This window comes from Puntigrus tetrazona, chromosome 8 (assembly GCF_018831695.1).
Source record: "Puntigrus tetrazona isolate hp1 chromosome 8, ASM1883169v1, whole genome shotgun sequence".
Classification (NCBI taxonomy): domain Eukaryota; kingdom Metazoa; phylum Chordata; class Actinopteri; order Cypriniformes; family Cyprinidae; genus Puntigrus; species Puntigrus tetrazona.
The window spans coordinates 16,248,403-16,320,491 of NC_056706.1; the positions used below are offsets into that span (position 1 = coordinate 16,248,403).

The 72,089-nt window shown below is 38.1% G+C and overlaps 1 protein-coding gene and 1 long non-coding RNA gene across 2 annotated transcripts in view; both read right to left on the minus strand.

Moving 5' to 3' along the window:
- Positions 1-13,134: 13,134 nt before the first annotated feature.
- On the minus strand, positions 13,135-34,990 carry LOC122350933. The gene is made up of 5 exons (XR_006251654.1): positions 34,927-34,990; positions 20,643-20,737; positions 19,853-19,926; positions 17,241-17,343; positions 13,135-14,341 (listed from the first exon to the last, which is right to left on the minus strand). It is a non-coding gene; the product is annotated as an uncharacterized LOC122350933 (long non-coding RNA).
- Positions 34,991-65,101: 30,111 nt separating this feature from the next.
- The window catches only part of LOC122350700 (GTPase-activating protein and VPS9 domain-containing protein 1-like), a 30,991-nt gene continuing 24,003 nt past the window's right edge, over positions 65,102-72,089 (minus strand). Inside the window, 10 exon segments of the mRNA XM_043247379.1 lie at positions 65,102-65,621; positions 67,276-67,473; positions 67,557-67,629; positions 67,927-68,140; positions 69,192-69,379; positions 69,532-69,691; positions 70,037-70,149; positions 70,296-70,425; positions 71,114-71,254; positions 71,331-71,402. Coding sequence (XP_043103314.1) covers positions 65,481-65,621; positions 67,276-67,473; positions 67,557-67,629; positions 67,927-68,140; positions 69,192-69,379; positions 69,532-69,691; positions 70,037-70,149; positions 70,296-70,425; positions 71,114-71,254; positions 71,331-71,402 — 1,430 coding nt within the window. The 3' untranslated portion in view covers positions 65,102-65,480.

Genomic DNA, 72,089 nt, shown 5'->3' on the forward strand with positions numbered 1-72,089 from the left:
ACTAAAAAAACTGTGTTTTTTTTTCTCCACAGCTCAAATCAGGCAGATGTTGGCTCAGTTTTGGTTTTCAGGGCCTCCCTTTTCAGTTTCAGCCCTCTCCCGCCTGTTTTCCACCCTCCCACCCCCCTCCGGAGCGCGGTATCGTCGAGGAGCCGCGACAGGAGAATCAGAGAGGGCCATCTGATCTAACTGACAGGTCCCTGGCAGATGTTTGCAGCTTTGTTGACATTTTCCAGCAAGCCCACTGAGCATCTACGGCACGTCCTCATCTTACAAGCCTAAAGCCGAGTTACTCGGAGGAATACGCGGACCTCACTTTCATTCATTTATACAGGTTACAGATCTTTGTAACAGCCGTTTCAACTATTTGTGTCCTAAAAATCACATTTGCGCTTATATAATTTCATTTCTGACATGTCGTACCTCGCATTTGTGGTGAAAAATCACGGCGGTGAATGCCAAGTCAGTACTTAATTAAATCAGACAGATGATTTCATGCATCAAGATTAAACTTAGGCTGGGAATTGCTCCAAGCTCTTTTAATACAGAATTTCCTTTCTTTCCCTTCCACAGAGATTGCAAATTGCAAGTGGACAGGTATCTCCGACCTCCTTAATCCCACCGAGCCGTCCCCCCCGTGTCACCTGGGCTCCATCGCCAAATTGGTTTGAACTCCTCCGATTTTACAGCGCACGTCCAGATGTCAGTAAGGCTGTGAGATCTGTCGAGGAGCTGTCAGGGCGAGTTTAGGCCCCTGCCCTCGCTCTGGACATGGCCCTTACAGGTCTCGGATCGGGGCGGAGTAAGAGGGGACTCGTGCTCCCTGCTCTCCTCGACCTGTCAGCCATGTTTAGCACCTCTGCGTGTGACAGAGTTAAGATGGAGAGAACCACTTTCAACTCTTCCCACTAGATCAGTCAGAGAGGGTCAAACGCAAGCGTTTAGAAATGCATCCGTCAATTCATTTTTCAAAAGTTTGGGGTTGGAAGGACGTTTCTGAAAGAAGTCTCTTACCCTCACCAAGGTTGCATGTATTTGATCAATAATACGGTTAAAAGTGTAATATTCTGAAATACGATTATAATGACTGATGAATTTAACGCATCCTCGCTGAATAAAAGTATTTGTTTCTTTCAAAAAATTATTTGACATTAAAAATTTAAACGGTAGCGTAGATAAAAAAGATTTGCTTTTCATCCTAAATATGATCTTGAAAAGGAATACTGCATGCCAAAAACACACATTTTTTCATTATTTATTCTTGCTGATTTATAATTTATTAATTCATTTTTTACTATGGTTTATACTTATGCAGTGCACAAAAAGCTCTACATACAGTAAGAAAGGAAACAATCAGTGCCGTCATATGATTAATCATGATTATGCTTTTGTTTACATTATATTTGTGTGTGTGTGTGTGTGTGTACCGTGTTTATGTTTATATAAATGAACACACACATGCATGTATATATTTCAAAATAATGTTCTGAAATACATACATGCATGTTCAGAATAATTTTTTATATATGCTGTACATGCATAATGAACATAATTATTTATATATAGCAATAAACAATAACGTTTAATTTATATGCAATTAATCGCTTGACAGCACTAAAAATGGTGAAGTAAATGATCCCAAAAGTTAGATTTTGTGACTGTGTTTCCGTTTTCTAGGATTTTACGGTTGTGTAGTTACAGTAGAGCTGTCATCGCCATCTTCATATGTATGTGTATGTTCTCCACAAAAGTTTCCAGTGTTCAGCCAGGTCAAGGAGCTTCTGTTAACGCTTTTCAAACAGCATGTCCCAAGCCCTAATCTATTCTCCTGCTGTAATTTATATTTTAAAACCTGCCCTTATTTTTTTATTTCACTAAGCCAACACATTTTTATCTTTCACACAGCAGTTTGACAGCCACTGACAAGTGAAGTGAAAAACCCTCTCATGCAACCTGCCCTCACGAAACCAGGGAAGGTGAAATCAATACGGTTTGTATTTTAAAAAGGCACCGATACGTGAGTATGACTCAAAATTACTACCGCAGACTGACATGCAGAAGTTATGAAGATAAAAAGTGACTCAAAACAAGGACAAAAGATGATTTGGCGACGGCAGTTGATATAGACACAGATATGCTGAGAGCTCAACGCAAATGGTAATTGACAAGAGTATCAGAAGTACAATGGGGGAAAAAAACGAAAGAGCGCGGCGCAACGAAATGGCATTTCTGGTGAAATGGTGTTGGTGAAGGTTGACTGAACTTCAGGTTTCAGGTGACCCATTCACACTTGCCCCCCTCCCCAACTACTCTCTCCCTCCTTTTCACAGTTCTTTTTTCTTCTCCATTACTCGGACGCTGAATGATGGTGATTTGGTTGAGGCCCAGTGAGTGTCTGAGGAAAATTGGTTGGTTGATAAAAACGATGCTATCAAAGAGGGCTACTTTCTCATTTACATTTAGATGAGTATTGATTATTTATTTACTCAGTGGAGTGGGATTCTTTTCCAATCTTATCTCTCTCTCGTCTTGTGCTTGTCACCTGGTGGAGGGGGGGGGAGCGTACGAGAGATAGAGTTCTTGACACCACTCGAGGATAACAGCATTTTGCTGCACAGATAAAAGTTAGAAGGGGTGCTCTCCCTTTGTCTCTTTTTTCTCTCCACTCGTTTCTCTTCTTCCACACCAATTTTGACAGAAGGAGAAAGTTTGCAGAATTAAAACGGATTGCCCTGGATGAAAGGGTATAGGTGACAAGCTGTCAATTTGCTGCGGTCAAAAGTGTAACTTGACGTACAGTAATGGCTGGAGGATTTCAGAAAGCGGAGTGGTATATTGGTGTAACAGAATTTATAATTGTTGGAATTGTTTTAATTAATTTTGGTCAATATATACATATCTGACTGAATGTCAAACTTTTATCAAGTGTGTACATTTTTAGAATAATTTAATCTAATTTCTTCTCTTAAATAGTTAATTAAAAAAGTGCCTATGCTTAATTCATCAAGTTTTGAAATAATAATCATGTTATTAAAAACCTGTGTCCTGTGGGGATAGATGTCACAAGAGTTTTTGTCCAAGTAAATATTTCTCAAGGTCAGTTTATTTTTACATAAAAATAAATAATTGAACAATGTTTTGCTGTTGTGGAATTGTAAACAGCCAAAAATAAAAAGATAGCATGAAAAGATGAATAAAATGTCAAACCATGGAATAAATACAGTATACTATAGAGTATAACTATATAGTAATATTATATCACTGTATCATGGTTTCCACAAAAATATTAAGCTGCACTATTGTTTTTAAAATGTTAAAATCAGCCTATTAGAATTAATTCTAAATGATCATGTGACACTGAAGACTGGAGCAGTTCAGTCACATGATACTGATTTAAAATGATTTAAAATTGCAATATTTCACAACCCTGTTTTTAAAATAATTCGATCAAATCCATTTTAGCCTTTATGATAATAAAAGGCTTCTTTCATAAACAATTTAGCCAACCCCAAAGTTTTCCGAATAGCAGTTTACTGTATATATATTTTAAATATTTTATCACGGCGGACAATCATCCCAACAAACTCAGATACAGCTCGTGTGACAACTTGCCCCAGACTTTCCTGTTCTTGCGAGACGCATTGGATATCGCTGACTGTACTGTACCTGTACGTTTCCCTCATTGTATGGATGGTGCGTGAAGTGACTGGGTGCAGTGGAGACAGCAGCAGGATGGGGGTACGTAGCTCTCTGCAGTGCTAGAGGACCCCTGACAGACCCTGCCTCTTCCTCTCAGCGCTGTGATGGAGAGTGAGCCGTCTCCTGAGGTGGCCTCTGTCAGCTCCGCTTTGCCTCAAAAGGAAGATAGGTAGCACAGCCGCTGCGGCCTGCGTCAGCCACCCATCTCCCCGCCCTCACCCCGTGGGCGACGCTAGGCATGGGACATCCCTGCAAACGCATGGAGGCCGGATCTAGATGGTGTGACAGGAAAGCGGTTCATTAGCATAACGTTCTTAGTCTTACGTAAAATACATTCAGTCATTTAATACGCAGATTAATTTCCTCTAAATATAGTTAATCTTCCACCTGAATCAACATCTGTTCATGTATAAGGATGAAGTGGACCAAAAATAAGTGAGTTTAGGTTCAGGTGATTGATTGGCTGGGTGTGACCTCACAATAATTATGACAGCTCGCCTCATGAATATTAATTAGGCGCTGCACAAATAATTTAGCATTATCTTTTACAGTTTATAGTGAACAGATAACCTAGTGACACATTTAATTAGATAATATAATGGCAAACATAACCTGATAACAATCACAACCAACACGCAGCATTAAAAATAATCTCCAGGACCACATTGTTATATATAGCTTCATCACTGCCACACGTTTCACAAAGCTACTTCAAAAATGACAAGTATGTACAATAAACTGTTTTGTGAGATCACAATAATAATACACAAATATGCACAGTCCATTTAGCATCTGCATCTATAAAAAAAACAAAACATAACAAATACGCTTCATTGCATTAGCTACACTTTTAAATGCGGTTTTATATACACTTTTTGAAAAAACTGATTCTTTAGACATTAAATTGATCAAAATTGGTAGCAAATATATTTATGTTACAAACCTTAATCCTACCCATATAGTAAATAAATGTAGTTAATTAATAATACTCAGTACCTTAATGTATTATTACCTTAAAATAACGTGTAGCCACCAGCACCAAATCAGCATATTAGATTATATATATATAGATTTAATGTGTGTTAGAATGTTATACACAAACACACATACACACACACACACATCCTACGGTATCTCTGCCTGACAGTATGTGTGATCAAATAAATACATAAGATTGTTGCACACAAGATTTACAACACAATGAACACAGGAAAGTATTATGACTTAACATTTTACAGATTGAAAATCATTTTAAATGGAGTACAACAACATTTTTGCCACTCATAAGAATAAGAAAATATGATCGAGTATAATCTTAAAATGAGCCACTGACGTCAATAACAGGTGAGCTATGCACAATGCTGCTTGACTCCCTAAACGGCATGTTAGAATGTACTTTCCTGTTTACTTTTTCAGTTGTAACTCAGTTACAAATGACTTCTTTAAACAGATTACAATGAGTCAAAATCAGGGCTAGACAAATAAGTGTTGTCCAATACTTACCACATCACCACTAAAACAAACATCTGTCTGACTTACCAGGCCTAAATGTCACTAAATGGATGTAAAGATGCATTTGGCAAAGCGCTCAGGGTGATTAACTCTGTGGGCCTAAAATGGGCACTGACTACCAGAGACTTCCATCGCCGCTCAAGAATGGGCATCCATTTTTCTTTGTTAGTCAGTCAGTCATTAGCCTAGTTACACATCTGGATCCCAACAGCACTTTAAGAATATGGACTGCTCTGACGAGGAGAAAAAAAAAAGCTAATTAGCCAAACTGGAGAGGAACATCTTGTTTTCCTAGCCCCCCTAATGGATTAGACCAAGGTCTTTTGAAATGCAAACTTATCAAGGAGACACAGTTAGAGGATCTGTCCCCTTTGGAGTTGCAAGTCCCTGTCTACCGTCTGTCCTCTGAGTTAATGAGTAAACATTAGGATTGGCTTTACTCTATCACTTGCTACACAGCTAAACCCGAGTAAAGGGTAACTGTGTTAAGATTATGTGTTCGATTTAACCGCTCAATCTCAAAGCCAAAATGTATTTAGTTTCACCTTATAACTGTCTGTCTTTACAGCTGTATTTGAAAACAGGTGCTTTTAATGCGCTTTGTTGAAAATGCCTTTGGGGACCGAGGCCTTTTCTCTGTTAGTGCCAAAGATGGCAAAGGCTCTCCTGACATTTTGGGACCCGTTTCTAAAAGGGTAAACATTGCCCTGAGTTTTTGCCCTTCGTTGGATGACAACTTTATTATATATTTCAAACACCTCTCCATCAATGTTATCAAAATGAAATTCTCATTATGAATTCAGCTAACAAAAAATAAGAATGTTTCCATTAAGTTCAAATATTTCTGAACATTCTGTGGATGTTAAAAAAATTCCCTTTTTAAAAGTGGATTCTTGGTTATGTTAATGTTGTTTCTATGGTTATTATTTCTTATTTTACAGACATTATGGAAACTTTACTTTTAAATGCTCTCTGAACATTTTAAAATGAGTAACATTTAAAATAGTGAACATATAACATAGAAAAAAATCCACAATGTATAAATAATGTTATCACGTTTAGATTTTCAGAACATTCTAAAAGAGGAGACCATTATAAACAAACGTTCTATTATTTTACTGAAAGAATGTTTGTTCATAAAACCTTGCAGGAACGTTCTGAGAACGTTAGCTTGGGTATCACTTGGTTTTTTATTCTTCCCTTTCAGGTCTCTTAACTTCAGATTGAGAGATCTGGTTGTGATAGAAAACTACATCTAATTCATTTCTGAATGCACTTGCAATCTTTTCTGCCCTAGTCAAGCAAAAACAAAAACAGCATGAAAGAGAAACTAATCTGATCTTCTTTCCTTTTATTGTATAAGTTTCATTTCATTTCAATGCATCTCTTGCTGGAGACTACTACATAGCTAGGTATCTCTTAGATAGAGGTCACCTGTCCAACAAGAAAAAAAAAGAGTTTCCTGCTAGTGTTGGGCTGTGCGGAAAGGACTGTGAATCTAATTGGACTTCAGTTAGGGCTTTCTAAATCCAGCTCTTTGGCATGACCTTGGAATAATGGCAGCGCTAGATGAATAGAGAGGCAGAGGGGTTCATAAACAGCTGAATCTGGTCTTTTGTGTGAGCTGATCTGCAGAGGAAAGACAGACAGGGCTGGGATTGTTCGCCAGACGGTAGAGCTGGGTTCACTATGCCCTTTGTCATGAAAAGTGTGGCATGACCTCAGGAGTTGTGTGCACACAAAAACACACACACACAAACACAGGAATATGCTTTTTTTCTTCTTCTTTCTAAATCGCAATGCATTTTTAACTTCGGATTGTCCTGCTCTGTTCATTTGAGATCATTCAAAATATTTAATATCGTTAGTATCCTTTGTGAAAAATAAAGGTTTTTAGCTGCTGAGCAGCAGAATAGATATACAGATGGATAACACATTTATAGTTTATGCAACATTTATAGCTTTTAAAAAATGTGTAAATAAAAACTTACTTTTAAGTATATTTATGACGGCAATCAGCAAATGCACTGATTTGTCAGATCACAATAATTCACCAATGCACATGTGCTACTTTTAATCTGCAATTTACTGATCTAACAGTTATGAAATATATGCATGTATGTTTATGTATGAACGAATGAATGAATAATTAAATAAATAAATACTCTTGGTCTCCTGGTAACAAGTAAAAATATATATATTTTAAAATATTTATACATTTAAGCATAAAGTATTTTAGGTTTTATGTTCATCCACAGACAAAAATGTACTTAATCGGATATAAATAAATTTTGTTCGTTATTGTTATTATGAAAATGTACTTCATACATTAAATCTTCTTAAAATGTAAATATATTTTATATAATAAAACGTTTTTTAAGATAAATAATAAAAATAAAAAACAAGGTCTTTGTTTTCAATAAAATACAATTGTGTTTGTGAGAGCATTTAGGGCCCCTCCCCTCGCGTCCCCTGGTGCAGTTGTTGTGTGGAACGGTGAGCCTAGCGGGGTGTAAACAAACACAGCCTCCCTCAATGTCCTGACAAGGTAGGACCCCGGCCTGCTCTTGACCCCACATTAAATCCTCATTATGCCTAATGCAATCTGAGCCCAGCTCCTGTGCCACAAAAGAAAGATCAATTAACATGATTAGTGGCACAAACACCGAGACTTATTGGCCCATCAAATCTAAATGTGCCCTGTGTCATTCCATTGTTCAATTTTTGCATCCATTTATTTTTAACAAAGACGTAAAGAGTTGTCTTCATGTTGTCGGTCAGCTGTTTGCATTGTTTTACTTGTCCAGCTGCTTTTTTTTTTTTTTTTTTGGTTTGCATAATCAATACATTAAACCTCATGGAGCACATCTGTACATGACGTGCAGGACTAATACATCACTGCACATCTAAAAGTGTGCCCATGGATATAAAGCCCCTGTTGCAGTGGCTGGCTGATTCATGGCGTTGAGTCCTCATTAAGTGTTGGTTGTGTTTTCTACCAGGTTTGATTCGGTTTTTAATTAATTTTCCGAGATGGCTCTTGGAGCTCCGTTGTCATATTAAAGTCCTGTGAGCTCTAGACCTGTCAGAGGGGAAGAAACGGTTATGGCTCATCCTGAGATTAATATCTCATCACTGGTGATGTATTACCTTGATAAACTGCAGCACGAGGTTCACTAATCAACATTTTAAAAATATTATGCATTTCCGCAGTTTGCTCCTGTGTGATAGATGAACATTTGAGTGGACAGTGAACAGTCAACAAGCTGCAGTACCTGCACTACATCTCCAGGATTCAATTATTGCCAGTTGTTTTTTTTTCAAAATTTTATATATTTTTCCAGCAAATACGGGGGAAATATCTCATTTATCATTCTGAGGGATCAAAATATTTTGTCATTTGTGCAAAAGAAAATGTCTGCAAATGTCTGTCTCATATTTTAACTGCGTGCTTTATGTAGTAGTTATGTAGAGAAATAAAAACGTGAATATGTTTATCCAATTAAGTCTTTTTCAGAATTATAATTAGTAAACTGCAGCGAAAAAAGGTTTTTCCATCAGTGTTGGGTAAGTTAAAAGGTAATTACTAGCTAATAATTCCATCTTCAATAACGAACGGTATGGTTTGATACAGTATTGAAATGTCATTGCCCAAGGCAAAAAATGCATAATTTTCTGTTATTGCCTCTTATGCTTTGTACTTATACTTTTACCGTATCATGCCTATTATTCTTCATTAAAACCTACATTGAATGAAAAGAGGCAGAGGTGTGGTTATTGTATTGCTTTACCGTCGGTCACTACTTTCTAGCATACACCATGCCTATCAAGTGGGTACTGTTAGTAGTGGAAAGGCAAGCTGGATCAGGGTGTCCGGTCCTGAATCGCACTGTACTGTACTGACCCATACTGCTCAGTGGAAACAAGCCATTAGATTACTAATTACTTTCTCTAAAATTCGTTGCATCACTTACTAAATTCTATATCAACCTCAACCAGTTGAACAATGCAAGCACAAAATTCTCATTTGTCTATTTTTAATAAACAACATAAAATCGCATAAATTGTACATTAAAAACATCGATTTTTTATGTTAAATTCACTATTACTTCATACAGAAGTGTTATGTAATAGCATTTGAAGTAATTAATTAAATTACAGAAACATTTATAGTAATCCCTTACTTTTTAAAAAAAAAAAACTATTAAATGACAGTAATTAATTACTTGGTAATGCGTTAAACGCAACACTGCTTTCCAATTCAAAATCTAAATTAAATTACATTAAATCTTTAAAATAAGACACATATATATTTTGTTTCTTTAAACATAACACCACACTAAATGTTAGAAGTGCGATCAGATACATAAACTAAAATAGTTCCTCAGCTATTTGTATCCATATTGAAATGTTAAAATATTTTTTACTGGAAAACAAGAGGCACTAGATATCTAACCAGCAGGGTAAGTGTTAGTGTGTATATGCATGTGATATTAGCTCCCAGTGAAGTTTGACTTGGTGTATCTGGAAGCTGTCAGACGAGAAAGCTCTAAAAGGTCGAGACAGATCAGAGAAGATAAATGCTGAGTGGGGAGGACAGCTGTTTTGGAGAATGGGGAACACCAGTGTCTCTCAATACTGGGGCCAAGGATCATCCCCAACAGCACAGAAGATGCAGGGCCCAGCATGTGTCCTCCAGAAGGACTTGTGCTCCTCTTTGAAGACAGATTAAATGGGCTAAACGCATCTCTCCTGATAAATACATGTATATTTTATTACATTGAATGTTCTGTGCACTGTTGGGGTTAAGGCTATATATATATATATATATATATATATATATATATATATATATATATATATATATATATATATATATATATATATATATATATATATATATGTATATGTTTACAAAGACTTGTTCCTCAAATTGTGATAGTAGAAGATAGTATTTGCCTTATGTTCTGCCTTGAAAAAGAATCCATTCTGGCCCACAACATATGGCTGCAATCTCTAGATCTCATTCAAGCAACAAGCAACAGCTAGTTACAATATGTCAGCAGAAATATTACAACCCCATTTGTTTAATGAAACTTGTTATCCGAGGAGCAGAAAACAAATAGAAGGGATTATCGGTTCACTCATTGGAAACATGTCATTTTGTGTTAGCGAGAGAAAAAGTCTAGGACTAGAGCTCATGCCTTTGTCCTCTCAAGAGGGAAAACTGCTAATGTCCTTTGAAGGCAGAGATCGAACTCAGTCATAAAACGTGGCCACTGATGACCAACGGAATATGGTATTGTAATGCTAATAGCATAACTGGATGATATGACATGCATTTTCCTTATGCTGTAGGCTGCATGAAGGCAGCAGAAGATTAAACTGTATTTGTCTTTTGTTTCTGTAACCCTGTTCAGTTAGGGAACGATTTTGAAGTGACTTTTGTTCAGACCCTTCCAGGGACAAAAATCTAGCCATTGTCTTGTGATAATTACAGTAACGCAAAGGAAAACACACAAATCGTGTCTAAACAAGTCACCTTGAATGAAACTATCTACCAAACGAATAAACATGTGTCTTTGCTCTCTGTGGAATGATACTTAAAGGAATAGTTCTCCAAAAATGAAAAAAAAGATGAAAATTTACTTACCCTCAGGACAAATTAGTTTCTTTGTTGGAACAGATTGAAGACGTTTAACATTACTTCACTTGCAGGCCTGACAGGGAGTACATTTATTTATTTTTGGATGAACTATTCTTTAAAAGTGCTCTGGATGATTTTGACGGGATTGACAGTTCAGGCTCACATGATTACAATTTTTCTTATGACACTTTTTGACTCAAACATCTACTTCTTAACACACCTTTTTTTTGTTAACATTGGAAAAAGACTTGACCTAAGTTTGCCATACACACAGTCCCTGCCTAAACAGAAACTCGTGGCCAACAAAATGTTTTACCTCCCAGTGCCTGGGCCTTGACTGACAGCTGTCATGTCTTCGCCACACTCGACATATTTGTCAGAAGCCATCTCCATGATGGACTTTATCAGAGGGGCTTTCCCTGTGATGAGACACATGCACGCGCACAGGCGCACACGCGCGCACACACGCACACACACACACACACACACACACACACACACACACACACACACACACACACACACACACACACAATGAGACCTGAAGGGAAGATCAATGAATCCATGCAACCCCTAAGGAGCAACTGGGATTGTGAATGTGATATGATTTATTTATTACTGCAGAGGAAATAAGAGAGAAATGCTTAGTTCTTAATTTATTTAATTTGACCGTTTATGAATTTTAGGGGGGAAAAAATTGGTATAGCTGCCACATTTGTAGACCCATTAAATTTAAAATATATTAAAATAGCATAATGAAATTTGAATCCTTTTTGTCTTTTATATTAAAGAAAGATTTTATAAATCTTTTTTTTCTGTTGTTGTTAATCAAAGCTAGTTTTTAAGAGTCATGCGTCTCCTATAATAACATACTCAGCACAATTCATTCTTCATTCACAGGTTTTGATGCCAAGATTAGCCACTAGTGTCCTCTGTTGCATGCTGGGAATGGGGTAACAGTGTCAATGCTTCCCGCCTCTACTCCCTTTACAGCCCAATCTGCTGTCTGCGGCCTCTCCACCTCATCAATGCACCTGGCGTTATATTTGACGTAGCACTGATTCATGGCCCTCTGCCCACAATCAACCAGCATAAATTATTCTTATTTACTCTCACAGTGATTAAGATGCTGTCACATAATGTCACTCAAGCATATTTTTATAGATCAAATGAAAATTGGCATCAAGGAAAAGCAGGTCAAGTTCATCAATTAAAAGAGGTGCTTTTTATTTATTTATATATTTACTCACTTCTCTCCCTCTCTCTCTCTCTTTTCTCCCCCTCTCACACCAAATGGACTGGTACACATAAAGTGCTCTATGAGTGATTGATTTTAGTATTAATCTTCCATAAAGCATAACACACTTTTGCATGAGTAATCACAATGGCAAATATTGACACAGCACAATTGCTCAAACCAAATGTATCTTAAGAGTTCCAGTGGAGAGTACTGTAGATGCTTTAGAAAAATGTTCATGCTGTTCACATTTTTCCTTTCAAGGGACAGTTTAACCAAAAATGGAAATTCTGGCATTGTTTACTCTGTTAGCTTAAGTCTTGATTCTGTAGAACACAAAAGATGCATTTTGGAAGAATGTCTTGGCTACTCTTTTCAGTGAGAGGATGAATAAGAACTGTGTCTGAAAAACTTAAATCGCAAAAAACGCAATGAAGTATTGTTTATCTACATGTAGAGTGGCAAAAAGGTGGAAAATGTCCAGTCAAATAAGAAAACTTAAGATTTTTTGGAATCCTCCATGGATTCCCAGACATTTTCCACCCCTTGCAACCCTTTTTAAATGTATATGAATAATTTCTATAAAGATATAAGTCAGTGAGTCATGCCTTATATTTGCTACATTACATTTTTAAATGTTAATTGAATCATTTAATGTTATTGAAAGACCTCTCCTGTGCTCACAAAGGCTGCATTTGTTAAATTAATATACAGTAAAAAGAGTGATACTGTGTAATATTATAACAATTTAAAATAACTGTTGTGTAACTAGTGGAATATATTTTAAAATGTAATGTATTCCTTTGAAGAAAAGCTGAATTTTATAGAATTCAGAATTCAATTCAGAAATCATTCTAACATGCTGATTTGATTTTAACAGTTCTTGCTGTTATCCATGTTGAAAACATACATATTATATATATATATATATATATATATATATATATATATATATATATATATATATATATATATACACACAAGTGCACACACACAACACAACACAACATAAATGCACTGTATAAAATAGGTATATACATACAAAAGTTTTGTACATAAATTTATATAAATACACACACATATTTAATTTTCAATACGTTCATAGGAAAAACCTATCAAAGATATTTCATGAGGTCAAGGCTATTTGTAGAAGGACTGTTCTTTTTTATAAAAGCCCCCTGACAGGGCCAGAAATGAAAGCGTTAAAAATCTACGATCCTCAGAGCACGTGTCCGCGGAAAAAGAATGAGGTTCACCGAATGTTTTAAAGATAAAAAAAATGCAATAGAAGAGAATGAGGGAAAGAGGAGAAGTTGAATATATATTTCACATGATAAGAGAAAAGATGAAGCAGAGGAAAAAAAGATTCTATTACCGTGGCGACAGTTACAAACCTGCCCTTGTGTGGAGTAGCCTCTGCTGAAAAGATTGATGCAATGAGTTGTGACCTTGGCTTGGAGCTGAAACTGGTGATGTATGTATGAGCATCTCCTTGCTAAATGGACCCAGATTTGTTGCGCTAATATACATGGAAGCCCAGTACCAAACTCACCACGGCGATAAATCAGCAGCCATTTTAGGTGTCATCTCTGGTTTATATTCCTCTTCTGTTTCTATTGCTCTAATCCATGTCACTAGCGTCATTTGAAACCAAACGGCATTATATTACTCTGTCGTCGCTGAGTTAATCCCAGCGGTACATTAGGAGCATGGGAATTCACGTTTAAACACATCGCAAAGAGTGACCATCTTCTTAATGTTTGTACAGTACATCTACGTTAACTTCACCAACATTAGGCATCTAGCATGTTATTTCATTCTGGAGTATCAAACTCATCTGAACCCTTTTTTTTTTTACCTGACTTGACCGTGAACAACCTGAAATGCTTTTTAGTGTTGTTACACCACAACAAAACAGCGGCCCAGACGTGAGACCCAGAGGTAAACAAGGTTAGTCCCACACATTGATATATGCTTGCTATTCTAATTCACCCAATTGAGTTGCAGGAGACTTATGGAGGGGGTTATAGAAGAAAGCGTGTGCGCTCTGCTTCTCTTTCTTCCACTTACCCTTCTTGTCCTGTTCTGTGCTTTTGAAAGGGCCAGCCACTTTTCCTCACAACCTTTCTTTTTTAAATTCCTCCTCCGCTAGAGATGGGCGCTGCAGCACAGGGCTCTGTTTGATGACCTTTCAGTCTGTTTACATGTTTCTGTGGAGAAGGTAACCTTTTGCTCCCGGTGTTTTTCTGTAATGGAATGGTAGACTGGTGAAAAGATGAAAACGGAGAATGTATTGCCATGCTTGAATTAGAATTTCAAAACACGCGAAAAACAGTATGAAATATATTTATTTCTCGCTAAAAAAGATGAAATCTTAAAATAAGCTGCTGCAAAAATATTGATTAGTAGTCGTTACAAAATAAAAAAGTGTTTTGCAAGAGATATTGTAATATGTTTACCATAGTCTTGATACTTAGTTAAGTTAATTTACTTAGAATAAAACTCCACTGTTTTATGAAATATAGTCATACAAATTGTAATCGTTCAGATCGGTCTGTCCATAATGATAGCTCAGAGTTCAGAGTACCTCATTACACTCATTCAGAACAGTGTTCTTGATATTTGCAGTGATCCCTGCCTGCTCCGGCATTTGTAATTGAATGACACTTCACACCCATTTTAAACTCTAGCTAATCATGAGTGATCCTAACAAAGGCCACAGCTGGCTCAGATGTGTGCTCTCTCGCACGTTTATTTCTCATAGAAAAAGTATAGTTCTTGATATGGCAAATTTGAAGCATCAAACACTGAAGATAAATATTTGTATCTTTCATTTAATTGCTTTTCAAAATGCATACTGTCAGTCCGTAATACATTTAAAGGGAAAAACATATAGAGAATTTTTTACAATTATAATCAGTCCATGTATTATTATTATTATTATTGTTAATGGCTTTAAACATATATATATATATATATATATATATATATATATATATATATATATATATATATATATATATATATATTATTAGTATAAATTACAAACATTAAATAAAATTTATTCTAGTCAATTTTTAGTCAATTTAATTCAGTAATTCATTGCTTCATAAAACTATTAACTTAATGGCCCTAGATTTATGAATGGTAGTGATTGTGTGTATATATATAATGAGAAATTCAATCATATGTAATTTTTGTGCAAGGGTCCTTTATGAAGGGATTTGGTTGCTCGCTCTCATATGGATCAGCCTTATGTTAGTTTTCATATTGCCCTTCAAGGGTGCAAATCCAGCATTTGGAAATCACCCTATATTAAGAAAGCATAATGATGGATCTTATCACTGTAAGACTCATTCAATTCAGCTTATGTTTTAATGAAATGTTTGATTCATATATATCTTCTCTTGACATCCCTGGCCCGAAATGTAACCGTCAAAGCCATCACCTGAAATAGATCAATCATTATTCTATTCAAGTCTGTAATGATGCGTTTGGCTATTGTGAGTGTCCCCGTTATCTATGACACAGAGGTCAGAGAGGGACGGCCCGTCTCTACCAGCTCTCTACCGCAGCTGCCACATGTCGTATGAAATTGTGCATATCACCAAAATCATCCTCTTTCCCCCTCTTTCTTTTGGGCCGCCACTACTTGTATCCAGGCAGAGAGTCAGATTCATTTAATCAGCTCAAACAGTGTCCCATTCACTCTGTATTACCAATTCTGCCTCCAGATCTCTTATCAGCGCGATGTATGTACGGATGGAGGCGGCATCCTCACACGCTACAAATGAATGAATTATTGGACATGTGGTATTGGGAAGCGATAGATACAGAAATTCGAGCCCTGTAATATGTTTGCTTTCCCGGCCTTATCATTTCAGACAAAAATGCTGCTTATCAGCCAACCCCGCTCACAACCCACTGAATGTAAAGCTGTTTCCTCACACAGTCTCCTCCTGTCAAGAGCTTATTATTGCCTGATCTTTGTCTGGAGAGAGTAAATGAAATGTGTATATTATTTCATTGCACATTAGGGCGCTAAGACATATATGTACACACTTCCATTCAAAAGTTTGGGGTCAGTAAGTTTTAGTTTTTTCAAATTATTCAGAGTAAATGAATTGATGAAAAACGTGACATTTATAATGTTACACAAAATTCCTATTTTAAATAAATACTGTAATCAAAAAATCCTGAAAAATGTGTCAAGGTTATATTAAACAGCACAGCTGTTTTTAACATTAATAATAAAAAGAAATACTTCTTGAGCAGCGAATCATCATATTAGGTTTTTTGAAAGATGTGAGCTGCTGTATTTTGTACTTTGCCATTACTGGAATACATATTATAAAGAAAACAGTTATTTTAAATTGTAATTATACAGTATGTCCTACCTAGTCTCATGGCAAAAACACACCTTGGTGCACTTTTTAGTGAGACACAAAATTATTTTTTTATATCGTTTTTATATCAGTTTTTGTTAACACTATCGGGTAGGTTTAAGGGTTGGTTTTGGTGTAGGGCATATTTCCAACATGATAGAGCATTAACTTTTAACAACAGTCCGAGGATATTTTCATTGTGAACTGCCGCAAAACATACCTATACCAATGTACTGAAAATGTGCCAGGGTTCACATACTGAGCCTGTGTTTTAATGCCACTTCTTTTTGAAACTGCAGTGAAACGTGCAGTAAGGCATGTAAAAAGGGTGTTGCACAAGAAGTGTACAGAGGTACATCATTTTATGAGAACAGGTAGAGTATGTCACTATCACAGTTTTTCAACCAATTAAACACAGAATTGACGAGTATAAAAAAGCATATTTAAAAAAAAAAACATTTGAATACTGGTCTCTATTTTGCCTTAGTTTCTTGTGTAAAATTAAAGAAGAAAAAAAAGAGATTATCTATGGTTTATAATCTATGATTATTTATGGTTTTTATCTATTTATTATCTATGGTAGAAAATCTCTTTTTTAATCTAATTTTCCAAGAGAAACAACTGAGATATTAAATAGATCTCATTTGTGTTTCTGTTTTTTCCTTTTTACAAACAGTTTTATAACTTGCTGGAAATGAGCTAATAGCTATATTAAATAAATGTAGTTTGTTTGCACGTGTAACGCAAAAGCAGCACCTACTGAGCCGCTGAGGCCGACAACACTGAAGGACAGCGGGAGTTTGACGTGACGTCAGCAGGTAGAGATGTCCTGTTGGCCCTTGTCAGGCTCTTCAACATCAAAACTAAAGCGCAGAGAGAGAAAGGAAAAAAGAGAGAAAGAGCACAGGTATTACTTTGTAGTGAAGACAGTATAAGGACTGAATCAAGACTTGTTGTCTCTCTCCCAAAGCATCTGCACAGTGATGGTGTGACAGTTCTGTTATAGGACATTTAATATAGAGTTTGTCCCTAAACAAAACCTCGGGCCCATGAGTCTGGCCAGTCTTAGCCAGGCCGATTTTAATCACCTGGAATTAAATAACTGCACTTTACAACAGCGCTACATCTGACAGCACTCATTACAAGAGGATCACTCCGCAAAATCCCTCAAGTGAAGTGATGAGAGGAGAGGATACGAGACGAGATGAAAAAGAGAAAAACTTTTTTTTAAATTAATTTGTCACAACATAGGACATTTACAGTTTATTACAGTTTATTCACAGGACCTAAACATATACTGAATCTTAATATATATATATATATATATATATATATATATTAAAAAAAAAAAGAAAATGAATCAGCAAGGATTAAATTTAAATTAAATTTAAATTTACCTAATTTGATAGCAAATATATTTCTAATGTTACAAAAGATTTATATGTAAAATAAACATTATTTTAAAAGATTCCTTTAATAGTTTCCACGCTAAAAAAAAATTAAGCAGCATAATAATTGTAACTGTTTTATCATTTTTTATTTTAATATGCACTAAATTAGCATAAGAGAATGATTTCTGAAGGATCATGTGATATTAAAATTCAGCCATCACAGGAATAAACTACATTTTAAAATACATTAAAATTGAAAAGCTATTTTAAATTGCAATAATATTCCCCAATATTACTATTTGTAATACTTGTCGACGGATGATATTGTGCAGTTAAAGTCTTGGTCAGTCAGAAGGTAAAGATGGTACTAACGCAAACTCACACCACTCACTGATATGTCAACATGTGTTTGTGTTGGTTTTTTAATATATAAAAGCGCTTTACATAATTGCATTTTAACCCTAAAAATGATGCCTCTAACAGGAAACCGAAAGAATGAATGAAGAACCTCTACATCACATTAGCCCTGAAATCCTGAGTTTCGGTATTGTTTAGTTATCACAAAAAAATGGAGGTAACGTCCTATTTTCTGTCAACCTCTCCCTATTCTTCTTTTTTTTTCTTTCATAATGCTATGCATTGCTCCCCTGCACCCCAGATATCCTCCAAGATCTCATTCCTTTGTTGCAGTGGGGCTGAACACTATGTTAACCTAGTAATTGGCATCGGGCCTTCCCCATTATACGGCCCTCTATCGAGCCGTTCTACATGACTAGGTAAAGAAGATGGCATGAAGATTAATGAGGGCAGGCGAATACAGGAGGGGCTACCTCTCTCTCTCTCTCTCTCTCTCTCTCCTCAGCACTTTTTACAATGTGGAGATATCGGAAGTCAGGCACAAGCTGCCCGATTTCCCTCCGTCCACCCCCTCCCCTCGTTTCTTCCCTCCTCCCTCCATCGCCTGCTTTAACCTGTGAACTCTGGACCCCGTCCTCCTCTGTTCCTGGCCGCCAGCGCGTCCCCGGCTTTGATTGATGTCAGTCCAGCAGTCACTCTTTTCTTCCTTTTGATTTGAAGGGAAGAAGAAGGGGACCGGGGTGGAAAGGGAGGGGGGCCGCTCACTCCAAAATAGATTTTCCAACGCAATTGGTGGCGGCTGCCAGCGCAGCGGAGTGGCAGGGGAGCCCTTTATGCCGTTTCATTTAAAAAAGCCAAAAGGTAGCTGACGTGTTCATTCAGTGTGTGTGCCACTCTTGCTTTTGATGGGGTCTGCCCTGCTGCTAGCAGCGGCGTATCGTTCGCCTGCCTTTTATTTCACGTCTGGAGCCCGTGCAAAGAAACCATCAAGTGATCCGGAGTGGAAAAAAAATCGCTCCTGATGGATATCTACCATTGTTTTTTCTGTGTTCCCTATGGACACGTTATTATTCTGAAATGTAAAGATGGCTTCCATATTCACAACAGGCTATGATGAGCGCCGGTGTTATTGACAGACTCCGTAAATCACTTTAAGCGCTTCTTGCTCCAGTTTAGCAGACTTTTGCATCACAGGCGTGAGAGGAGGAAAGTGCGAGGTGTTCTGGCAATCAGATAAACTAGCTGCAGCTATCAAAAGATTGCAATAACACTGAGCACCGCCATAAAACTGAGTGCTGTCTGTGTGTGCATGGATGCGGCTGCTTGACAGACAGCAGTTGAACATCATGATTTATTTCTGCACCCCTGTCCTATTGATCCGCCGTGAGGGGTCTCAGAGTTCATATCTCTAGAGGGTCGCCCACCGATGAGCAGCACCTCTCCTAGTGGCTTATGTTACCCCAACATGGGCGCATCAGAAAGGGTAATGGGGTTTGTGGATTAAAATAGCAGAGCGTTGATGATAATCGTGGAGGGTGATGCACCATGAAACCTGAGCTCAACCACGAGTGCACAAACAGAGTTAAATGAAATGGAATTGAAAACATGTGCTAACGAAACTGACCTGTTTTCTTCTTCTAATGATCTGTATACTATGTCATCTCAGGGTACTTTCCAATCAGCTTCACAGGGTTTCATCTGAAGTGAAATTTCAATCAAAGGTAGGCAAAATGCTCATTTTGAAGGGCACTTCACATAATTATATATCACTTTAGAGGAAGCGGAAAAAGAAATGTACTCTTTATTCAGTGACTTTTACTGCAATTTCTAGGTAGATTTAAGTTTAAATGTACGATGATGATTCATTTAAATTTATTAACAATAAAATCACATTTATTTTCATAGTAAACACCGCAATACTACCATTGAATGCATGAGGTTTAAGAATTTAAGTTAATTATTCTTAATATGTTAATTATAAATTCCATACACAAGCCTTTATGTTTTTGAAAGAAGTTTTCACCAAGGCTGCATTTACTTGATCAAACATATATTAAAATAAATAAATAATAATAATAATCAATAGTATTGTTGTTTTTGTTTGTGTGATGGTAAAGCTGAATTAATAATTCAATAAATATTATCAGTGTTTTGCTGCATATTTTTTAAAAACCATAAAACTATTTTCACAACGAATACAAAGTTCAAAAACGCCATTCATTTAAAATATACATTAAAATATGTTACTTTCCCTTTTGATAAATGTAATGTACACTGGCTGAATATAAGTTTTCATTTCTTTCAAAAAGAAAAAAATGACTAATTGCTAACTTTTGAAAGTAGTGCTCAAGTCATGTTATTTATTATACAGTGATTATTTACTTTTTTTACACAGATGTATTTTGTCATCATACCTGAAACTCATAATCTGCACAAGTACTGTCAGGTGAATTAAACTTCTTTCCTGTGCTTTCAGTGCGTAGGATGCAATGAACACCGCATAAGGATCCTGTAAATCAGAACGCAGCGTTATTCTTCAAATTTCAATCCCCAATACAACTGACATTTCTTAATTGGGTTGGCATAAGCAGAAAAAAATCCACAAATGTAGCTAAACAGACTCAAAGTGAGTAGATAATCAATGAGAACAAGCTGCAATCTAAAACAACATCTTTTTGATTACCATTATGTAATAAAAACAATTATGCTTCATTCTTCCACTGGCATCTCTTTCAAGTTTTTGTGTAATTGAATACAAGGACCCTGTTTCATTGGGTTTTAATCATAAAAGAAAACTCTGACACATAAGGGCAACCAATCATATGCCCGCATATTGCCTCATCCCTTTTAACAAATATGTTTCATAGCCCTATTAAAAGGGGTCTTCATCTGTCCTGTCAAAAGGCAGTCCAGCCGGGTTTTTTACTTTAATTACACTACTCAATTAAAAAAAATAAATATGTGTGAGATAGAGCAAGAGAGAAAGAGGGAGAGAGAGACCCTCTTCAGTGGGTGCATTCTGATTCGCCTCTCCTTGGGTTTGAGTGGAGATGACATTTACAAGGCTCGCCTTTCAGGCAGACAATGGCGTGATTGATGAGGTGCAGACGCTATGAAGGAGGCCGATTGCCATGTGGAAGCAGTGCTTAGTGCACTTTGATTTATTTATCATCTGTTTCTAAAACAAGGCTGCCTGCCTCTGCCTGGCCCCTAAACCGCTAGGTGGGGACTAGAGAGGTGTAAGGCAGCCTTGGTGAAAAAACGCGTGTGTGTGTGTGTGTGTGTGAGACAGAGAGAGAGAATGTGTTGATTCACAGTTTGAGGCGGGCAGAGTTTGGTTTATGTGTACTTATGTTTTTTTCTCTCACTTTGTGTCATTCAGTGATGGATTAACATCAACCAAAGTGTCCAGCTCAATGAAATGATATAACTTACTAAACAATGTACATTTTTATTTACTGCTACAGACATAAAATACTTTTTGGGAAGTCTGCATGTCCTACAGTGAGACATGTTTCATCTTTATTATTATTAGTGCTATTAATAATAATGATGATGATGATTATATTTAATATAATTATTTTAAAGCAGCATTAATTGCAGCATCAATAATAATAATTGCATGATGATATATTTTATTTTAATGGAGCGTTAATAAAGTGGCTAATTTTGTGCGTCAGTTTACAATGAACTAGCAAAAACGAAAAAAAGTAAAAAAATATACACTCATTTTATACATTCATTCAGAATTTATTCTAAAATGATGAGGCTGGCTAAACATTCATGTTAAAAAGTCCATGAGTATGTTGCAGATCGATTATCTATTAACTGGTGTAAAACCTTATTATTTTAGTACCACAAAGCAAAGAAAGGAAAACAGTACAGAAAATGGCTGAAATGTGTTTCAATGAAAGCATAATATTCCTAAAACTTCCATCCTCCCTTTACGCTGCACTCGAGATAAAATGCTTTCCAATGTCTAAAAATAAATAATGATAATCCAGTAAAAACCGCAGGTCTTTGTCAGGACAATCATCGTGCTTTCTCAGGGCAGACGGAGACTCGTAAAAACAGGGTATTTTGAAAATGAATGGAAGCGTGTTAGCAGGAGTGCATCGTAGGAAAATAATGTGCCGTTTTCTTGATGGACAGCGCGTTTCAACCAGGGTTTATGTACACACTACAGCCAATGAGGCTGAAAAAGCAGCAGGAGGATGTGATGGATCTGTTATTGTCTTTCAGACCCCCCATCTATCTGTAGTGGTCAGGGATGTGCTCTTAAAACACAGCAATGTTTTTAACGTATCACCCAGTGAGCACTGTGGATATAACTCAGAAATTGTCCGTTCTCTTGATTATATGCAGATAGTCACTTTAAACCATGACAGGCATGTGATCACGTCAGATGATATTATAAAGGATGTTTATAATGTTTCCTACATACACATAAAGTGTGTAGGATGTATCCTAAGGGGCTGAATATGATTGAGTCTAACTTGTCTTTTAAGAATTCTTATTTAAATGTCATATGCATATGTTTTTGCAAGGTTTTTCTGAGTAATATTATAGTATGCAGCCTATTCAAGATATACATAGTTGTTCAATCATTTTTGTCATTTTCATATATATTTAAACTCCAATGTAAGTTTGCAAGATTTTAAACACAATTAGTTCATTTATTGATTAATTTAGTTAAAATCATCAAAAACACTTGCAATGCAATACCCTATAACCACATTTGAGCAGTGCTCTCTATTTCTTCTCATATTTTTTGTATATTTTTTCTAATTATGAAATAATTACCTTTTTTCCTAAAATTATATTTTTAGCACTTTTAACTAGGAAAAAAGGACTTGCTCCAAACCAAGCAGAATAATCTTCACAGTAATGTTGTCTTTTTCTATTTTCTTAGAGCATTGTAAGCTTTCTTTAAAACTCATGATCGCAATTTTAATTATATTCTGAAATACTCCAGCTCTCTCGTGTTTCACTATTTCCAATTAAACTGTACTTGTAGCAATTTACCCAGCATCTTTTTAGGACATTGACCACATTTTTTGTGAAGGTGTTCAGAGGCAACGAGGAGATTTAAATCATTCATAATCTGTCTTGAGAAATTAGCTTGCCTTTTCAAATTTCCAAGGATGACATGCTACAGTTCATTACTTGTTTACAGCGACTACAGTATTGCCTCATCTCAATTAAAAATGACTTACTGATGTTCCTTATAAACCACACAGCCATGAAGTCCTGATCATTAAATAGAAACTAATTCTCACTGTACAGTGAACAACCTGAGAGACTAGCATGACAGCTAATTAAAATGTGTAAGACTTTAATAAACAGCAAAACAAATAATGCATTGTCTGCATTAGAAAGGGAAAAAAAAAACTTTTAATTGCACTGAGGAATATCAGTCTGCAGAATCAAACCATACGTCAACTGTCAAGCCTCAACAATGGCGAATCTGCAGGAATAATTCAATCTTGATGGGTAAAGTGTGCAGATAGCGCTTCGTCTACACAGAGCACTGGACCAAGATTCAGACTAATTTAAACTTGAAAAGCGCCAGGAAAATAAAATGATCCGAGTTACATCTTTTAATGAAACAGGGGGGTTGGGGGAGGAATTAATTTTTTCATTCACTTGCACCGAGACACGGGAGCTGCGTCTCCATAGCGTAGACGTTAAGAACAATGGGTGGTCGACTTTCATCAAAAAGACAAGCCTGGTAATGAATCCATACTCCCTTTAATGAGGATACACATAAAAAGGCTTGTCAGAGTTAATGAAAAACTACTCTCTACACGCTCCTGTATGACAGCAATGGAAGATAGCGGCCTTTGAATGGTCATCATCATCCATTTCAACAAGCCTATTTTTACCACTGCTCAGGACACTTGATCTTTTGTTGCTCGTCATTGCATTAGTTAAATGGAATCGTTCACGCGGGGAACACACACGGTTTCGCGGCTCTTATCTGTCTGCTTTTCAGAAAGGCAGAATAGAAAAGCGTCTTGATTGGAACATATTGAGAAGGGAAGGTGCATTGAGACCCAGTGGAGCATGAGTGCCCCTTGCAGATACCTGCAAATGTCTAATCACAGCGCTCTGATGAACCTTGCCTCTGACAGGCCTCTTGCCTGCCCTCCGACGTGTAACACCACACACTTCATGGGGGAATTATGCTGTGGAGGTCTAACTCCATGAGCAATGGAGCTTGACTGAGACAGTGTGACTGTAATGGAGCAGGACAATTGATGGTGCGTCTCCTTGCTAAAAGTGTCCGTCAGTCCCAAATTCTGATGCCGGGACAGCACGGCAACCCGTCTCCGCGCTCACTTCCTGGTCAGCGAGCTGTAAGGGAGCTGGGGAACGAATGTTTGATTAACCCAATAGGAAGGTGATGGCAACGGTAGAGAGGGAGACACGCCGCAATTTGTTAGCTAAGCGTTGTCTGCGTGGCTGCTCCTCCCCAGCTGAGGTCTGAAGGGAGACGGGATGGAGAAGGGGTGTGGTGGGAGACAGATGCCTAACGACTCCCACGGGGCCCCGTTTCTGGCCCCTTATCTCATCCGCGGTTTGTGCAGGTTGCCATAGAAACGGCCTCTTGCACATAAAACCATGAACCTATTGTATTAGATAAACAGATATTAGTTGGATTTAGTTGGATTAGTTGTATTTGGCCATCGCATATAAAATCTTCAAAGGGAAATATTACAAAATTTGTAACTGGAAAGCATTCGACAAACCCCTTAGGTAAAAAAAATCCATAATGCACTTAAAGTGCTCTATTTTGTACTTAATATACTAATGATTCTTTAGTACTTCTTAGATAAATTTAAGATCAACTAAGTGTACTCAACTGTGCAATTTTGGGACAACATGAATACAAACTAAAATGCGCATTTAACATGCTATCACTGTATGTTAAAAAAATATATTTAGTCACCACTTGAGTGTACTGGTGTATGAAAGATGGGTTCAAGTTTACGTACAAGTGGTAACTAAATACATTACATATGACTTCTGAAGCAGATTGATGGGTTTTTGTAACAAAAATATTTATATTTTGAGAATTATCATTTAAATCACTGACTTCCAGCAACGGCTGTATTTGTATTTGTGAGAGAGTAAATCATGGGGTAATTTAAATTTTTTTGGCTGAACTATTCCTTTAAGTTTTTCTTAAGAATCATTTTTTAGTACAAAATTAGTGTGTGAAAATAGAGCACTTTAAGTACATTAAGGAAATGTACTTTTTATGATCTATTTAGGAATTAAGTGACTGGCTGTGTCTAAAACAGCATATTCTCATACATCTTTTGAACAAGTTAGTATTTGCAGCTGTTAAAAAGAATGTTCTATGTAGTATGACAGTGGCAACATTACGTACAACTTTGTCATGCTGTTATTGTCATGTGACCGTCACTTTAGTGCCATTCAAAAATCCTCACCCCTGGCCTTATGGGACATTGAAGTATCTGTTGAATTCACACTTGATAATCTCGCCAGAAGGTGTATGTCATCTGGGTACTGTTTAAGGAATGCTGTGAATTCCAAAATAAAATGCACAAAATAAAAGATTTTAGGGTTTGAAAATGGCAAAAATTCATATTAGAAAAGTGAAATAGAAAAAAATCTTAATGTAAATGTAAATGTTAGCATTTTATTTTTGTGCAATAGAAATAATAGCATTTTTATGTAATACTATTTTGGAATATTTTCACTGTTTTATATTGCATATTATTTGTTTTACAAATGATCTAAAAGTGCAAAATGCTATTATTGCAATTATTAATTATTTCAATTTTTACAGTCACAATTTAATAAAAACTTAACCACTACCTTACTAACTAGTAGTAAGCAGTAATTAGGAGTATACTGACGCAAACGTTGTGATTAATAGTTATACAGTAATATAACTGTGCCCTATCTGAGTGAGAACTGTGCCAAAAAAAAAAGCATGGCCGATAAAACCATTTTAAAAAAGACTGTCGCTATTGCTGAACAAGACTCAGGAAAATTATCAGATCTTCCTGTCACTAGTAATTGACAATATTGTGCCTAAAATGTAAATTATCCAATACTAACAACTTGTATATTGATCTTGTTACACAAAATCAATACCACATAACACTGAAATGTGGAATATCGATGATTTACAAAATTGTACCAGTTGCAATGGTGTCATAATGATCTCAAATTTATCAGCTTTGCACGTGAATATTAATTGCAAAACATGACCTTCACTGAAAATTGATTTTCTATAAGTAGCTAGCCACTAGCGATAGTTTTACTTTAGGATTACTGCTTACTGGTTTGCACAGTCCAAGCTAAAATAATATAACGGCATATAATAGGTGTAGATCGAGCAGGGGGACGCGTGGACCTGTCCTTCCTACTTTATCAAGTTTATTTAAGTTTTTAATAGCCGGAGTGTATAACTATAGATTTAAATTCAAAGAGACAGGATTGTTTTATTCGGACCAAGAATAAGGCGCCATATATGTATAAGTATATGTTTCATACTCCATTTTTTTTTTTACTGGTTGCTATTCCACTGACCTGCTATATAAAGTGCGTAGAATCAAACAATATGTGTTCCAACAAGTTACCATAGCAGTGATCTATATAACGTACGATTTTCTTCAGAATGAGGTACGCTTTGCTTCAGAGAACCTATAGAAAGTAAAAGCACAGGTTTTCCCTTTTTTTTCCTTATCTGTACAGACAGCTGTTTCTTCATCCTCCCTTCCCATCAAAACAGGAACATCTGGCGAAGCCACCTCCGCACAACAGTTAAACGTAAGGTTACCTTGGAGGCTGACAGCAGCTGAGCACAAACAAAAAAAAAGAGAACACTAATGCACACATGTTATTCTTTGTCTTAGAAACATACAGTTTTTGCGTTTGCCTAACATATAGTATAGCTCTTGCATTTCAGCAGACAATACATGATATACAAGTCTCCTAATTGGAGACACCTGAAAATACATTGGGCGGGAACCTTAATACTCATTACAGAGAGAGTTTACTAACAAGACAGTAAGGTCAGGGCATGCTAACAGGGGGTATCAATATAGTCAGGACATGATACAGTTTGTGGTTCATGTATTAAAATATGCATTCCTGCTGTTAATCACAGTATTAAGGTGAATGTGTCATGAATATGACAACACAGACAATGAAAGATTCTGACGCCCCGTATTCACTTTTTTTTTTTGATAAAAACAAAGGCAGGTTAAACATTTCACATTGAGCTGCTGATGTGATATAAAGTGAGTTGATTATATTAAAAGCAGCTGAATGATTTATTCTGTGGCAGGCAGAGAGAGGCCCGGGCTCTAAAGAGTTAATGAGAGACCTCTCACAGCCCTTATGACAGAAAAAGATGTTTACTTGAAATGACGTCAAATGGGCAAATTCATGTAGCATTTGCAATGAACAATTACTTAAATAATTGGTCCCCGCGCCAAAAGATTGATTGCATAAAAGCTGTTTTCGTTTGAAAATCCATTAGCGGGCACCATTTTTCCAGCACACTTTGACATCCTATGATTTTATTAATTTTTATTCCCAAAGATGCATGATTCTCTCGCTCTGGTCCTTTGCCCTTTGCAAAGAGCACAGTAAGAGAGGGAAAGAGAGGGAGGGAGAGATGAAGAGAGAGAAAGAGTACCACTTAGATGCCGTCATTGATTACGCCAACTATCAGGACCCTTGAATATAAAAGGTCTCCATTTGGGAATTGAGAAATCTCCGTATGCTAGCTTCCACTTGCTTGCAGGCCCTGCTGGTTGATTTACATTAGTATTCATTATTCTATTAACTGTTGAAGAAGCCGAGATTGTGATTGAATCTGAAAGCAAAGGTGTTTCGAGTTGCCCTTGTGGTTGAGCGAAAAAACCGCAGACTGACAGCGGCAGAAAGAAAGAAAGAAAGAAAGAAAGAGAGAAATGGAGGAAAAGCATGTTGCAAAACCACCTCGTACCTCTCCTCCTCATCATTCTTTGCTCTCTTCTCGTTCTTACTCATCGCAGACACCGTGCATACATTAACATACTAATTAAACCTCAATTAGTAGTTGCGCTGACTGTTCTTTTTTTATCAGTGAGATGTAAAATATGGATTGGACATTAGCAACACCAGAGGCTAATTTATCAAATGCTTTTCAAAGGAATTTTTTTAATTATTCAACAATTTCTGTACAGGGAATTTATGTTAACGATTGGTGTATCATAATGATGTTTAATTAACATGATGATGAAATGCCAAGGTTTTGGAACTTTGACCAGTCATTCTTCAAAGTACCGCTGTTTAAAGACAGTTTGAAGCCGAACGCGATCACGTGTGCGCATATAAATGCAGAAACGCGCCTAATGTCATTTAGCAAAGTAGGACATACCTGAATTAGCATGCTTGTTGGTCTTCGAACATATCATTTTAATTAAGGGTAGGTTATAGGTGTGAGATGTTCCTATTTGATACCTCTGACCTCTGGCAATAAAGCTGTTCCCTATGTCCGAACGATGACATAATTAAAGCATATAGAAAAGGCAAGGCTTAGTTTCATGGATAACTGTTGTCAATAAAATTGTCTCCTTACAACTTTTGCGAAAAAGTTAGCCACAATTAAATCACTTTTGCAAAGAAACCAGGAAGATAAACGATTATACTGCAATGCAAGTATTTGTTTTGCAGGATCATTGCAAGCAATTGCTAAAAAAGTTTTATTATGCACACTCTGGTTCAAAGATGCATTTTAATTTGTTAATATGCTAAGTTTGTAGGACATTCTACACCTGCATGTTAGCAAAGGTTTCAAATACTTTCAAAAAAACCTTTTTTCAAATATTATATATATATATATTTTTGTCAAATAATTGTGCTTTTTTAAAATAAAAACTGATGTAATATTTAAAACCACTGTATAATCATCATCATCATCGTTATATGTATTGTTTTTATTATTAAATAAAACATAATATTACTATTATAATATAATACTGTAAAATAAAGAGAATTCAATCATAAAAAATAAATAATAATAATAATAATAATAATAATAATAGCTTTTCATTTAGTACAACTGTAAAATTTAAATTCCAACATATATATGATAACAGCAATAAGTTATATCACAATTTCAGTTTGATCTTGATTATTTATGCTTATCTCCTTAATTTACATTGCGTAATTTACAAAAAAAAAAAAAGTTCAGATGCGTCACTTTTGTCATAATTCACCAAATATAAATGAACACAAAACAACTAAGTGTTAATTAAAGCCAGGCATTTGATACTGTACACAAATATAGATTTAGTTACTCTTAAGTGCTGGCTGTGATACTGTAAAGAAGGGTGTCTTTGACAAAGGAGCTTCTATGGTTTGACTTTGACAGGAAACTTTTGTGTCTCTCAGTGCCGCTGCATTATCATTTGTCTTCACCCCGTGAAGATGTCACTTCAGAAGCATGAGTGAGAACATGTACGCAGCGGACGTGCATGTTCATACACCATCCTGAGGATTGCGTCTGCATGTCCTCACTCTGATTAACTCTACCTTTTTTAGACAGTTATTAAAACTGAAGCTGCCTGCTAGACGTCGCATATTCTCCCAGAACGCAGCTGACTCTTGCGAGTGCTCTCGCCATCTTGAGGCCCCCGTCTGTTGTGCTGAAGAGACGGGGGCCACAGCCATCTGTTCCCTATCCTCCTCCTCCTCCTCTTTTTCCTTCTCTTCAGCCCCTACACCAAAGCTCCTCTCGCTCTCCTCCATCCATCCACCCCTCCTTCCCTCTCTTGCTCAAATTGTCTTTGCCTTCTCCTTGTAGGTCATGCAATATTCAAGCTCCCATATCTCAACCATCATGACTGAATGCCTCTTCTCTTTCGGTCCAGTGTCTGAATGTGACCAAGGGTCTTCTTCCGCCTTCCAGAATAAATTGTAACATTGTTAATGGAAGAAAGGCTTGTTCTTTTAAACCGTCTATTTACGCTAGACATTCTAGACAACTAAAGTAATATAGTTTAACTAACACTATGTTTGGGAAGCAAGTTTTTCACAACATCACAAGATAAAAGGTTATGGTAAACGAGGCATTACCATATAAAGACTTTTATCCTTAAGTACAAAACACAACTTTTTGGGAGCGAATTTCATTTGCACTACTAAACGGAGTGAAAAGAATAATCAAATCACTGATTTCAGGAAAAAAAACTTGTTACGTAGGCAATCAAAACATGTTGATATTTTATTGATTACAGGCTCAATGTTCTTATTATTAATTAATTCATATTAAAGGTTTTGAGAAAAATGTTACACAAGACAAAAATGTGAAATAAATATTAATTATATATAGATTATGTAAAAAAAAAAATACTTTAATAAAGGTTTGGGGTTTGAAATCAAAAATTTAATTTAGCAAGCAACTTGATCAAAGGTGACAGTAAAGACATTCATACTTCTAAAAAAGATTTTATATTTATATTTTCTGTTTGTCAAAAATCTTGAAAACAAAAATACTTAGCAGCGCAACTGGTTTCAACACTGAAAATGACAAGAATACTAAAGACTGAAAATTCAGCTTTCACTGGAATAAATTACATTTTGAATGTTTCATAAAACAGAGAACTTTTCTTCTATTCTTTTAAATTTTTTTACCAAATTTATTTTTGGTCAAAGAAATGCAGACTTTGTTGACCCCGATGTTTAAAGAATAGCATAAATACAAACTTTAATATTTCTAGCTGAATTTTTCACGTGTGAATTTAGTTTAAAAAAACAAACAGAACAGGATTTAGCACTTAGAAAAAAAGAGAAGACATCATATTTCTTGCAGCTGCAGTGGGCCACACTGATACACTCGTTCTCTCTCTTTTTGTGAAATGGAGAGACCAGCAGTGCAGTGTTAGAGCTGGTCTAGACATGTGAGTGAGCCCCTGTGTCTGTGGCCCCCCACAGCCGGGCTCCTCTCTCTGCCCGGGGGTCTGGGAAAGTAGGCCAGAGAACACAGTATCACTACCACTGCCTGTGAATGAGCTGAAATCTGTGCTTTGTCTTATTAGATTCAATAGCTGCATCTATAGGTGTTTTTAAATGCATTAGTGGATGAGGCAGTCTACTGTACTGTACAGTATGAAACTAAACTAAAAGGAGCCAGGAGACAGAAATGCTACAGAAAAAAAAATATGTTAAACAATTGTAATATTACAATTAAAATCAAACAAATCAACACACAATACTGTCAAATCCTATCCCTATTTTGTAATCATCTGATAACATATGCATTATGTCTACTTTATTATGTCTACTAGACACATATAATATTCACTACTGCCGAACGGATAATACTGATCTCTGACAAATATTATATTTCATGATTGTTTTTAAGCTATGCAAATACATTTGAATTTGTAGAAAATTTTATAGGTAATACTTGACAAATTTGTTTTGGCTGTAACATGAATAACAAAATAAAAGCTACTTATCAAAACATGTCATCTTTATAATATAAAGATTTTTCATACGCAATATAAATATATGATCTATAGACTATATGTACATCAAAATGTATAATACCTTTGGCTTTTATTGTAACCCCTTAAAAGGAAACATCTTTATTTTGTAAGTAAAAAAAAAAAAACTGGACTACACAATCATTCATTTTTAGACAAAGTACATATTTGTTTCTCAATTCAAATTGCTGTTCAAACACAGAGTATGTGTTGTGCTTGAATGGGATAGGTCACTGTACGCTGATTAATTGTGCCTCTGTGCTGGGTTGATTTTGCGAATAACCAGGTGGATTAGAGAGGTCAGAAATGCCCTGGTAAACATTAAAATTTTATCTTGCTACACATATCTGACAGTAGAAAAGACAGTGAGCATACATACACTGGAGGCCAAAGTCTCGCACGTCGTGCGTGTGAATATAAATTACTCATGTAGCTTTGCACAAACCGAATCCGAAAAGTACGCTGGGATGCTATTAATAATGAAGACGACAGGGCTCCATTTATTAAAATAGTGAAAAGTCATGTTTTCTCTGATGTGGCCTATTTAGGAAGGAGCAGCACTGGGAATAACATGGCCCGCCAATTGCCAACTGTTCAGTCCCGGCCCTAAGAGAGAACCGGTGAGAACGAGACGCTACAAAGAGCCTCAGCACAATCCAGCACTCCAGAGGCATCTTAAATCTTGGTGATGGGGACCAGTTTCAACACAAGTTCCTTTGCGCGCACTGGTTTATCTGGACTGCTCGCTCTTTCTTTCTCTGAGCTTTCTTTTTTCCTTTAAGTCTCTCTCTGTCATGCATGGATCTTACATTTTATTGTCCATGAAAATATTCAGTATATTTTTATGCCTTAAGCTATAAAGCGTAATGAAAGGGGAACACCCCACGGTGCATAAAATACTTGTACGTTTTTTCCTTTTTTTGCCGCCGTGCTGTAGACAGCTCTCTCACAAAAAGGCCAAAGGGTTTGGATTTTATCTTTTGATTCCCACATTAACCTTCCATTAAAAATTATCTATGTTATCGTCACCTCAAATTTCAGCTCGTAAATTGCCCTTTATGAGCCATCTTAAAGGAGAATTATCCTGATGTTATAGTTTAAGCAACATATGTTCCAATTTACTGACATCTACCAGATTTGACGCGACACCAGCCATCCATACACATCAGTGTCATTTGGTGGCACTAAATTGCCCCGCAATAAGTCGCCCCGTGGAATTTTTTGGTGATCAGGCAGCACATGGAGCTAGAAATTAATAGCCCGCAGCCTTTACAGGGGAGACAGGGCCAAATCAGCTCCTCTCCAAAAAACTGCTCCTCGTTCTCACAGACTGTCCCGTATGGTGCACAGTTTCCTTGTGGCACTTCTCTTTCTCTAACAGATAAAGGATTAAATGCTGAGACGTTTTTTATCTGTTTTGGACAGTCAGGTTGAACATTTTTTATTCGGGCTATCAAGTGATTAGCCAAATTAATGGCATGTCAGTTAACATGTAAATGCGAATGAATAAATGTAAATGTTAATATAGAACTAACAATAATTAGTTGCACTGCGTCTATAAAAAAAATAACAGAGGCAGATGCAGTCATTGAACTGAGATTACAAAAAGTGGCTCTGGAAGGCAATATATTGTTTGTCACTAAGATCTACAGTCCATGGGATCCGTTTTGTCATTGATTTTCTCGATCTGTCCGAAACAGACTTAGGGACCGTTCACAAAGGATGTGTTTTTGCATTCAATCTGTGATATTTGTAAAATGTTGGTCAGTTGTAAAGAGGATCTAGGATGTCTTGCCTCGCTGTATTTTAGCATTTAGACAGTTAAAATTTGCAGCATTTGAAAAATACACATATAACCACTGCATTCTTTTATATACTATAGTTTTTTTTCTCAGTAATGTGGTTTGTTTGGTTTACGCATTGTATATTTTATGGCATTGTTTTTATTATCAATTATTAATTGTATCGAATGAAGTAAATAAACTGACAATCCAAGTTATTGAGGTTTTTGGTACATATGTAAATCTTTTCCTTTCTAAAAACCAAGAACATTACATTTCCATTAGCTGATTCATTGGTAAATCTTAAAAAAAAACAAAGTGTTTTAATAGACTTCGGGGGCTCATAGTTTCAAATGAGACAAGACCCATAAAGTGGTCGTTTTGTAAATTTTTCGTTATTGCGCATGCAATCGGTCTGCTATAGTGATATTATAATGCATTGAATTAAAAATCTATTCCAGTTGGGTGACCTCACACTAAAAGGTGAACGGGTCAAAGGTTAGGGTCATTCTTATCCATTTCTCTGCTCTCATGCACAGCCCGGGACGGGTTCATGAGTAGGAGAGAAATAGGCGCTAAGCGAAATGAACCCTCACTGGACAGCTGAGGCAATAACCTGAATAGATGTCGCCTCCCAGTGCAATTAAACCCTCCCTGATTACACCTCCCTAGCTATCGATTGAAACTTTCACTTAATAACCACTAGCATGGTCTCTTATGGTAACCCAAGGTCCAGCCATCAAGAGTGGGACTGCTTGAGATTTATGTCCAATGGCTTAGTGACTCCTTAGGAGTCTGTGTCATTTCTTTATTCCAATGTGTAGAGTGGGACAAACTCAGCTTTTTACACCATGTTATTAAGAGTCAGACATCTGTAGACAACAGGATATTGTTTACCAAGTACAAAGATATATTGTATTTGAGTTTAGGTGTGGTGTTACATTATTAAGGACGTCGCATTAGTGTGTATCCTTTCTAATATTGTAGCCCCAAAGAACAATATATCTGTTGACATGCATAACTAATGCATAAGATATATATTACCATATACACACACATACACACACACACACACATATATATATATATATATATATATATATATATATATATATATATATATATATATACATACACACACACACACATATGTTAATATGAAAAAAATTGCAGTAAAGCAGTATGGTAATGAAACTCAAAATGTGGGCACAATGACTCAAGTGCACACAGACTATAACCAATAGAATTAAGAAAAGTGAAAAAGGCATGGCATAATCAAAAATTCATGCCATTTACACCCGTGAGGCAATTTTATTCAAAACAGTCAGTTTGCAATGTGTGTAAAAGCTTCTTGAGTCAGGTCCAAACAGCAAGACTGGCTCCAAAAGCAACATTACCTCCACGTAAGAAAATTCACCCTTCACAGCCCGCGTCTTCCCATCATACACCTGTTTGGCTGAGCGTGCCAGCTCGATCCCTGGACCGCCGCCGCTCACTCATGTGAGGAGAGCACAGGTTGTCCACGCTACTGCCCTCGGGCACTGCAATGTGTTCACAGCCCCGGCTGGGGAAAAGAAACAAGGGATGAGAGGGCTAGGAAGAAAGGATTAGAGAAACAATGCTATGGCCTTCATGTCTTGCCGGATGAGGACATTAAAGAGGTGAATCTAACACTGAGCCTCTCACAATATTCCCTGTACTGAGATAGAGGGGTCATGGTCTTTTTAATAACACTATCCAGGCAAAATTTTATTTCTAAAAAAAACCAAAACATTTGAATTAGAATTACAAAGGATGTGATTTTGTGTAGTTTATGGTAATGCGCACTGGATGCTTGCATTAAACCTATAGAATTGAAAGATCATTTGTATATGAAGGTGGGTGTAAACAAACAGGAACAGGACACTGTAGTGGTGTATTAGATCGGCGTCAAGGGAAAATAAATACACATGAAACTAGAAGTCAGCAAACTAAGGAGCCTTTACATAACCTGCTCGTGTGCTTAAAATCTCTTGACTCAGCGCGGCGGAATAAAAAAAGAAAGCAGGGTCTCAAGAAAGTGATTCTAACTTGAGTGTCTTAAAAAAAAAAAAAAAGACGCTGCTAACAGAAAAATTCAACCGTCAGAAAAATAAAACCGGATGTGAGTTTTTACCGCACCTGTTACAGCTCACGGATGACAGCCAGATTCAAACTCGTTGACTTTCCAACGGAAGGTCAGCTGGTCATGCTAGCAGAAGGTGACAAAAGAAAAAGTAACTTTATATGAAAGTAAATCGCGAACATTTAAACTGTCCGGTTCTCCAAACAACCGCTTCAAGCGTAACCATGCCGCGCTCAGCTTCCTGCTGCCCATATATGGAAGTGCCTGCAGTGAGAAATGATTGACAGGCAGAAACTATAAAGTTTTATTTTACTGTTTACTACGGAGATTGGTGGCAATATATTTTAGTAGGAAGTAAGATAATTTTCTGAATGTCATTCCTTAAAAATACCCACAGTGCCTTTAATGAAGTGACACCTTTTTCTGGTGTGGAAAAGACCTATACTGATCACTGGTCTACACTATGACTAAATGTGGAGTTAAAATCAACTGCTGTTTTATGTAACGCTTGTATAAAGCGAACTGGTGTGTTTTGGTCAAGCATTGATAATACCTTTACACCAAGATGAAAATAAATTGCTGTTCTCCTAAATGGAAGCTTATTGAGGCTAACGAGTATGAAAAGACATCTACTTCCCATTTACAAGCTATATCAAATGCAACATTATAGTCTAAAAATGCACAATTATAATCAAAATAATCTATAAATGGAGAATATTTCAGAATATTGGCATTCTGTCAACAGCATGTCCCATGAAACCAAGTTAGAAGTTAGAAGACATAAACCAAACAAGCTACAAGGTAAAAAAATACCAAACTTTTAAAGCAAAAAGAAAAAAAAAGAGAACTGAAAATCAGTATATATATATGTATGTAGGTGTATATGATTCAACAGAGAAACCTCCACCAATTGCTTCAGTTTTGATTGGTGGAGGTTTCTCTGTTGAATCATGGGTAATTGGGTAATGTTTTTATCACTAGGAATAGATTTTTTTATTTATTTTTAAATAAGCTGAAATAATGTGCACCGATAACTTCAACAACACCAACATATTCGTAACATTTTCTAAGTTATCATTCAATATAATTTCCTTAAGGAAAAAAAAAAAAACTGATTTTTACTTCTGAAACCCGCCTCTTATACACTAAGGACTGATTTCGACATTAGGGCCTAGAGATTCATGGATTCATACTTTGCTTCTCTCTTCATGGTGGAGTACATTATATATTGTGTAAATCCTCTGGCATGGTCCTACCTGACAGCACGCTCTGTGCTCTATATGATGGTTAATCTTCATAAAACATCAATGGCTTCCTGTATTCCACACACTCCAATGATTTCACCATTAAGATCTGCTTTTAAGACAAATACAGCGAGGCTGATGGGAGATCATATATAGCACACTGACAGACAGGAGTGAGTTTGAACGCTTTAAACTACTAACCCATAGACACATTAACATGATAAAATATGTACAGACTCCTACAGAAAATGAATATGTTGAATTAAGCCTGACTTGTTGAGGATGCTCCTGTTCTTCTTTTTCTTTTTTTTTTTTAACCATCCGAGGTGCTTTTCTTCAGCATGGCATGGTGTAGCAACGACTGCTGCATTTATCACAGGGATCTACGGTGAGTGGAAGACAATAGCTAATGAGAGCTTGCTCCCCTGCTGGGCTGGAGCTCCAGACAATGCAACAACATCTGTGCTGGAGTGCTGGAAGTGCCTCTTCCCCAGAGTCACGGGACAGGAGGGTGTGTGGGGGGGAGGCAGCAGCCTCACCTGTCCTGTGTTTTCAGACACCCCTTCTTCCCAACCCCACCCTCTTCCATCTTTCTCCTTCTTCCCTTCATTCCTTCCTCCATCCGCCTGCCTATCGAGGAGCCAAGCTTGTTGAGGGGACTCCCAGGTCAAATCCATAAAGCATCTCCCGCCAAGGTCACTGCTCACGCTTGAAACCCGAATCCCAGAAAAGAAACATTTAAAACGTCAGGAGTTTTGAGTTAGCACTGCGAGGAGAGAAGGATGGCCTACTCCCAAGAGGGGAGAACGATAGAGAGGGAGAGAATGTGCGAAAAACGAGAGAAGAAAACCAGGTGTGGACTTCAGTTTTAAGTGATGTTTAATGAATGGGCCCCCAGGGTGGTTTAACACATGAGCGAGGCTCTACATTTCCCCTTTCCCATGGAAATGCACTGGACATACACATGATTCAGGACTGAGGAGTGCAGGCTGTAAATATGTCAAGTTCTCTCGTGGTTTGAGGATAACTCAGAATCGCACTCGGACTGCCATCTTGTATTTGGATCGTCACAACCCAAAACACAAACTTTTGCTCTCAAACTCTATAAAGCTGTGAACTTTCCACCTCAGTGGAAAAATGAACGTAAGAGGTTTATTTAGGATGCCAGAAGTGCCTCTCTTTTCCCCTCCAAGAAGGGACATACTGTCAAATGGTAATCAGCTTTTGAATCACCATATATCTTGACTACTTACTATGCAGATGTTTGGTGTCTATATTATTTTTTCAATGTTTTGAAAGACTTTTCTTATGCTTATACATACTTATTATTTCAATGAGAAAAAAAATATTCATTTGCAATTTATGCATACAAATGTTCCCATTTCTGTAGAAATGTTTGACCACCCAGCGATGCAATTAACCACAATCACAATCTAGTATTCCAAAAGAGGAATAGCCCTTAGTTTTAGCCATCAAAATATTAAAATATTAGAAAGTCCATTACTCTGTTTTTATGGAATGACTTGTGAATGATGATGACAAATATGCAAAATAATTTAAACACCTGTACTGTCACCGGAAAACAAAAACAATGCAAAATTTTGTTCAACCGCATCGTATGAAATTGTTTAGTTCTGAAACACATTTAAATTTTGAGGTGAATCTAACATATAAACCCAATATCACAGTGAAGTTAATTAATGCAACTATTAATTAATTATCTGTGTTAAGCCTTATTGAGGCTTCTTACAGAGGTCCATATAATTTCACACACACACCTAATACATAAATTAGTATATTAATACCTGTAAACATTCAGACACTTTACTCCTGTGCAGCATCTCCCACCTTCAACTCCAAGAGGCACACTCAGGCTGTGACCCCTGTAAAGGACGGAGAAGAAGTGGTTGGTAATTAAAATGCAATCTCCACCACTTCAACCCCAGAGCGTGGGGCACGCCGCAACAGCGGTGTCGCCCAGGAGCCCGAGGGCGTGAGGTGCCACCTGCCCAGCCGTGCCACCTGCGCGCCCATGTCCTCCCTTCATTAAAGTGTATTTATACCACTCCTGCTGGCCCCTGGCCCGCAACACCACCCCACCCCCCGCGGGATTTCGCCCGCTAAAGCGAGGCTTTATTAGAATTAATGTGCTGCCGAGAGACGCATGGGCAGGCCTGGAGCCGGGTGCCAGAGGAGAGGGTCCCAGCCCTTGTACTGTCACTTTGAATAAAGGCGGCTGGGCAAGCTGAGCATGGAGATGAGCGTGGACGGGCACATGACAGCCATGTTTTCCACTGGGCAGAGGGGAAAGCAAAGTATTTTTTCTGTACAATCTGCTTCTGCACATGACGAGCTGTCACGTGAATGAAATAGATGAGCAGATCGAGCGCAGGATTGGAGCAAGTTTCAAATTTGATTGGTCAGTGTGCTGATTCTGGCTACGCAGTAAAGTTTTGTTAAAATCAAACTTAAAGCGTTTCTTTGACGCAGGCATTTTTATGTTATAGATTTTGTTACAGTTACAGTTGCATAAATCAGCCATCGTGGTTATGCTTTAAGAACTAGTCTGCGAACTACTAGCCTGCATACCAAGATTTAATCCAACTGAATTAATCTTAATGTGAAAAAAAAATAATAATTTTATATTTTAAATACCTTTAAGACTTAAGAAGCCAAGGTCTATTATTATATTTTTTACTCTATGTTTTATTATTTTTCTTGTTTTCTTATGATCGTAAATTAAAGTTCTTGTGATCTTAACAAAAAAAGCTGTTTTCTTTGTTACTGTACCATTATTTCAAATTTAATTTTTCTGTAAATTAGGTGACTATAATTAATTATTCACCCTCATGTGTCCTTCCAAATTTGTAAGACCTTCTGCTCATCTTCAGAACACAAATAAAGATATTCCTGTAAAACCCTGAGAGCTCTAGTGACTTACATAGATAGCAATTCAGCCATGTTTAAGGCCCCACAAAGGTAGTATTGATATTGTTAAAATAGTCCATAAGTGACTCAACCTTAATTTTATGAAGCAACATGAATGAGAAGAAATTATTGATTATTGAAGTCCTTGTTTTTGTTTTATTTGCACAATTAAAGCATACTCGTCATTAAAGGCCATAACATTACAGTTGATGTTACAGTTAATTTCATAAAAAAATATCTTTATCTATATTTCAAATGACATGACGGTGATTAATTAATGACAGAATTTTCCATTTTTATTGTACAATTATTGTTAACAAATTGCTCCAGGAATGCAACATTCAAGCACATCTATTATAGATAAACTGCTCTCTTATTTGTTGTTAATGTTTTGATATTTAAGCAAAAAAATTCTCATTTTTAACCAGTCTACAATAAACAAATTAATATAGTCTAATTTACCCTTAGATTTTTTTTTCAGAGACAGCACACTAAGCGTATTATGTGTGCAATAAAATCGAATCGATAACAGGCCTTCATACGACAAAGCGCCATCAGAAAACTATTCTAAATAGTTTTGGCCGTCATATAGGATAGGCTTTTCTAGGCACTGTGGATGACATCAGTCTAAACAGACTAATGATTTGATGACTGGTCAGTAACAGCGATAAATTGGTTGAAAGCGCAGAGTTTCTCTTTAAGCACAAATATTGATATTCTTTTGGCGCTCGTACGCAGATATTTGCTCGCCCTTAAGCTACATGCGGTCAAGTGTTGCAGCTAAGTTTGCATTATATCCGACTTGAAAATTCAGCATTCATCAATGTGTACAGTTGGGCCTAATTGGAACGAAGCTGCAATACATAATGCAATTATTGAAGAAGTTTCCACGTATAGTCTGAAAAACGATGTTCATGTATTAGTCAATGAAATCATGGTAGGGCAATGGAGAAGCTACATGTGAGCTTGCGATGTAAAGACATTTCAGTGGAAGTCATTATCATTCCACCACCAGTGGAGCACAAATAACCTCCATACAGCTCTATTCCGAGAAGGGTGATCTGCGGCACGCTGTACTCTTGCCGTGGCCTAATCCACATTTCATGTGCACTCACTCTTCCACACCCACCAAGACACTATTGACTTCATTAGTGTTAAAAATGGCTAGCATTTATATGACAGATATAGATTTTAGCATTATTAGCCCTCTGTAATGTTCTCCTAGAAAAGGCTGTAGGGCAACCAATTAAACTAGAACTCTGAGAAAGAACAGACAGAACTCTGAAGATAATATTTACACCCCACCCTCCGGAATGTGACTGTATTCCTGAAAGAATGAATAGCTCACGTGGCCTTATCAAATGGAAAAATCAAAGAGGGTATATGGATTCCACGCTATAAAATAATACAATGCCCACTCGGCTGGGATTACCTCAGATTGAACCGTGAGATTACGGTAGGAAGTACCTGAGAGAGGACGCACATAATCTTTCCATTTACCACACGGATGTCTCTTTACAGTTACATGGTCACTGGGTTTGGCGTATCTTTGTTCCGCACACATTGGGTCACTACATGTATTTGTGTGGGAACGTTTTTAATACAGTAATTACTGTATGTTGAGTCAATGAATTTAAACTTGATATTTCTTACAACTGAGCACTTGTATGCCCCCCAGGGTTTGATTTTGGCTACAATCATAGGCTATTATATTGCTTCATTAATATTGGAAACTAGTTTGTAACCTAGCAGTAAGCCAAAGAGATCTTGCTTTTATGCAACTGACTTATAAAGTAATGATCACTTTTAAACATCTTTTATGTACACTTTCAATCTTAAATTATTCAATTCCATAATGCAAATGTAAATGACATTTAGCACTATGATAATCTAAAATAATCTACAATAAATCTTTTTCTTCAACATTCTGGAACTATTTTAAATATTTTTGTAGCATATTCCTTGAATATGACTGACCTTATTTTTTGATACATCAAAAAAGGTAATTAAAGAATACCTGTTCATGAGCACACTTCATACAAGAAGTAAAACATTTTATGCCACGAATATTAATAAATGTGAAGCCTAGTTTCAAAAACAGGGAGTTCAGAGAGAGGGCCTCAGCAAATCGTATAGATTAATCAATGAATTAATTCCATGCAATTCTAAAGCAACTCCAAATTCTGTCTTCTACATTTTATTTCACCTCCCCCTCCAAGATTCCACGGTGTCATAGCACCTGGATATGTGAAGAAACGTCAGTTTGAAAAGTTGGTTTTCAGAATCAGCCCAGAAATTAATGAAATTGAGCTCGTGTGATGCTATTTATATTTCCTTTTCTTTAATGTGGTATGTTTTTTGCCGTAAAAAGATACATTTCTTTTGTGATTTTTTTATTAGTTTTATAATATAAATTGAGTTCTAATATTTATTATTATTATTAGATATTTTCATTAGATATTTTAAATGCCACAGATTGCATAGTGCAGCCTACATACACAAGTCCTTCCAACTGGTCTGTATTTAAAGGCATCTCTTAATATGGCATTAATGTGGAACTTATAAATGACATGCCTGCCGTGAGGTGGTCAGCGTAGAAGACCTCAGCGACGAGATAAATAAGCAACTTCAGCGTGAGGTGCAGAGGATCCAAGGGCGCCCGACTTTTTTCCTCCCTGCTCTGCAGTCTCAGTGCTGTTACAGTGCTGTCATACTCATTAGCTGTGCAGTTTCATTAGATTGCCACCACCTCAACAGGGCATCACTGCTGATAGAAAACACAGTGCGATTTGTGAACTCTCACCGTCTTTGTAATTTCATCAGAATTCGTAGGATTATATTTCAAATCCACCGCTCCTTTCTTCATTCACACCTCTAAAGCTCCTCTGACAGACCAAAAAACCACGATAAGATGCGCGTCAGCCCGGCAGCTTCCGCCGCGCTCGCGCCAGTTAGACAAACAGCGCGGAACACGAAGGGGAATAATGTGCTCGTTTATTCATTTTCCCGACAGTCACAATAGATTTTTGACGGCCGATGTCTGGCCTCATGAGTCCCCGTGTAGGAGGGTTGTGGCCCCAACAGTCTGGAGCTGAGAGGGAGTAGGCTGAGAGAGCGCCGAGAACAGGAAAAGACCAGTCCCGCAACAATATAAAGACAGCCGTCACAGGCCCCAAAATAAACTGCCACTCCTTCCTCCATATCTGCACCACCACCACCTAGAGACAGAAGAGAGACAGAGGATACAGGGATTGGAAAGCTCTTTTCGCTAGATTCAATTCACGAGTCTCTGAGGGACAATTAAGGCAGTGTGGTAAGAAGTGGATTCTTTTCTTGGAAACTCTCTGCGTGCATCTGTTAAAGTTTTCCCTGGTATCACTGACACGGAGACTCTGTGGCGACAGGGTGGGCGGGAGGGGGTGGGTAGTCACCGGATAGAAAGAAACTTGCATCTGAAACAACCGCTAGCCTTATCAGTAAAGGGTAATGAATGTTTAGCAGGACCACAACTTGTTTGGTTACCAGAGAGTCTTAAGGAGAGGAACTTGTGCGATAGTGGCAGAATTGTGACAGGGCTTCAAAAAGTGTAATTATTAATACAAGTCGCGATCTGTTCCCGTCACTTCATTTCTACTTAATTATAAGTCAGTTTGATTACAAAGATCCTGTGAAATTTAGGTACAGTCTAGACAACGGCGTCTCTGCATTCAATAAAGAAATCTGGCACAACTGAAAATTTGTGTTTGAATCTTGTCATTGTACATTACTTACTGTATTCTCAAATTTGATACTGTTCAATTGCACGACTGCGACCGCGTTATTAAAAGCGCTATATAAATAAAGTGAATCGGCTGATTGATTGATTTTATACAAGCACTGTGAGAAGTATTTCAAAGAAAGATTACGAAGTCGTTTACAAATAATTACTATTTCTGCTTTAAAACTTCACTAATAATTAAATGTATTTGCTCGCTGTTTTGTTATAGATCATAAAGCGGCCTAATTGCAAATGTTGAATCACGTACTTTGGATCACATTGGTTCTGGCAGTATAGGAGCTATTGACATTAATGATGCTGCGTGCGTATGTTGAAGTAATATCTTCTGCTAATTAATTGATTAAAAGGATCTGAGAGATGCTGCTGTACTGATCCTGGTCGGGGAGTTCGCCGCGAGTTCCTCTTATGTCATACTCCGGGAACACCAAGGCATTTGTACATACAAACTCTTCAGTCGCGTCACTTGCAGGATGTGCTGCAATGTAGAGATTCAAATGTATATTCATTTATATAGAATGGAAGATATAAGCATGCTGTTTAGTAAACTACTTTTACCAGTTTGCAATGCTGTTCTTTCAAACTATGATTTTGGAAAACACCGCCGAACTGTATAATATTTTAGTTTTTGTAGTTTTTATGGTCATGTATCAATTTAAATCAAACATACAGAAATAATTTAATGTTGAATTTAAATGTTGTTGCATTTAAAATGAGTTTTCTATTTAAAATATTATTTATTTCTGTATTAGCAAAGCTGATTTTTCGTCATTACAGTCTTCAGTGTCTACGATCCTTTTAGAAATCATTCATTGATTTGTAATGCTGTTGTGCTGTAATGCTTTTTGTGACGTGATACTTTTTCAAATTCTTTGATAAATAAAAAGTTAAAATACAGTGTTCATTCAAACTAGAAAGACCAGAATAACTGCTTAGTATATTTATAATTAAATAATTGTTTCCAGTTAGTACTTTGTCTTTCTCTCTCTCACTCTTCCTTTATCCGATAGGGGAGTCCTACTATTATTAGGATCCTTGGAATTGTTTAACGATCACATAATTTGCACTCAGTGATAATGCTAAAGACTTTGAAACGGCTTACTGATGTTATTACTGAACTTTAAAAGGCCACTCAAGAAGCAAAGTCATTATAAACTGGCATGAAGTATTGCAGGTGTTCGATTTGAGACAGAACAGAAATTTTATCCTGTCTTGGCATTTGAATATATTAATGAGTTAATACAGATGCTTGATATCATCATAAATGTCCTGGCAAATACCTGAATCCACAATCTTATCATGTCCACACCTCTTCCTAATAGATCTTACCAGAAATGGAACATGCACAAAGCCATTCAAACCATTGCTAATGCACACTCTTTGCTTTCATTTCTAAGACCTTTTCCATCAAAGTGACTATTTCATCGCTTGCATCATGTGCTACCAGAAGCTAACAGTGCAGTTCTTATGCTATTCTTGAGCGTGCTTAAATGTATTGAATTTATCTTTTGTACCTTTAGATAATATAATATTATAAAATAGAGCTAACCATTATACTTTTTGAGTGAACGTGTGGCTTTCTTTTTCTTAACACCTTTGTAATAATGTGAAAGGTTTACTTTAAATAAATAGTGTCGTTAATCTTACACAGTATTATCTTGTAGCTGGGTAAACTACTGTTGTGTTTATTATACATTTATCATAGTGCATTATTTAATATTAAATTTCTGTAAAAAAAAAAAAAAGAATAATAACTTTTAATAGAAATTTGTATATTTCATATTTACATAATGTCGTTATGCAATTTTGCACATTAAGTATAGTTTATTTGCAGAAATTATTGTGGGCCAAAAAGCATGAATTCGCTAATGGCATCATGTAAATTAATACATAATGCATTTTTTATTTAATGAAGAAAAAAAAAGTGTATTTCAAAAATATTTAACCGAGAAGTATATTGTTTTAAAGTAGAAATATTTCCGTAATGTATACATAAAAAATGCCGTTTCTTTATTTAACTGGAATCCCGAGTAGGGAAAAAATGTAGTGATATCCTTAATTATCAGTGGACTTAACAGCTAAATAAGTTTCATCATTTGCATCATACTGCCATCAGATGTGCGTTTAAGTCAAAAAATCAGTGCATTGTGCTCTCCCTTCCGGATCTCATTCATGACTTTACAAAACAATGGCGCTCGCGGCGCAGGCTTGTTCAGAGTGGAAAATGGAAATGTATCCATTAAGCTTTCACCCTCTCAACATCCATGCATCATTTTTCATCTGTTATTTCCCTCTATTCAGCAGCTCTTTGTCATGGGCCCATGGGAGGGAAAATTACAGACTGCCTGATAATTAGCAGGGTTCACGGTAGAACTTGGATCTGTGCAGAACTGTGACTCCACGCACAGGAGCCAGCTTTCTCTTGGCAAGCTAAATTAAGTCCGCCTCTGAGGGCTCCTGTAGTGGAGGTAGATGCTGCAACAGCAGAATCCAAAAAGAGAAGAGAGAGAGGAAGGAAGAGAAAGAGGCGAAATAGTTGGAGCTTGCTTTCGTCTTTCTTTAAGCCGAGAATAAAGCAGCTCTAATGCTCCTGGTGTTTTTATTATTTGTTTCAGGCATCTAAATGCGTTTCTTTTCCCAAATGCGATATCAATGGTAGTCACCATTGCACCACTCCAAACAGCGAGGCTTATTTCAGCTCATGTACACTTTAGGTAATATAATGGCATTATCCATATCGTCGATGTAACACGGAGAGAAAGACAACTGAAGCGCGATGGCGTTAGTATGAGTTTGCATCTCCACTGCAGTTGAATTAAGTTTCTATCTAAAGAAGACTTTGTGGTGATCTATCATCATCACTGCAACAGATTATTAAAGCGGGATACATCATCAAATGTCATCGCTTCCTTACGTCGGAGTGGCGAGATTATCTCTCCGGGGCCTTATTGGATATAGTGCAGTTTTTTTGCTGTTTGTTTGTTTTCATTTAGTTCGAGAATTTTCTTACCTGCTGGGCAGAAGATGCTGCGCTCAAGTGCAGAGTGTGCAGCATGTCACTTCGGGTGTGCGCTAGTGCATGCACTATAAAGGAAGAAAACATTCTAACTCGTTGTAAAGGTTTCTTCATTAAACCCAATCAGAATATAGTTAGATTTGTAAAACTGTAATACATGTTTGATGGATGGATGGAAGAGGATGGATGGATGGATGGATGGATGGATGGATGGATGGATGGATGGATGGATCAACGAAATATAGAGCGATAGACAGATGGATAGATATAGGTGATATAGACGGATGATAGACAGAACAACAAATATAGATAGTGTACTATAGAAATAAGATAGATAGATAGATAGATAGATAGATAGATAGATAGATAGATAGATGAATAGATAGATGAATGAATGAATAGATAGATGGGAGTTCTATGAAGAATATAGAAGAATAATAGAATGATAGATAGAGCGATAGACATAACAATAGATATAGTGTTCTTAAAACTAGACGATAGATAGATAGATAGATAGATAGATAGATGGATAGATGGATAGATGGATAGATAGATGGAATAGATAGATGGATAGATAGATAGATAGATAGATAGATAGATAGATAGATAGATATTGTTCTGGGAAGATGAAAAGAAAGACAGATTAATAGAGGACAAATGATTTCTTTGCTAAACATCCCCAGAATCTTTCTAGAAAGTCACTTCCAAGTAGACAGAAGTAAAGAGGACAGCTGAAGTCATCCAGAAGTAGCGTCTGAGCATTAGTGGCCATCCTCACCACGACTCCAGCGTGCGGAGAGACTGTTTGTGATGCAATCCAATAGAACCGCGTCTAGCGGGTAGCAGAGTGAGACTAAGGCAGAGAGCGATCATTATTTTCTGTGCAATTGGAGAAACCTGATCCGCCTTGATGTTGGCGCAAAAAATGCACATAATTAGAAATACACCACAAACACCATTGTATCAGAGAACACGGCGTATAATGAAGCAATTATAAATGGCGGCTGAGCTCCTGTCATTAATTCAGCTAGAGATGCAAGAAGATGAGCAGAGGCTAAATGTTTCAGAGAGTAGCGCTGAGAGGGTGCTTAAAATTATCAATGCCGTCAAAACCATGAGGTTCCCTCAACCGCCAGATAAAGCCTTAAGTGCCTGTGGAAAGACTCCTCTGAGCCTTAGTGTGAAGGAAGAGCTTTGAGTGTGCTCCTAAGTCATTATAGCGTCACAAGCAGGGGAGTTCATAGCGTTTGTGCACAAGTTTACATAGAGCTAGCCTTGATGCTTAGAACTTGTAGTCTTGAGCTAACCAACAAATCAAACCAAACCAACACTAGTCAAGCGTCTTCAGAGAAACCAGCAAATAATCTAAATAGAAACTAACATCTAGAAGAACCTTTTGTTTCACAGAAGTATTTCTTTGTGACAGAAGAGAGTTCTTCCGTTACTCAAAATGAGAAGAGATGAACATGTGGAGCAAATTTTTTTATTATTTTTTTTAAGATAAAGTTCAAAGGCCCCCCTCCGAGGATCGCCACATGCAGGTGGAGGGGTTTGATGCCTGAATGACCTAGAGCTAGATTTGTCCAGGGCTATATGCTCCTGGTAAGGTCTCCCAAGACCGACAGGTCCTAGGTGACAAAAGCCAGACAAAGCGGTCCACCTCACATATGGACCAAAAACAGCGTAATGGGTCGCGTCGCCGATGTCTGCGCGCCGGGGCCCATGCATGGGGCCAGGCCTGGGGCCGGGGCCGACATCACGGCGCGCCTGGTGGCGGGTCTTGCCCCGCGGGACCCGGCAGACTCAACTCCAGGCAGCTGGCAGTGGAGCCATCCTCCGTGGGCCCACCACCTGCAGGAGGGACCGTGGGCCGGTGCAGCAGTAGTTTGGGTGGCAGTCGAGGCGGGGACCGCAAACCAGCCCAACCCTGGACTCAGAACCTAGTTCTAGGGACATGGGCGTCACCTCTCTGGGGAAGGAGCCTGAGTTGACTGGAGGTCGAGATACCGGCTAGAGATAGTCGGGCTCACCTCCACGCACTGCAGGCTCTGGAACCCATCTCCTCGAAGGCTGAACTCTTACTACTCTGGTGTACCCCACAGTGAGAGGCGGGCAGGCTACAGTGTAGGCTTGCTCATAGCTCCCCAGCTTAGCACGCCATGTGTTTGGAGTTTAGCCCGATTGGGCCAGAGAGAGTCGCCTCCCTCTGCGAGCTTTCCGAGTTGGGAAGGACTCTCACTGTCATTTTGTGCCCCTCGGGCCGAATGGCAGTGTAAATCTCGGCCTTCTGGAGTCCCTGGGAGGGTGGAAGGGTGCTCAGCAGAGACTCTATCGTCCTGCTGGGGGACCAGCGCTCCACGTTGGTGATGCTGAAGTGACACCTGGAGGCGTGATTGGGAGAGCGGCCCCCGATCCCTAAACCTGAGTGAGTGTTCTATTTGTGGAATTCTGCTAGTCACGGTCTGCTCCATAACGAACACCGTATTTCAACTTGTAAAGAATTGTCCACAGTACCGTGGCATCAGGACACCCTAGGGGCGGAGTCGATGATGAAACTTTGTGGTTGTATCATCTGATCTCCGGCGCATATCTTGGACACTCGGGTGAAGAGAGGGCGGAGCTGTCAGCTGATCACCACCTGGTGAGCAGGTTGGATGCGTTAGGCGGGGAGAGCCAGACGGACTTGGCAGACCTAAGCGCGCAGCGAGGGTCTGTTGTTGGGAACGTTTGGCAGAGACCCTGTCAGGAGATCTTCAACTCCGCCTCGGCAGGGCGCGGCAGTTCCGAGGAGGCTGGAACGGTAGTCAGGTGGACTATGTTCTCTACCTCTTTGAGTCGACGCGGCGAAATCCGGGAGCTGGCGCCCGTAAAGTCTCGGTGCATGTAGTGGCAGCCCCGAACCCCGATGGTGGACATCGGGGTAAGGGATGCCGTCAAGCTGAAGAAGGAGTCCTCTCCGGGCCTGGTTGGCTCCTTAGGACTCCTGATGCAGCAAACCTTAGATACCAGTGAACACAGCGGACACGCTGCCGGGTAGTTGTGCAGGCAAAGCTAGGGTCTGGGAGAATTGGGAGGCCATGGGAAAATGGCTATCGGGTGGCCTCAAAGAGGTTCTGGCAAACCGTCCAGCCTCAAAGGAAGCAGTGCCCTGCCAGCACACCGTATACAGTGCTGGTAGGAACCTGCTAACTTCGACTAGGGGAATATTGTGTCGAGGCCCGGTGGAAAGGAATGCTTTGAGACCTCCTCAATCCTTCAACCACGTCTTCCACTGCTGGGGGCAGGGGCGAGGACCGAGGACTGGAAACCATCACCTGGCTGAGGATCACACTGAGGTTGTTGAGAAGCTCCTCGGTGGCAGCAGGGGCACCAGGGAGTGGGCGAGATCGCCCGGAGTACCTCGATCTCTGGATGTTATCAGGGCTGTCTTGGCTGACACGCCTCTGCAGCATCAGCGTGGGCGCGGGGGACAGTGCCTCTGGACTGGCGGGCCCAGGGTGAGTGGTTCCTCTTTTTAGAGGGGACCGGAGTGTGCACCAACTATAGAGAGATCACACTTCTCAGCCTCCTGGAAAGTCTATGCCAGGAGTACTGGAAGGAGAATCCGTCCGATAGTTGAACCTCAACTTCAGGAGAACAATGCGGGTTCGTCCTGGGCGTGCGAACACTGGACCAGCTCTATACCACTCTTCCAGGATGCTGGGGTTCCTGAGGTTGCCCAACCAGTACACGCATGTGTTTGTGGATTTGGAGAGCGTCGACCGGGTTCTCGTGGTGTCCTGTGGGGGTGCTCTGGGAATATGGGGTAGGGGCCCTTTGCTAAGGCTGTCCAATCCCTGTATGATCAGAGCGGAGCTTAGTTCGCATTACCCAGCGATAAGTCAGACTTGTTCCCGGTGCATGTTGGACTCCGACAGAACGCCCTTTGTCACGGTCTGTTCATTATTTTTTTGTGGACCAGGATTTCTGGCGCAACCGGGGGCCGGAGAGGTCTGGATTTTGAGTGACCACAGGAATAAACTTCCCTCTGCTTTTTGCTGATGATGTTGTTCTGTTGGCTACACATCTGGCAAGACCTACAGTGTGCTGGCCTGAGTGGTTTGCAGCTAGTGTGAAGCGGCTGGGATGAGAATCAACCTCCAGTCTAGAGCCATGGTCCTCAGTCGGACAAAGGGTGTACCCCCTTCCAGGTTAGTTAGGAGCTCTGCACCCCAGGTGGGAGAGTTTAAGTATCTTGGGGTCTTGTTCACGGTGAGGAAGGATGGAGCAGAGATGCGACAGGCGGATCGTGGTGCAGCTTCTGCAGTAATCGCGATCGGCTGTGCTGGTCTGTCATAGGTGGAAAAAGAAGGAGCTGAGCCTGGCGAAGCGCTCCTGATTCGGTCGATCGCCGTTCCCTACTCTCACTATGGTCATGAGCTTTGGGTGCGGCCGAAAGGATGAGATCTCGGATGGCGGCCGAGAATGAGTTTCCTCCGTACGGGTGGCTGGGGCGCTCCCTTAGAGATAGGAGTGAGGTTTGTTCCAGTCACTCGGAGGGCTGAGGTAGACCCGCTGCTCCTCCACATGAGAGAGGCCAGCTGGGGTGTCTGCCAGGGCATCTGTTCCCGGATGCCTCCGGGGTGCCTCCCAAGGGAGTGTTCCGGGCATGTCCCCACCGGGGAGGCCAGGAGGGCCTGGGGACACGCTGGAGGACTATGTCTCTCGGCTGGCCTGGGAGGCGCCTCGGTGTTCCCGGGCTGGAGAAGTGTCTGGGGAGGAGAGTCTGGCGTCCTGCTTGAACTGTTGCCGCGACCCGGCGGATAGCGGAAGAAGAAGAAGAAGAAGAGAAGGAGTTCAAAGGGGTTTCAGCAATACCATAGAAGGAACCATTTTAGGTCCACAAAAAATTTTGATCATCTAAAGAACCTTTTTCCACCATAAGAACTTCCATTCAAAGACCTTTACATACAGTAAAGCTTTCATGAAATATTTCTTCACGTAATAAAGACCCTTTATTTTTAATAGTGTAATGTGCTCTATCAGTGTAAAATGAGTAATTAACAATTTAAAATAAAGCAAATGAAGCTTTAGTAAGTCTATGCTTGTTCAGCCACTCATAATGAGCGGTTCTTTAAGTATTACGTTGTTATGTTATGCTATGTCCTTATTCCTCACAAAGAGTTCTTTAGAACTGATCCTGAAAGGTATACTTTGTGTAACCAAAAACGATTCTTCCATATCCTTTTATTTTTGATAAATACGTTGCTAATCATGCTAGCCTGTAAAGCTTAAAGGCAGATCATTCTATAAAGCTTAATTCCCGGGCCACACTTGGAGAAGAGAAAAACTGCTCATCCACGAAAATAACTCAAAGCGTATTGATCTAAGCTTTGAAATCGCCGCCCGCTCTCCTTAAACCACGCCAATTAAAAGTGGGGTGAATTTCATTAAAATACCACCGCTTAGTCTTGATCCACCACCACATTAGCCGCGCAAACAAGCGGGCGTGCAGCACAATAATAGGAAGTTTTCTGTTTGGTGCCCTCCATCAAGGCGATCGGCGATGAAATCCTAGAGCCGCTGCAGTGAGGAGCGAGCAGAATAAGCTAAAGCGCTCTTGCGTTAAGCTTATGGCAGCAGTCACTTCTTGTTCTCACATGCACACACACACATTGAACTCCAAAGACAGTGGCGTCATCAGCACACTTAGAAATACAAAATCTTACATTAATAAGAAAGGCTGGTGCTACAGGCACACTACATCATTATTGTCTTGAGAATGCAGTGCTGAGAGAGCGAGATTAGGCTGAGGAAATGCAGAGGTTACCATTATTTTGCTTGATGACAGCCAGGCGCTCGGCAGGGCTTGATGAAATGGGAGTCAGCTCTGAAATTATGCATTATCATGGCAGATCTTGGTGCACCTAAGACTCCCTCTCCTTCACCATGAATAAATTTACATAGGAATGTTTTATTTCTCTAATTTAGGCAGTAAAATTAGAATGTAATACAAATCTACCATGAAGACAAACATCTACTCACTGTTTTAGTTTTTAATGACCCTGTTCCCTTATCTTCCTCTTTTTTTTTTTTTAGTTATGGGGCGGGGCTGGGGATAGACTTGTGGAAATGAGGTATGTCTTTCCTCCATTAGTTCAGATGTGAATGTTGAATATTTTGAGGGCCTGTATAGGAAGTTAGCCTCATATTCGTAGTAAACTCTTTAAAGGTAGAACATCTGAGCTAAATAGCGAATGCTTATGGAATTATAACTAATTTATAATGTGATGATCTAGACTCTACAAAGTCATAGTCTGTTTGATCTACTTAAAGAGTCAAATGAATATCAGTAAACACTTTAATGCAAGCCCAGGATGTTTTCAAACATATTTATCATTGAGTCAATCCCAGGCAGAGCCCCTGCCCCAGACTCACACCATTGGTTGAGCCACTGCTGGGCCTGGTCAGTCTTAAACAAACAGATAATGTTTTAGAAAACAACTCCAGTCAATGCTCCTGATTCATTCAAACTACAAATGGCACATTTGAGCACTAATGCTGGGTTAGGAGAAGTATTTTTAATATTCAAAATGATTATATATAAACAAACTGTAAATATTACTTTTATTATAAAAGTAATAAAATAAGTTAAAGTATGACAATTCTAGTTGATGCAGCTTTTTAAAAACTTTGTTGTTTACTTACTTTTCCCCTTTAAATGCTAAATCAAGATCAGATTATTCATTGAGTACCATAGTATACATTAAATTATGGGAAGCCTTTATATTTTAGAAGCGCTATTATAGATTGAGCCTTGGCATGAAACATTCAGAAACCCTCTTTATCATACCTTCCTGCTCCACCAAAACATCATTTTTGCCATAATACGGAATTACCCTCAGCCTGCGACTATAATATCACTAAAACTAATTTGTCTGACACTCTCACTACTTACTATAAGCCATGCGTCGACATGGCCTCGTCTGCACTGTCAGCTGGAACTCTTCTGTGATTCCTACATAGAAGTTTCAGCCATCCGGTGAAGTCAGGACTGAGGCCAGCGTCTCTCCACTGCTAAGAGATGTTCATCATTCTTGATCTGAGTCTGTCAGGCCTGGTGTTTTTAGGTACCTCTTGCTATTAGGCAGAATTGACAGGCCAAGAAGGTAGCGAATAGCAGAAGCGTGTGAAATTAGAGAGGGCATCGTGCGTATTGTGTGTGTGTGTGTGTGTGTCGTGATGGGAGAAACAAGTGAGTGTAGCGTCATTTAATCTGCAATTTATCAGTTTAGGCTGCACCTTGTTACAATGGAGCGAAATTGTTGCTGCCTTCAGGAGGAAGATGAGATGGCGTCTGTCTCTTCCATTACCAGCCTCTCTCTCTCATTACTCTTTCTCTGCATGCACCTCTTAATGTAGTCTGACAGCGGGGCCGGATGGAGTGGGAGAGATATGGTAGGAGAGAGTATTTTTGGTATTGTGTGTATTTCTGAAAACCCTCAATTAATATATAACATTGTCATCCCACTCCAGAGCGGCTATAACTGCGTGACAGAGAGAGAGAGAGAGAGAAGAGAGAGACAGAGAGATGCTGTGGAGGTTTGTGTGTCATATGGGCCAGGAGTCACACACTCAGGAGTCAAGTTGCTTGGGAACATACGCACAAACATACACACACTCTCTTCTATAACACACAGGGAACATTCATTTCAGGGCAATCAATGTAATTGGCATTTTCCATTAGGCCTCTCTATTAATGTCTTTTTAAATCAGATTTGTATTATGAGTTGTGAGCTAGTTCATGTTAGATTTCCCATTTTAGAAGCTAATGAATTACCTCATTGAGCTTCTGTGGAATGGTATTTTCTATATCATGACAATATTCAATTTAAATGGCCTCCTGCTAAACAGGTTGACCAATAGTGTATGTATTATTGAATCTTTAGCGCAGTGTCTCCTGAAATGACATGCAATCTAACCACGGCAGATTGCGTTTAGCGCCACGGACGTTTGCGAATGAGTGTCCATCATGACATGACGACTCGACCGTGGTTTTGATATTTAAAATAAATCGTCGACCCGGTTTTGTTATTGCATTACTAAGTACTAGTTTTAAAAGATTAATACTTTTATTCAGCAAGTATGAACCCAAATTGGCAGTAAATACATTACAAATTACAAAGGTTGTATTTCAAATTAATTTAATGAATATTTGGAGGATCTATACGTCAGAAATACACAATATAATATATGTAACTATGCTTTTAGATGTATTACAAGACCTTACACAATGAACCGTTATTTTCATTGACTTAGAATGAAAGCTGTTTATATCCCGAGATACACCGTAAGTCCCCTTACACAGAGACGCCATGATGTTGTACAGTGCCCTTTAAGGGCAGAAGCAAAAGCGCGTTTCATATTATATTCCCTCTTTGAACACAACGCACACACTAACACTGACGATAGACAAGTAACAATAATATTTGCACAGCCAACATAGCCTAGTTACAGATGATTAAGTAAATATAAATTATTAATTTAGTTTTGTAAAAAAACTCATTGCTGGCTGTCTCCACGCTCTCTCAGACCTACGATGTAATCCTGTATCAGCACCGTAGTTTCTACGGGCGAGAGAGAAGGCAGGTGGTTGCATAATTCACAATCTCCACCGCTAGATGCCGCTAAAATTCTCTGGAACCAGGGTGAAGTTTACAAATTTAGGTGTTATTAAACTTTTTTTTTTTAATCAATACTTTGGCTCATCAATAATTAATTCTAGTGATCAGTAATGGTCAATAGTAGTTGTGTGTGTCAGCTATTATTATTATTATTATTATGTGTATTATTATTATTATTATTATTATTATTATTATGTTAAGCCAGTTTGATGAGAATCTTTTGCATACTTTTCTACAAAAGCTCTATATGAACAAAAGGCTATTTAGAAAAAACAAACAAAAAAACATTTCTTTCAGAACAGTTAACTAGAAAAGGGTCATTGATGGACCAAAAATTTATTTCTTAATAGCATCGTTGTTAAAGCGTTAAAGGTTCTATCGAAACCATGAAAGTAATGAAGAACTTTTCTTTCTAGAGTGTGTTACGGATGTATTTAGCAGTCCAGCTCATGAACTAATTAAGGCATTATCGGTCAGGGACACTGGACAGAGCATTGGCAAGTCACTATCACGCAGCACTTTTCCACAGAGCCTCTTTAATGCAGAGCAAATTCCTCTACCTGACTAGCCTGCTGGGCTGACCCAAGCAGGGCAGAAGCCAGGACCAGCCCTGTTTAATGCCCCTAAGCCCTGTAAAACAGCATTGCGCAGCAGAAAAGTCAAGCCCTGTGTTCGATACCTGCAGGGCATACTCCAGAGCAGCCAGGGGAGAAGAGAAGAGAGAAATGGAGGGAGGAAAAGAACTTAGGGCATCTAAAAGGAGAGATGGGAACAGGAACTCTCACCTGGTAAGTTATTATTACACATAACTTGCAGGATGTAATTCAAACTAAGTTTTAGAATGGCACAGGAACAAAACATTGAATTACTCACGGGTTTTATTACATGAAATCTAAATCTTTAGTAATAGTTCACTTAGGGTTACAAAAAGTTACATTTACCTGCAGCACAGCTTTAACAGCAACGGCCAATGAACCAAATCTAAGACAACATCTTTTCAGCCAAATAAATGAATATTTTCCAGACGGCTTGTAACTTTATAAATGCAACATTTTCACGACACGGAATTTTTGCAAATAACCTGTGACCGATATAAAACTGCTCGTTTAAAAAGGTTTGTAGTCAATGAAATTTTTATTATTTATTTTTGATTATATTTTAAAATGATCAAAAAGTGACCAGTAAAGACAAACGATTTCTTCAAATAATGTTGTCATTTTGTTCTTTCTAATTATCAAGAACCACGAAAAAGAAGTGTATCCTGGTTTCCACAAAAATAAAATCATTTTATATATACATATATATATATATATATATATATGTATATATATATATATATATATATATCTTTCTCTCTCTCAAAGATACTAATTCTAATATGATCTTATAATAATATTTGACAATATATTTGACCATATACTGTTTTTCTATGTGTATTACTGACATATATATATTTTTATATATAAAAGAGCGTTTCACAGTCAGTAAGTAATATTCATGTCAAAAATTTTAAGCAGTTGCATATAACTTACTTTAGACCCTGACTCTGTCACTCATTTCACCGAAATCTTTTGTTGCTACTATAATCCAATTAAAACATTATCTTTTTTACCTTGCAAGTTAGCTTATACATTACCTTTTTAATTCCTGCAGCCTGTTCTCGGCCCCCATTCCATGCCAGCCAAAACAGAGCGCACACATACTGGACACACAAGCCTATAGAGAGCACAGAAATAGTCCAGCAATAATCGAATAATAAACAACAGATGATAATACTTACTTTTTCCAGTTCTGGAAACAGAAGCAACAACAAGCGCTTTAAGGCTACTGTATATTACTGTATCACGAAAGGTGCGAAAAACTTCCTACAGTAATCTACTTCCAATTCTGAGATCTCTTTAACCATGACATCATTTTTTCCTCAGCGTCGTTAAACTCTTCTCCAGTGGGCGGCGGAGTCGACATCCTCTGCTCACTGCGTGTCGGGTTGGACAGCTCACTTTCCATCGGTGCGTCGCCCAGACAGCCTGCCCCGGGTCAGGTCATCATGGGAGGGCACCGCGACAAAGACACGTTTGTATAACTACACATCACCTGTTGGCGGGGGACAAGGCAGCATGACTGGAGAGCGATCACATCAATGCAGAAGAAGCTACGGAGGCCCTATCAGAAACCGGAAAACTGCATTGCCCGTCACATTTCTGTTTCCTCCAGGACATCATCAGTGGCGCAGCTCCAGAGCTCATTTCTCGTAATAACTTTGGCAGAAATCCAGCAAACGGGCGTCAAGCATGCATCGCCAGAGCCAGATGCGCTTCTCACTCCGGGAGAGCCATTGGCTACAGATGATGCATGTCTGATTGATCGTGCTCTTGGACTTTAGAGACGTCTCAGATAAAATATATCAACATCTGAGATGAGCATTCTATAGGCTGAGGTGAACACTAACGTAAAAGCGCATCTTAAAGGGACAGTTAAACGCCTTAAAAAGCTTTTATCAGCGTCTTGTCATTTCAAACCTGTATATCTCTTTCCCCCAGAAGAACACAAAATAAGATACTTCCGAAAAAAAACCTGTTTGGCCTCGACGTCAAAGTCAATAGGGTACAAAACAACGCTGACTCTCGTGGAGAAACAATTCTCAAAAACGTTCCACAGAATAAATACCTACTCACAGAAAACTGATGAAAACTGACCAGGTTTAATGCAAACAGGGTTTTTTGGCCATACACTTAAAAGGCAACCGGATGCAAACCAACCCTGCACCCCTCAAAAAAAACAAATACACTTTTGAGACTTTTCTGAAAAATATGATCTTTTGTGTTCTTCGGGAGTTCTCCGTGTTTGGAAGTTGTGTGTTTTTGGCATACAGAACAGGCGTATATCGCTAGTCTTGCTGTGAATAATTTATCAGTGCATGTGTTCCAAAGTAGACAGTTTACCTTCAATTAACATATGAGCAACGCTTCTTTATGATGGCGCTACTTAGGCCATGCAGGCTACTGATAAAAGTCAAACCTCTATTAAGGTCTTATTTTGCTAATTCTAAATCAATTCTGGCTCAATTGCATACACAAATCAACAGTTTTATACTGATTGACAATACAAGCAGCCCAGTTCTCAAGGGCCTCTGCAAACCTTTGTAACCTCAGTGTTTTTATTGTTGTTTTTTAAGAGGGCAATGCGTATTAATAACAGATCAAATCAGCCAGATATATGATGGCTAATTTTTATCCTAAGTCAGATTGATTAATAACAATTATTATTATTATTATTATTATTATTATTATTATTATTATTATTATTATTATTATAAGTTAACGTTGTTTAGGTAATGCTAACCATTTTAATTAAAATACTTCTTTAAACACACATACACAAAGATGTGCAGAAACACTGAACTCAGATTTAATCTATTTAGTTATATATCAATTTTTGCATTACAGTTTAAGTACCAGGGGTGTATATATGCTTTAATACAAGTCTTTTAATAATGTATCAGGGGTCAGAAACATTGAGAACTACTGGGTTTAAAAAAACAACCTGTTTCACTCTTATAAATACTTTACATTGCACAATGGAAAACTGTGAATGCCCGACAAAACATAAAAACAATTCATACTGTATATATTACAAGACACTGCTTGGAGCTTTGAAACACCTAATATTCTTACAAGATCTTTAAACGCCACATATTTTATGCCGATATTATTAATCTCCCATAAGCCATATCGTATAATAAACTTATCAGCTGCAGAAAGCTGCATTAAAGACTCCCATCCTCAGGTTTTTAACACACAGCGGTCCTGGTCATGCTTTTCACTAACACAATTTAGGCAACCAGCTCAACTCGTTTGCAGACGAACAACATGTTTGGAGCGGAAAGAGCCGATTTTTGGGGGGTATTTGGTTTGGATGCTGAACGCTCTCTGGTGTCCATGCTGCAGTCCCGGTGTGTGCAGGTTGAGCTGGGTTTCATTATTTACATCTCTGCGGATCCTCCTGAGCTCTAATCTGCACGCCTCCACAGGCTCCTTGGGGCTATTTCATTTAGCTTTAATATGTGCGTTTGACGTTTTGTTCATTTAGCTTCCCCTTAATTTAATTGACATGCTGCTGCCTTGTTTTGTTTGTTCTCGCCTGTAGTAGAGATGGGTTTTTTCCTCATCTTCTAATGCTACTATAATGCTGCGGTCGTGTTAGAACTTTTTATTGTGCGTGGACAGACAGAGAAAATGAATTTATGCAAGCATGCTTATGGGGAGGTAAAGTCAGTGACTTTTTCATTATGTTACAATTGCATGCGGTACCTTTGGGCATCAGCCGGAATTGTGTTGCGTAATCTGATTGACTGAATAAAATCCGCAGAGATTATGAGAACGCCATTATGTTGGTTATCGATTATGTGCATTGGTTAATGTTGCCTTTAAATTAGCAGTTATTTAATAGCGCCAGACTGATGGTACACTTATTTACAAAAAGCACTGAGAAAACGAGGGCAAAGAAAGGGCTGTGGTTTTCAAAAGCATAAACTTATAGTTAATTGTTATACTTTGCGTACCTGGTACAATTTTTTTATATCCGTATTAGCTCACGTGAAGCTATTCTAGGGCCTAGAGCAGAAATATTTTTCAAAAGTAGTTATATAAGAGCCACGCAGTTCCCCACGTTTTATTTTAAGACGGTTTAAATGAACGTTAAAGCCACTGTAAATAATTTTCTTAAGAATTATTTTCTTGTGAGAAATAAAACTTTAGCCTGTAACAAAATGCTATTATAATTTTCAAATGTAATCAGCTAAATCTCACATTATGGTTTTAAAGCACAGGCTACAATAATTTACATTTCAGAAACGTAACCCTTCTAATGAGAACAAACTTATAAATAATAATAATTACTATTACCATTACATTATTATTAGCCACGTTATGTACATTTTCCGATTATAAGGTTTTTACGTCTTAAAGTACCGTCTTGCATACATTCCATTTGTATTTATTTTATTTGGTCAGTATTACTGCTTTTCTGTATTACGCGGCCTATTTTGAAGGAAGGTTTCACAAAATGGTGTGTGTTTTAGCTACAGTATCTGAATGCGTTCTTTGTTTCAGGGACCTCAGAAGCGCTGGTCGCAAATGGCGCGGCTGCCATCTGGCGGTCACCGAGAGAACGACACCCACTCAGACCCGCTGACTGACCGACGTTATTCTATCAAGCGCATATCATGACTTCAGTTCAGAGCAACCCGGTGCAGCTTCGTAACGGCACATGCGCTAATTTAATACCTTCCACACTCCGGAGGCTGAAATTAAACCATGTAAGTTTTAAATGACTGTAGGTAAAACGGATGATAATTCTGACTTTCTAGACAAAAATGTAACAAAATATAATCACTCCATATATGTGGGTTAATGACAATATTCAGATTTGTCCGGATCTAATAATAAACTATAAAACAAAACGCAACGAAGCACTTACTACGGTGCAAAACATTGCTTGAACACACCTCACCAACTTCTGATTTAGTCCATTGTCAAAATAAAAAAAAAGGAAACAACCTGGTTGCTTTAAAATGGAGTTTATTCAAACAAAATAATAATAAACATAAATAAATTACTTTTTATTTCTTATATATATCTCTCTCTATATCTCTCTCTCTCTCTCTCTCTATATATATATATTTTTTTTTAATTATTAGAAGTAGTTGTATTATTAATACCATTATTTAATTAAAACTAAAGCCATAGTTGTGTTGTCACACACACACACACTTCAGTTTTTTTTCACGATTAGAATTAGGATATCGAGATCATATTCAATGATGAAAAAGATTTTATACATTTCCTAATTTTTCATTATATACATATACACACACACACACACACACACACACACACACACCTTTTAGAATTAATATGCATCATTTGTACAACCTTTAAAGATTTTCATGGATTTTCCCCGTATTTTTATTTTTTTATTTGCAGCTTGGTTTGAAAAATTGACCCTTATGCCTAGTTTCGGTGCTCCAAGGTCACATACTGTACATTACGTACATATATTACAGCCTGTAGCTGACCCATAAGGCTTGCAACTGCACGTGAATAAAACAAGCCTAACGTACAAATAAATAAATAAAAATCCTGACTGAATAGTGTGCGTTTGTGTCAGTGTGTGTGTGTGTGTGTGTGCGCGCGTAGTCATGTGTGAGCCTCACTGGACTGATGATCTGTGATTTCAGTGCCATCTGGGCTTGGCCCTCAGGCTGTTTAGATCTTCATGCAACAATCTGACATCAATATGTAACACAGTTGCATCAGACAAAACCCATTCCCAAATCCAGCATGCACAATCAAATCAGCAAACCCCAAGAACCTTTGTTTACAAACGGATAAACGACAATAACACGGCCAGAGGATTGCCGTCGCGCTTAGATGAGGGGCGAGCGACCTGCGTGTCGCATAATCAAAGTTTATTCACATCACCAGCCTGTTTCACCAATAAGGCCTCCATCTCACACAGCGGGGCTGCCGATATCCACCGATCTCACCTAAACAAAAGCCATCTCATCTCCCGGCCGAGCGAGTCATTTGGGTTATTAATACAACTAATTACCCTTTTTCTGGCCAAATTTGAATTTAAATGAACAATCGGAGATATCATCAAGAGAAGCAAAGCGCCCGCTGTGTTCTTTTCCTCTGATGGAAAGATTACAATTAGAGCATTGGAGTGGTAAGGGCAGGAGAAGAGCCTATTACGCTGGAAAAAATCTCCAATTACAAATCCGCTATACAGTTGTCAGTGGTAATTAAATGTGTGAGTGCGGGGATTTTGGCTATTCGTGGGCACCCTTTTGTTTTCGTCATATCAAGCCCGGGCGCGTGACGTGAAGGTGACAGACCGACAGCGTAAAGTTCGACAGAACGCCGGTTTTTAAAAGCAGCTACGTCCTTGATTATCAAACTTTAACGGAGTAATTGATAGTTTGGGGTTATCGATCGTGGCGACGGTTTTTTCCCCACCGACTTCGGAAGTCTCTGCCCCTTTAAAACAAATTTCAAAATCACATTAGGCGTAAAACAGACGTTGCATGTTCACGGAAAAAAACTCTTTAATCATTTTTTTTTTAAAAGAATTATGTACAGGTTTATATTAAAATCACATAACACACAGAATGCCTTCCCAACAGGAGCCCAAGTGAGTAAGCTTACAAATGCAAGCCGTTACCCATAATCCTCATAGCATGCTCTTCAAAAGTGGACCAACAGAGGGATTATAAAGCTCTTAAATACAGATTGAATACAATGCCTTGCTCAGTCAACATAGCCAGTTTAGTAACCCAAAACCCTGTTTACACCAGAAACCATCGCTAACGCGCTCTGCTAAAACAGTGAACAAACGAATAGTAGTGTATTTTATTCAAACGCTTTCATTTTCGTTATATAAAAAGGCCCTATTGGAAATCACAAAGATTATGCAATTAGTCTTCGGTTAGAATATTTGAACATTGAGACAGTCACCTTTTATTTCTTCCAGTTACACCAAAAAACACCAGCCTTTCAATCCCAAGCAAACCATGAGGGGGGAAAGAAAAAACAAGAATCAAGTCCTCTTTAAATATTTGCCACAGGTTGCATAACCCTCAAGGTGCATGTTTTAGTTAGGAGAGGCTTTGCACACAATAAAAACGTCATGAAAATATAGTCTTTGATTCCTTTGGCAACTACTTTCACCAAGATGCAGATACCACCGAATGCAACATTGCTGCTGTAGGGAAAGAAAAAAATAATAAAGTAAACAAAATCAACTGCTGCAAACCAACAGAGCACCAAAAGTCTGACAGCCTGAACCATTCCAGATATTGAGATATATAACATTATAACTTAAAAAGGAACAAATAAAAAAAGATATTCTCTTATAACATTGATAGAATATAAATGTTGTAACAGAACATCGGTGTTGTTCCAAAGTGCTCTGCGAAGTGAGTTTTGTAGCGGATGCTCTTCGTGTTACAGCTTGTGCAAGAGATACATGGCAGCAACCGGCAAGATCAAGTTCATGCACCATTCAAATCAGAAAGAAAACGTGTGTGTGTGTGTGTGTGTGTGTGTGTGTGTGTGTGTGTGTGTGTGTGTGTGTGTGTGTGTGTGTATATATATATATATATATATATATATATATATATATATATATATATATATATATATATATATACACACACAGAGCTCTAAAGGCTACAAAAGCTAGAAGAAAAGAATGCATTACATTTTTATTTATTTATCCCTTTATGTACATATAGTCGGAGGTAGAACTAATTGTTCTAAGTGCATCTACTATATTTAGGACCTGAAACCAACACCCAGCCCTAAACGTTTGCTTTTAGATGGTTTGGAGCAACATTAAAAGACAGATTTGAAGTGGGGAAACTCTGCCAATCACGTGAAACTATTAAGAATGCATTTCTTTTGCCCTAGTCCTACTGGTGTGCAAAGGTTAGTGGGAAGTTCTGATCCGATAAAGGTAATATAACAAAAACACAGAGCTTGATATTTTATATTCCCGTTTAAATAATGTAATGTGCTGCAATTCATTTGATATCAACAGCAAAACTGTTATAGAGAATACGTGCTAGCGGTTAGGGGTTACGACACGAGGTAGCCTGTATCAATACATAGATTTTCCTCAACATCAATACATTAGCATTGATAATGATGCCACAGTGTTAAAATGTTCTTTGCTATCTAAACTCAAACACGTTGTAAGAAAGAAAAGAAAAAAAGTGACAAGTACCAGCTTGTAACTGGGAAACATCCCTCATTTACCCCTAAAAGGTGCGTGTTTGTACTTAGAAGTACTACTCCAACTATTTGAGGGTAAATAAAGCGTCTCTTCAAGTGAGAGTCCCAGTGCCAGGCTGCCACACCTGCACTTTACACAAAAAACTACCTCCTAACTCGTGGTTTTACTTGGGAATTGCGTTATAAAAATAACAATGCTTTTAATCCTACAAAAGTAAGAACTCTGAAACGATACATGGAACTCCAACACAAGTAAAGGTCAGCAGCGAACTAAAAAATATTTTCTGCGGTGGACGACAGCAGTCAATTTTCCACAATCGATTCAGCGCAAATAACAATCCTCATACCGCCTGTCCAAACGCAGGGTGTGTTTCTATTTGGCGTGCCGTACTTTTGATTTCAGGTTCGTTATTAATAGCATAGTGGCGTTTAGCCTGGCTTGACTTCCTCACTTCGGGGAAGACGCGAGAAACGTGAGACGTGGCAGAAAACCCACCAAAAACTAAAAGAACAAGTGTTACTGCAAATATCAGCAAGGCACTAATTTACAGCTCTTTCCGCTAATGTGAAGACACCCTGTTTTAGCAGCTCTCTGTGAGATTTTAGTTTCTCGATCAACCGCGTGCATCTGCCCGACAACTAATTCACGGCACAAGTCAGTAAATAGAATAAAACATTAAAATACAGGAGTTAAGTAATAAATACATTTTATTTTATATAAATATGTGGGCCCTTATTTCCAAATCATCTGGGAAACGTAGGAAAGAATGAATGTACAATAAATGACAACACCTGTTTACATTCATAGAACAAGCTGCCCTGTTAAAATAATGGCATGATGAATTTGATAAACTGTAACATTGATACACCGCAGCATCTATAGCGCGTTCTTCGATATGACTCGACGTGTGACTGTTAGCTTTTGAGCGGGTGAGATTGCACGGTTTATACAAGAAGGACAGAATCGAGGATTCCCTCCGAATCATCCCCGACGCATGATCGTTGCAGGTAGTTCCTGGTCCCTTTTTCGTTCGATCGAGCAGGTACGTTTTAACAGAGCTAATTACTTGCTAAATCTGTGTTTAATATAAAATTTGATTCTAAACCCCAGCACCTCCCCAGCACTACAGAAAAAGACGCGTGTTACATAAGCGAGATCGGTAGAGAGCGGCGATGTCGCCACCTGCCGCGTTATTTGTTTTTATTCGTTTAACACCACAGCGTAGGAAATCTTGTCATGATCATATCTAATGTTTGATCGAATTTAAACGTGAAGTGTTTTTGCCTCTATGTACAGCTTTACAGACTGAGGCGATGCCGCGCTGTGCGTTCTCGATGAAGGGGAGAGTTGTCCGCGCCGTCCTCTCTCTCTCTCTCTTTCTCTTTCTCCTTCCTGCAGTCTGCCCATACAGGTGGCTGTTCTGCTTCACTTGCGATCGTCGATGGTTTTAATGAATTCCACGGCGGCAGTGAACTGCATCCACCAATAGCACTCCTCCCCGCTCAGCCTGCTGGCGTAGAAATTATTGATGTACTGAATGGTGGACAGAAGGCAGGGTGGGTTTGCCTGGAGGGAGGGAGAGAACGAGCGAGAGGGTGGAATTAACGTACGAGATAACATCTGACCACCCACATTGTGCATGCTTACACATTCAAGCGCACTTACAAGTTTAGAAAATCTGGTGTGGGCGTGTGCATAGAAAACGCAAATAGGTATGGGTGGGGAAAACTTAAAAAAAATTAAAAATAAAAAAAACTCCCCACACACACACAGAGCAAATAAAGTAACTCTAGTATCGGGATCACTGCATTAAGTTGGTTTACAGGTTTTAAAATTGAAGTAAAGTAGTATTCAAAAGTGTTTTTGTATAAAACCTTTTGTTTAGCAATGATGCATAAAATTTCTGTTTTTGATCAAATAAATACAGGCTTTGCGAACACATAATACTCATTTTAAATAATGCCATTTAAGAAATATATATATATATATATATATATATATATATATATATATATATATATATATATATATATATATATATATATATAATTTATATTATTTAATTGTATCAGCAAATATTGAAAATTAGGGCTGGGCTGTTTCTTTTCGAGTTTAAAGGCAGATTTTTACTCTAAGTGAAACCACAGAACTACAGAAATTGTGGTTTTAAAGTACTCTTCTGATTACAACATGACAAACACTTCATGTTTTTAAATTCTTTGCAGTTTTCCAGTGATCCTAAACCTTAAAATAAATATTGTAACAAAACACATTTTCTTAGTTTGTGCATGTATGTACCTAATGAGTGGTATTGTCTCAAATCACTAAACAGGTTTGCATTGCTTGACGCTTGTAGTGCAGGCTGCAATATTTCATTTATCTGTATAAGTTTTTAACGATACAAATTGTTGCAAAGCAGCTTTACAGCAAATTAATTTTAGGATAATAATATAATTTTTCATCTCTTAGAAATGCACTATTTGACAGTAGCTTGAGTTAGGATGCGGAATTTACATTTTCAAAAACAGTAAAAATGTAATAACCTAATTTTTATATACTGAAATTTAATTATCCAGACTGTATTGAGTTTTACTTAAATGAACCTCCGGCCTCCCAGAGTAGCATACAATGAAATCATGATACAAGGACACATTTACCATCTCGATACCATGGTAAAAATTTAACTATATGGTTTCTAAGTATTTGTATGAAAAACGGCAGTGTAAATACATTTAGTATAAATGCACGAATGCTATAAAACACTAATTATTTTTTATTACTCCATTGAAATGTACATTTAAATCCATTGTAAACAATAGATTGAAAAGTCTTCTGACTGTATTATTGCAGTGTTTTTCCTGTTTGTCAGTGCCGTTTCATTGGATGTAAACTAATTAAGTCATTTGTGTCGTTTGCTAAATATGCAAGTTGCTTGTATTTGAAAGGATGTGCAGTTTTTCATTACGTTTTAAAGCCGTTTAATAAAGTCATTATGTGTTATGAATGTACTGTAATTGTTATTACAGAACAAGCTGAATTTATTTAATGAACTTCTAAAGAGATTTTTTTTTATTAAATGCCATATTTGTTTACTTACACCCCAATGCTTATGGGCCTTAGTGCCAACTATCAGAAATGATCACTGTACTGTTACAGAATGCACAACACATTTAACGCAATTATGAGCATTATCACCCTATGGTTGTGTCTCTTAACTCACTTTAATCAGGACAAAGACGAGCACAGGGACAAAGTCGTCCGCCCCAGGTACTGCGTCCTCATTGGCCAGGCTGAGCAGGTTCATAATTGTGGAGCACATGCGCAGGATGCACTGTACTTTATCTCGTGGGGTCTTATAGGCGTTGATGGTCCTGATCTCAGCCTGTGCTGAGGGCCACGGTGCCTCTTTCAGATACACCTGCACAATTCACAAAAAAAAGATTAAATGCTATTTTTCTTTCATTGGATCACCTTATTCAGAGATGTAGTGCAAACTGTTACCTCTGGGATCTGCAGGGCTTTGTGATTGGCCGTCACCACTTTGGACAGTCGGTGAATGTGCTCCTGGAATAGCCTTGGGAAACAACAAAAAAAAAAAAAAAAAAAAAAAACACATAACACCTTACACCATTTTCTTGTGCAAATTAACAACATCACAGGCCAACTGCCAAACATATTTAATGTTTATGCAGGCATAAACAGGATTTTAGTCCAATAAGATTTAATTGTGGGGCGCAACAAAACCATGTCTCACTGACAAAACGTCAGAGAAATTAATATAGGAGGAGGTTGCATCATGCATCACATCTGGTTTAGACACAATGTGGAAAATGAACAGGAGTAAGGAAGAAGGATTTATGAGTTTCCTCACTCGTCTCTGTGGATGTCCCCATCCTGATTGGGGTAGAATGCCAGTTTGAAGATGCGGTTCATGACGCTGCGTTCGATGGCCATCTGGGCGTCCTGGAGCTGCTCTTCACTGGCGTACTGCCAGATGGCATCGTGGGCCATGGCTCCATACAGGTAACGCAGGAAATCCTCTACGGCTGCTGTCTTATCGTCAGCTGCTGTACAGCCCTGAAACGCTGCAGAACCACAAGACAGTTGGACTTCAATGCAGGGATCTCACACCATCATTTCATTCAACCACTCAAATTTTGCTAAATCAAAATGTACGCATGAGTAATTTTATTTTGCATTAAAATATTTTAGATTTTTGACCGGATGCAGCTGCTTCAGACACTTTATATTGGCTGCTTTCAGGAAATAAAATTATTTTATTTACAGTACAAATATCGCATGCAAATGTACGGGTAAGTATTTTAGTCACTAGGGTCAGTGAGAATTTTAATTTTTTCTAACAATAAACATTATTTAGCAAGGATGTTCTAAACTGAATTAAACTTTGTATAATGTTACAAATGATTTATATTTCAAGCAAACGCTGCTAGTTTAAAAAAAAAAAAAAAAAAAAAAAGGATCATGGCTTCCACAAAGCATTACGCAGAACAACTGTTTTCCTTATTAAAAATAGTAGGGAAAACATGAAAGAATGTTTAAGGAAGATGTAAAACTGAGGGATCCTAAAAACAGGATTAACTGCAATTCTTATAAAACTAAATTACATTCTAATATACATAATTTTTTTTTACTTATTTGAACTGTATTTTTACTGTATTTACTAATGCAGGTTAACTGAACACAAAAGTAAAACACTTCTTAAGCAACCTCAAGCTTTTGAACAGTACTGTATTTTTAAATGACTTCCACTGTGATGTATCCGGTCTACTAATGAGACTGCAACCTGTCAGCAGTGTTCTCCATGAATACAATCTCAGACATCATTAATCTACTAAACTACAGGCTAGTACTTTAGATAGGTGTGTAATGTGTAATAAAGTCACTTTTCAGTCTGACAAGGGTTAGCTATGCATACATAACTGTACAATTAGTAGCTGTAAAACAAAACTCCAGAACTCCAGCTAGCTTGTAACCACCGGGGAATTGAAGTTTGAGACTCTAATGAGAAATATCCACTTCTGCTGCAAGAATGACTCAAACGGACTCAAATGCAGATCTGGAATCTCTAATAAACATTACAACTAATTCTCGTGTTCACAGCAATGCATGTAGGACCTTTGATGAAGTCCAGCATCTTTGACTCCATGTGTTCCAGGAGCAGTCGGACACAGACAGTGGTAAAGTAGCGGTTGGCCACTTCTTTGTCTCTCAACACTCTCTGCAGGAGTCGTTCCAGATGAGCCTGAGACGTCTGCAAGCCTTGCCTGCACCGTGTCAGATAGGCGATGTACGGAGCACGCTTCCTATTGCACAAAACCATCACCGCGCTCATTATGGAGTCAAGCCCAAAAACATGTCAGCACAAACTTTTATTAAAGTAGCGAGTAACAGAGAGAAAAAATGTGACAAAGTTAGTGAGACATTAAGAGAGAGAATAAGAGAGTAATGTGCGTACCTGTAGTCCTCTGCCATGGCAGTGAGCAGTTTTCTGCAGGTGCGGGGGTCGAGGTGGCTGACGCAGCGCGTAGTCTCCTGGATCTGAGCCATCTGGTTCTTATCCTGCAGGTTAATGGCCTCCGCCAGCTGCACCTTCAGAAAGCACACGATCTCGTTGTCTGAGGAGAGAGAGAAGACAGGGGCCAGACATAAATGCACAGCGTTTTGAACCTCAAAACCTGCAGAACAGCTACTTTCACCCCATGTGTGCAGAGCCACAAAACTTTAGTTCAGATGAAGGTTCCTTTTAAACAGGACTGCATACTAGCATAACAACAACAATAATAATAATAATAATAGCAATGACAACAACAATAATAATAGTTTAGAAAATAAAAAAAAAATTAATAATGAGATTATTATGAACAACACTAATAAATGAAGTCATAACTGAATATTTTTACAGCAGTTACAGCTTTGTAAGAAGTATAGAATGAGGCAAGTAAAGACAATAGATAAGTAACCTTCAGGATCTGCATGGTCCGGGAGACCATTACGTGTTGTTGCTGCTGGAATGATGGGAAATACAACTGAATCTGCAGAGCACAGCGCCAGGCGAAGCTTTTTCTTGATATCGCTGCAGAGATGCAAAAGACAGGATCAAAATTCATTCCTCGTTCTGATTCTGTTAAATTTTCATTGCTATTTTGTTTTCCGAGACTCAGAATGTACTGATTTTACTTTCAAGAGAACAAAGTGCGAGAGTTAGTTTGTCTGAGAGACCTGAAGGAGAAAGTCTTGTCCTGAGGGGGCGCTGTCTGACTGGCAGAGTCTGGAAGGTCATCTGCAGAGATGTTCTGCAGAGCTTCATCTTTAGGGGAGTCGTGCTCACTGTCCCCTTCTCTACAAGGCTCTGCAAAAACACAACAGAACAGTTACAAGACACCAGATGACAAATTGATAAAGTTTGTCAAACATAAGAAAAAGCAGCGTAAGCAGTGTTGGGGTAGTTATTTTAAAAACTATTTCCAGTCCTGTTCCAAACAATATACGATGCCAACAAAAGCCATTTTGTTTTTGTGTTTCATTTCATATAACAGCCAAATATATTTAAGCCTAATATATTTTAATACAAAAATGCCAAATTAGCTTCATAGGCTGTTTAATGCCAGAGATAGATTTAGATTAATAAATAAATACATTAAAATGTATTACATTATACATTATAAATACATTATACATTATAAATATATTATATTTAATAAAATTGAACTTGTATATAAAATAGAACTTTTAAAAAAAGCAACAACTTGTTTGTGTATGTGTGGATGTGTACTACATAAACTATAAATTATTATTTGTGATAGAATTTAACAAAATAATTAGTTTTCTGTGACATCATATGTAATTCCTGCTTGATATATTTACATGAACAACATACGCAAACCAATTCACTAAAATGAACAGCAGAAGCTACAGTGTCTGTCCCAGACTACTATGAAATGTTAGAAGCATCATCCTTTAGTTATTTACTGCACACTACTGAAGGAAGAGAGCGTTTCTACAGTTTCTTTATAATGTATGAACATCGTATGACAAACCTTGTCCAACATAACTCCCAGCAACTGCCCCATCACTGTGAGTGGGTCGTTTCTCCATGATGTACTTGTACTTGTCCATTATTGCCTCTGCTGACTGGGTCTTAGAGCTCTGCCTGAAAGCTGAAGGCTCATCTGGTATACCTGAGATGCATTCACATATGATCAGCTTGGACAACAGCTGCAATGAGTGTTTATTAAGAGTTAAATGAAAGCATACCTTGCGGTACCCTCTCTGCTCCTTGCTCATCTTTTTCCGGCTTGTCCCGCTTTCGCAGCCCCCCAATCGGCACTGCAAAAATGACCAAGAACAGTTTTTCCTCACAAAAAAAAAAAAAAAATTAACTCAACGCTGCATCCATACTCCTACAAGGCAGCAAACCTCAAGACACAGATCCTCCCTGGTCCAATGTACCAAATGGACGAACATGCTTTGAATTCTGTTGAGCCACTACTAAATATTCAGTAATGGGAACTAAGACAGGAAGCATGTCACTACTTAAGTGCAAACACACAGATGTGGGCCAGTTGTATGCACGTGTAAAGGCCGTGTGCGAAAACTGATGAGATTGTCTTAATATGAATGGTATATGGAAACTGATGTTCTGATATCAATATCAGACTGTCTATAGTTGCAAAAAAAAAAAAAAAAAAAAAAAAAAAGTAAAATATCTTGCCTCTAAACATCAAATCTGATTCCACAACAAAACTTACATGCTTGTTAACAGTCTTTCTAAATTATTATTTATTTTAGTTTTCACTTGATACCAAAGTAGGTTTACATCTCTGGGGAATATTATGCATCTTTTTCCAAGTGCATATTTAAGCAAAATCCTTATTTAGAGAGTTTAACCACTGCAAAATAAATTATGAAAAAACCAAGATGGCTGCATGAAGGACAAGATGAAGCTTGACTGTGTCATGTCACAGCTCGAGCCGACACGCAGTGGCGAGGAGGAGTCTACAGGAGCTAGCAAAT